The 72,089-nt window shown below is 42.6% G+C and overlaps 1 protein-coding gene and 1 long non-coding RNA gene across 2 annotated transcripts; both read right to left on the minus strand.

The window, feature by feature from the left end:
* Positions 1–33,004: 33,004 nt before the first annotated feature.
* On the minus strand, positions 33,005–42,498 carry hccsb (holocytochrome c synthase b). The gene is made up of 7 exons (XM_080751936.1): positions 42,225–42,498; positions 41,668–41,718; positions 40,484–40,623; positions 39,163–39,311; positions 36,680–36,799; positions 35,382–35,468; positions 33,005–35,018 (listed from the first exon to the last, which is right to left on the minus strand). Exons 1-7 carry the CDS (start codon positions 42,397–42,399, stop codon positions 34,817–34,819), a joined length of 924 nt encoding a protein of 307 aa, XP_080608062.1. The 5' UTR covers positions 42,400–42,498; the 3' UTR covers positions 33,005–34,816.
* Positions 42,499–57,165: 14,667 nt separating this feature from the next.
* On the minus strand, positions 57,166–58,088 carry LOC308306486. Its single transcript, XR_013963156.1, has 3 exons — positions 57,991–58,088; positions 57,486–57,546; positions 57,166–57,294 (listed from the first exon to the last, which is right to left on the minus strand). It is a non-coding gene; the product is annotated as an uncharacterized lncRNA (long non-coding RNA).
* Positions 58,089–72,089: the final 14,001 nt, after the last annotated feature.

Below are 72,089 nucleotides of genomic sequence, written 5' to 3' on the forward strand. Positions count from 1 at the left end.
CAACATGTTTAGGTGCCCCACTCTACCGTTACCCATCCCTCCTATGCAGGCCGCTTTAGGTCAAATCAAACAATAAAGGCATTTCTCATTTCCGCAGAGAGCCCCTGGGGCCCCCTCTGGGCTCCTCACGGGGGGCCCTCGGACTCAGCCATCAGCCCTGCGACATCAACGGGCCCCCTCGTCTTTGGGAAGTGAAAGGTAAGAATTCACCCGTGCTGGGAGCGCCCGAGGCCATGCAGTTGGTATGCAGACAGTGGCTCTGTTTCTTTACAGCGAAAAAAACCTTTCCAATCCTTAAGACTTAGCCCCACCGCCCCCGCCCCATCTACGTGCGTGCACTTCAGGCACATGCACACATAGACATCAAAGGGGGCTTGAGCCCCTGCCCTTTTACTCGTCTGTAAAAAGTGCCCTCTGCAGACCATGAACGCAATTTTTACTACCAGGATGTTGAAAGAAATGCAAATGCCCTCTTTCCATGCCATACCTGAAGGCTGTATTCAAGAGAATTGCCTTGTCCAAACTCTCCTGAACTTGAATGGAATATTTTATGTTGAAAGAATTGCTGTATCTGTAGAAATCCATGCCGTACACCACATCTCCAGTACTGACTTGATTATGTTTGGTCCAGTGTGGTATCAAGCACCAAAAATAGCCGACCTCCAAGCTCACCATGCCTCGCAGCGACGTGTTGTGAGCTTGGTGGTCTGCTATTTTCGGTGCTTCCACCAAAAGGCCCTTTTAGAAATGTCAGCCCTTGCCTCTCTAACATTCTCTGCATGTCCCTGGTGCACTCTGTGCGTGAATGCGAGCGTGCGTGCGAACGTGTGTGTGTGTGTGTGTGTGTGTGTGTGTGTGTGTGTGTGTGTGTGTGTGTGTGTGTGTGTGTGTGTGTGTGTGTGACCGACTGAAACTTGAAATAAAAGCACCGTCATTCAGGTGCTCGGGTGTCGCAGGAATAAATAAGGAGTCTATTTTTGCCAGTGCCTTACCCCTTTTCCCTAAACTTTTTTGCAATTTTTTACTATTTCGAAAAAATATAATATAATAATAATTATATATATATATATATATATATATATATATATATATATATATATATATATATTTATATAAATTGAGCGGTGGTCACAGCGTCTCCTAAGAGTGACTTTGTCTGTATATTACTAAGCATTTATGTACGTATAGTATGTCTGTATAGCATGCAATACCAAGTAGCACTGTTGAGTCACACACGGCCACACACACACACACACACACACACACACACACACACACACACACACACACACACACACACACACACACACACACACACACACGCACGCACCACCTCTCACTTCAAACTTGGTTTGATTTTTTTTATATAGTTCACGTAATCTGAAAATGTTATTTATGTACTTACTTTTTGAAAACATTTAGAAAGAATAATTTCTTAACATAGACCCTGCCACAGTGTTTTGGAAACACCTGCAGTAGCATACAACAGCTGTGGAAACAGTGCAAATCAATGGGGCTTTTAAGCCATGACATCATTTTGTAGGCAGAGGAGAACTCTGCCCCCAGCGCATTTTCTGTCCCTCGCTATTTCAACAGATCCGAGACAAAAATAACGACTAAAGTATAATTCTAGCACTTTCCTGTCAACAACAAAGAGAAGAAAAATTTGTAAATAGTAAAAATAGTAAAAAGATTCACGGCCGCTGGGGGCAGAGTTCTCCTCTGCCTACAAAATGATGTCAGACTTAACAGCCCCATTGCCAGAATGACTATATTGTGGAGAAAAATAGGTAAAAAATAATTGGCTTCTTAAAAAAAAGGGCAGTGGCATTCACTCAGAAACATTTCCTGTTTCTTTTTTGTTGTTGCTGTTTTTTTTTCCTTTCTTCTTTTTTTAACAGCAGCATACCAAAAAAGCAGCACCTTATCATCTAGTCATGTTTCTTTTCTTTCTTTTCCTTGAACAAAATGCCGTTAAAGACTGGCTCGGTCCAGTCTGACGCGCTGCACACATCTGACACAAAAGCTGCCTATTTGGCCCTCGTGTCGCCTTTTATCATGCATATGAGTCATTATGTGCCTCTCTCTCTCTCTCTCTCTCTCTCTCTCTCTCTCTCTCTCTCTCTCTCTTGTCTACCCCACATGATATCAGTGGCGTCAGTTCAGCAAAAGCTAGGGTATGGCAAAGATGGGAGTCCTCATGGAAAATAGGCATTACATTTTGGATAACACGGTTCTATTGCGCGAGGCGTTGTGAGCATGTATATCGGCTATTTTCACAATGTCTGAAAAAAAAGACGATTTTGTCAGTTTTTTACACAGGTTTCTATGGTTTCTTGGGCTGGATATGGCAGCCTGGAATGGTTGTTCAAGTGCAGCTAAACTTAGCATGTTAGTAAACGTGCCACAATTAACAATAATGCATTGCACCTGCAGCTGACCTGCGGAACCTGGTAATATACCATTTGGGGAGGATACAAGTGTGGAGAATATAATTATAATACCTTGTTAAAAGTGACCATTATGTTACATTTTGCATTTGTAGTTATTTTACTGTAATTTAACAACATAATAACCAGCACAGATAGACAAAGAGACATTCATGGATTTATATTTAAAAGTAACTTTTATTTTCCCCCCTGGACCCAGGGTATGGCAGCTGCATACCCCTGCCATACCCAATTGACGCCCCTGCATGATATAAAGACAACATCGCGGACAGGGGTGGGGGGAGGAGGGCTTGGGGGTGGAAGAGGATTACAGCACCTAAAAAAAAGGAAAAGACACAAAAAGCAATTTAGCCCTGACGGACGGAGTGTGTGTGTGTGTGTGTGTGTGTGTGTGTGTGTGTGTGTGTGTGTGTGTGTGTGTGTGTGTGTGTGTGTGTGTGTGTGTGTGTGTGTGTGTGTGTGTGCGTGCGTGCGTGCGTGGGTTTTTGTGTGTGTGTGTGTGTGTGTGTGTGTGTGTGTGTGTGTGTGTGTGTGTGTGTGTGTGTGTGTGTGTGTGTGTGTGTGTGTGTGTGTGTGTGTGTGTGTGTGAGAGGGGTCGGAGTGTAGACAGAGGATAGAGGTGGGAGAGGGAAAGGAAGAATGAGCCAGTGGAGTGGCAGGGCTTTATTGGCAGGAGAAAACGTTTGTCAAAATATAATAAAAACTGTTGAAAATGGGGAACGTACAGTATATATAGTAGAGGGGGTAAAGCATTGTGTAAACAGAGCTATGTCACTTGTGTCGTTGTGTATAACAGGGTATACAGCTTTTTGAAACAAATAGAAGCAAACTGGAAGTCACTTTAGGACAAATAGCAGAATCTTCTTCTAAAAGGGATTTAAATGGTATACAAAGAAAAGCCTCAGATTTAAAATGTGCTTAAAGGTAGCAGCTCTGTTTATATGCGCAGTAGATCTAGAGGTCTACTCAGTACAGACAGTGCGGGACACTCAAAGGTCTGTACTCCTTAGGGTGGTTGTATTCCATTGGCCAGCCTTCTTTTATCGCAACAGTTCACAAATCTCGCTGCTGTGTTCGCACCGTGTTGTATTTCTCCCAGTAGGTAGGTAGGTAATCACACACTTGTTTTCTCACTCTGCAATTGAAGAGTTGTTTGAGAGTAATCCCATGCAGAGCAACATAGCAGGGGTGGGATTTGTTGGAGTGTTTCAAACAAAGCATAAGAGGAGCCATGGGTTGACTTTCTGACATATATAACAAAACGTTTATGTCGCTCCCGAGTCCCGACACCTAAAACAAACACTGTGAACTTTGTGAACTGTGAACTGACTAATGCAATCCCATCTGCATTGAGTAGATCTGCTCCTTCTTGGCAAAGGGAGGAAACAAGAGAAGACCAAATTATAACCGACATTTCGCCTAGAATTTGGATACTGGGTTCAAATACACCAACGCTCGAGAAAGCCCGATGCACCACATCCGGCTTTCTCGAGCGTCTACCCCGTGTTCGGGGGTGGGAAGAGAAGCCGCCAGCCGGTCAGGAAGGAGGGTGATAATGGTCACTGGGCAGAGAGGGAAGCACGCACATCTCCAAATATTTACAGGTGCCGAACCAAAGAATATATACACACCATGGAAGAACAGGAGGTTCGCACACTGTTCCAGAGCTCCAGTAAATATTTTATTTGGATACAAAGGTTTAGACCCCTTCGGGTCTTCGTCAGGTATGGTCTCTATACAGGAAGTAGGCGTTTAAATAGGGATGAGTATCAAATCATCAACAGCTGTGTCTCAAACAGGCTCAATGATACACCCGCCCCATCTAGAGGGGAAGGGCTGTAATTTGTCGGGAGAATAGTTTAAATAGTACATTAGAATAATGACATGGTAATGGTCACTGCACATACTCCTACTACGGGCCGGCGGCGGCACATGTCAGCGGGGAGTGTTGGGCGGGAGTAGTAGGATGAAGGCTCTATGTCCTCCTGGTGGGGGCTCCTCACTGGCAGGTGAGTCATTGACAACACAGAAATGTGTGTGTGTGTGTGTGTGTGGTAATCGGGTAACGCCGCCGCATCGCGCCGTTGAATCCAATACAAACTCACATCTTTGAAGCCCTTTTTCTCTGAACTGTGTTCTCTGTGGAATCGCCGAAAATCGGGCTTCTAAATTGTGATAGCTTATAGCAATCCTGTTGCTATTTTCATCCGGGTCTTTTGTGTCTCATGCACAAACGTACACATGCGTCACTGCCACGTGGGTCCCTGTATGTTACTACGCTCGTCTATGAGACAGACGCTGGCCACTCAACAGACCTTGGGCGCCCCAAGTGGCCCGGCATGGAAGCGTTAAGAACACTTTTGAGGTATTTGCAATTGTCAGTACTTTCACTTCTACTCTATAGGCAAATATTATACTTATACTCCACTACAATTATTAGAACATTTTAGTTACTATTTACTTTGTAGATTTTGATTATTATTACAAAACATACATTAATGTAATCACTTCAGCCCAATATACATTTCGGCCATTTGAAAATAGACAATCTACAAGCTGTGTAAGCTATTTTCAATTGATTTGTATACATTTGAAAACTTGAAATGGGACATTCTGCATGATGGGTACTTTCTACTTTGTTACTTTAAGTATATTTTCATGCCAATACCTTTGTACTTACACTCAAGTACACTTAGAATTCTGGACTTTTACTTGTAACAGAGAATTTCTATATTGCAGTATTGATACTTTTACATAAGTAAAATATTTGAGTATACTTTTCCACCACTGACTAAAACGCTCGCCGCTCGGTGTCGCTCCTCCATCCACTGTATTCACCCCCCCCCCCACCCCCACCCCCTACCCCCTGTCAAGAGGATGCTGGATGCAGGCAGATATACTCCTCTCTTAATCCTGCAGACCCCGAGACGCTGTAAGCAACGGAGCAAGGAAGGATAGAGTCTCATCGGCAGCAATTTCCTTTTGCACTGCTGCTGCTAAGAGTGCTCTGGCCGCTCCGCAGGGCATTTAGTCGCTGACAGGTGGCTAACACCCCCATTAATGGAAGGCAAGAACACCCCTGGGCTTAGACACTATATCCCCAAGTCTCTCTCTCTCTCTCTCTCTCTCGCTCTCTCTTTCGCTCTCTCTCTCCTCTGTGCAGATGGGGAGAGGATAGGCCTACAGCGGGGCCTCAGCTGGTTCGTGCACAGTCAACATATCACCAGATCATGTCACCAGACATCCACTGAGTAAAGCAAGCGGTGTCAGACACAACAAGCTCTCCTTGAACCACTTAAAGGAGTAGTTCACCCCAAATGACTTTTTTTCTATTGATTAGTCACGCCATGGAGACTAGAGTTCAATAATATTTTTAGTTTTTTGTCGCATTCCTAAGACAAAAATGTGATAACAATAAATTTACCCCCATTCGTTCCGGATGCATCCGGAATCAATGGGGGTAAATTTACTCTAATCAAATTTTGGTCTTAGGAATGTGACAAAAAATATTATTGAACTCTACTCTCCATGGCATGAGTAATCAATAGAAAAAAATCACACCCAATGTGAAGTGAGCGGTGGTCGTGCTTGCATAACATCTTCAGACTAGGATTTAAGTCTAGAGTCTACAGGCTATGCTACACACACACATTTTGCTATGGCAAAACGCTGAGGAAAAAGGCTACAGACATACGACATATCACTGACTAGACAAACATGATGCTACGCACACACATTTCACTATGGCAAAACGCTGAGGAAAAAAGCTACGGACCCCCACACAGCTACGGACAAACACACATTTTGCTATGGCAAAATGCTGAGGAAAAAGGCTACAGACATACGACATATGACATCACTAGACAAACATGATGCTACGCACACACATTTTAGTATGGCAAAACGCTGAGGAAAAAGGCTACGGACACACGCACAGCTACGGACAAACAAACATTTTGCTATGGCAAAACGCTGAGGAAAAAGGCTACAGACATACAACATATGACATCACTAGACAAACATGATGCTACGCACACACATTTTACTATGGCAAAACGCTGAGGAAAAAGGCTACGGACACACGCACAGCCACTTATAGGAGCGGTTTGCACCACTCAAAAAGTCATTTTGGGGGTGAACTACTCCTTTAAACCCCATATGATAACCTAAAAAAGCACTAGTGTCGAGTTCAAACACACTGTGTATTTACCTGGGAGTGACTTTATGATATGAGCACCTGCTGTCATAATTCCACTCCCCCCTTTATCTAATTATTGGAAAGCATTACTACACACTTGATTGTGTTTCCATCTTTAAGTCCCTATAGTATATTGACTGGAGTAGGCTATCCCAGGGGTCTGTAGGCCTACTTACCCCAGGGGTCTGTAGGCCTACTTACCCCTCCCTTTTTCCCTCTAAACCAAATCTCTTTGCCAATTCATCAACTTGAAATGTTGATTAATGTGACAAATAGTGACAATAGACTCTTTACAAGCTCTAGCTTTTTCTTTTTTTCTTTTCAAATGGTATCACTGTGTACAAAACATGTATCACTTATTCTTGCTCATTATAACAACCAAACAATAGAGACAATATTATGCCTGTCTCTGGTGTTGCCAGGTGATCAGACATCTCGATTACAAATAAGCGTGGGGACTTCTAAATGCAAGTTAGGCCCTATAGAAACCGAAGGTTCCAGGTTTGAGTTTGACTCCTTCTTGAGCAAGACTCTGAATCCCTAATTGCTCCAGATGAGCTTGCATGGTTTCCTCCGCCGGTGTGTATATGTGAATGGGTGAATGCGAAATACATTGAAAAGCGCTATATAAATGCAGTCCATTTACTTACTCAACAGCTAGGACTGCCGAAAACGAAGCTCTGCCCTACTTTAAAAAAAAGGAGGGAACCAGCCTTCTCGTCGAGTTTCACACTTATCCTGCGCCGTGCTCCCGGTCCACATGGATCTGTTTTCATCTCTTTGCATTAAACACGTCATCTAAAAGGCCATGTTTTCTGAACCACAAACAGTAACAGCTGAGTCATTAGACCCATTTAAACTCTAACGCACCGTCTGCCCCTTGCTGCACTCCTCTTCTCGTCTTGCAGGTTTATTTTTTCTTTCTTTTTTTCTCCTCTCCGCTGAGGTTAACAGGCCTTCTGGCCTTCCTTTAAAACAACACCTCTGCTCTCCTCACTCCCAGCTGACATTGCCTCCCATTAAAGCCCATAGTGATGGTGGGCTCTGACTGTCTGACAAGTGTCTGTACAGCATTGGTGGAAAGTAAGTACATTTACTCAAGTACTGAACTTAAAGGAGACTAACTAACTAACTAACTAACTAACTAACTAACTAACTAACTGTAATGAATAGGGCTGTCACAATTATTACATAATTGTCTAATCGCAATTATTTGACATAATCACGATTATTTTTCATAATCGTCACAATCGTTTCATTTAGAAAAATGTTCATATATATATCAAAAATAGTGGAAATAGCATATCAACAAGCTCACAACGCGTTGCATCGCGACACACTGTGAGCTTGTAGATCGGCTATTTCCACTATAAATGTTATTTTTTAAGTATAAAGTTGTCAAATATGTCAGTAATTTCTTTGTAGGTTGTGTCATATCTACCATGTGCAACTTCAAAACAGAAATGTAGTTGTCAACGACAAAAACACAATTAAATCGCAATTATTTGAGTGACAATTAATCGTCATATAAAATGTCATAATCATGACAGCCCTAGTAATGAATGGAAGTTACTGTGATTCTGGGCTCAGATGAAGACTTCTGAAAAGCATTACTAGTGGATTTATTAGGCCTACTGATGAACACCACATTCTGTTTCCAAGCCTGTGTTTCCACTGCTTAAAGAAGATGAGCACAAATGTAGCAAAGATTTATTTTGCCCAACATGTTCTCAAATAGTTTTGCTTTTATTTGTTCTCCAGGCAACCACACTAAATGGCCATGGAGATCTCTGTGTCAGTCTTTGTCCCTTTTATGCCCTTATATGGAGATCCTTGATGTCATCAATATTAAGCCCATATCTTGGAATGCCCATATATGGGCATACTGTGTCAGACTCATGTACTGTATGACTTCGGACATCTACAGTATGTCATCTCCATATTTGGGAAAAGTCAATGGAGAAATTGTATTCACTAATAAATCAATATAAATTAAACTACATAACGTATCTCTTTGCGAAATGCAAGCGATTCCCAATTAAGCCAGTCGATTTGACATAATGGGGAGGGGTAATGCGGGAAAAAATGGTTTATCCGGAAATAAAGTCGGACAAGTAGGCTACTATAGTCTGTCTGGTTGCCACTACTGTGTCTGCATTATTTGGATATCGGTTTGATAACGATATACCTATTGCATTTTTAAGTAAATATCGGCCGATATATGACATATAATTGATTGATTGATTGAAGTATTTATTAAAAGTTTGCATAGGGAAAGGTTCACTGGTACAAGGTCAACTAAACAGAAACTCAGGTAAGACAAGGCTTATTTCCATTGAGATCCTTCTCTTTACCTCATGTAACATTGAATGACAGACAGATAGAACACAGTACTATGCAGTAGATATCATCAGAAAAGTAGACAGATGTATAAAAAATAAAAATAAAAAAAAATAAAAAATAAAAGGTACCGGTATTTACAATGAAGGGTCAGGTTAAGCTAGGTTTATTGTTACCAGTTTCGAGCAATATAGGCATGCAATATAATAGTATGCATCCCTATCATTGTTGGATACGCTACAACGGCAACACTGCAGCCCATAGACTTTGACTCGGCACGGTTGGCTCGGCCCCGGCTCGGCCCCGGCAGGGTTTATTTCAAGTCAGGGTTGTAAAGGTACAGCAGAGCAAAGCTCTGCAAGCAGCTTGACCCGGCTCCATACTCCGCTCGGATGTTGATTCAGAGCGAAAGCTCTGCAGGAATAAAAATCATCTGTGGGAGTTTGGGGGGCAAAGGCCCTCAGGCTGTGGAGTGTGTGTGTGTGTGTGTGTGTGTGTGTGTGTGTGTGTGTGTGTGTGTGTGTGTGTGTGTGTGTGTGTGTGTGTGTGTGTGTGTGTGTGTGTGTGTGCGTGTGTGCGTGTGTGACTGTCTGACAAGTGTCTGTACAGCATTGGTGGAAAGTAAGTACATTTACTCAAGTACTGAACTTAAAGGAGACTAACTAACTAACTAACTAACTGTAATGAATAGGGCTGTCACAATTATTACATAATTGTCTAATCGCAATTATTTGACATAATCACGATTATTTTTCATAATCGTCACAATCGTTTCATTTAGAAAAATGTTCATATATATTTTTTTTTAAGTCAAAAATAGTGGAAATAGCATATCAACAAGCTCACAACGCGTTGCATCGCGACACACTGTGAGCTTGTAGATCGGCTATTTCCACTATAAATGTTATTTTTTAAGTATAAAGTTGTCAAATATGTCAGTAATTTCTTTGTAGGTTGTGTCATATCTACCATGTGCAACTTCAAAACAGAAATGTAGTTGTCAACGACAAAAACACAATTAAATCGCAATTATTTGAGTGACAATTAATCGTCATATAAAATGTCATAATCATGACAGCCCTAGTAATGAATGGAAGTTACTGTGATTCTGGGCTCAGATGAAGACTTCTGAAAATCATTACTAGTGGATTTATTAGGCCTACTGATGAACACCACATTCTGTTTCCAAGCCTGTGTTTCCACTGCTTAAAGAAGATGAGCACAAATGTAGCAAAGATTTATTTTGCCCAACATGTTCTCAAATAGTTTTGCTTTTATTTGTTCTCCAGGCAACCACACTAAATGGCCATGGAGATCTCTGTGTCAGTCTTTGTCCCTTTTATGCCCTTATATGGAGATCCTTGATGTCATCAATATTAAGCCCATATCTTGGAATGCCCATATATGGGCATACTGTGTCAGACTCATGTACTGTATGACTTCGGACATCTACAGTATGTCATCTCCATATTTGGGAAAAGTCAATGGAGAAATTGTATTCACTAATAAATCAATATAAATTAAACTACATAACGTATCTCTTTGCTAAATGCAAGCGATTCCCAATTAAGCCAGTCGATTTGACATAATGGGGAGGGGTAATGCGGGAAAAAATGGTTTATCCGGAAATAAAGTCGGACAAGTAGGCTACTATAGTCTGTCTGGTTGCCACTACTGTGTCTGCATTATTTGGATATCGGTTTGATAACGATATACCTATTGCATTTTTAAGTAAATATCGGCCGATATATGACATATAATTGATTGATTGATTGAAGTATTTATTAGAAGTTTGCATAGGGAAAGGTTCACTGGTACAAGGTCAACTAAACAGAAACTCAGGTAAGACAAGGCTTATTTCCATTGAGATCCTTCTCTTTACCTCATGTAACATTGAATGACAGACAGATAGAACACAGTACTATGCAGTAGATATCATCAGAAAAGTAGACAGATGTATAAAAAAAAAAAAAAAAAAAAAAAGGTACCGGTATTTACAATGAAGGGTCAGGTTAAGCTAGGTTTATTGTTACCAGTTTCGAGCAATATAGGCATGCAATATAATAGTATGCATCCCTATCATTGTTGGATACGCTACAACGGCAACACTGCAGCCCATAGACTTTGACTCGGCACGGTTGGCTCGGCCCCGGCTCGGCCCCGGCAGGGTTTATTTCAAGTCAGGGTTGTAAAGGTACAGCAGAGCAAAGCTCTGCAAGCAGCTTGACCCGGCTCCATACTCCGCTCGGATGTTGATTCAGAGCGAAAGCTCTGCAGGAATAAAAATCATCTGTGGGAGTTTGGGGGGCAAAGGCCCTCAGGCTGTGGAGTGTGTGTGTGTGTGTGTGTGTGTGTGTGTGTGTGTGTGTGTGTGTGTGTGTGTGTGTGTGTGTGTGTGTGTGTGTGTGTGTGTGTGTGTGTGTGTGTGTGCGTGCGTGCGTGCGTGCGTGCGTGCGTGCGTGCGTGCGTGCGTGCGTGCATGCGTGCCCCTGAGGCCAAACTAGCTGGTGTGGGCACTCTCAGGCCTGGCACTGTGCCATCGACTGGAAGGCATGCAGGCATGAGAGCTACAAAATAACGTGGAGAGAGAGGGGGAGGGGGGGGGGAATCAATGAGAAAAGGGGAATAATTGAGCAGATGAGAGAACAGAGAAACAGTGTGAAGACTGAAGCACGAATTATGCTTTGTCGCACACACAGCAGTGAATAGCAGACCTAAAAGCTCACGACGTAGCGTTGCATTCGCGCCCCATTGTGAGCTTGCAGGTCTGCTATTTTTGGTGTGCGACACCAGGGACGTGCAGAGAATGTTAGAGAGGCAGGGGCTGACATTTCTAAAAGGGCCTTTTGGTGAAAATATTCAAAATAGCAGACCTCCAAGCTCACAATGCGTCTCTGCGACACGTTGTGAGCTTGGAGGTTGGCTATTTTCGATGCTTTATACCACACTAAACTAAGCATAATCAATGTTGCATACCCCTCTGGTCATTCATTTATGACAGGGTTCCCCAATTAGTTTTCCCCAAGGGCCGAATTATGTCTGGGGTACCAAGCCGAGGGCCACAACATCGCAAGGGGCGACGGTGGCGTTCCCGCTACTCCAGCGACAGTTTCCGTCGTTGTCGGGTGAGAATCTTGTATGTCCGTTCGTTTTGCATTTATCATTTTAAAAACGATTTAAACTAGTGAAAACAGCCGATCTACAAGCACACAATGCCTTGCGGTGCGAGGCGTTGTGTGCTTGTAGATCTGCTGTTTTCACTACTTTTGTGCGACAGCCTTGTATGATTTGCGAAAGAACGTACAAATTTGGAGATACGAGGTTTCCACCCGACAACGACGATATACTAGTGTTGTTGCTGCTCTTATACCACTATTATTACTGGGGTTGGTGGGGGCCAGACAGTAGCCCCCCGCGGGCCGCAAATGGCCCGCGGGCCGCCTATTGGGGAACCCTGATTTATGATATCATGGTAGGTTGGGATTTGTTTTGTTCCTGCTTCTGGAGAGACTTAATTAACACATCGACTGACAGGTATTAATTCATTACTTCATCCACTTCTGCTTTTTCAGGGTTTTTACTTTTTTTTTTTTGCAGGCAACTGCATGGTACACATGTGGCCGGGATGTAAACATCATCTGTTCTTTAGGAAAAAAGCTTGTTTTGACCAAAAAACGCATCTGGGAAAATAATATGAGATAATTGGATTTTTCTAAATCCGATAACATGGAGACGATGATGTAATTTCCGGTTGTATCCTGGGATTTGTAGTCCTGGGATTACTCGTGGGTGCAGGAGAGCGGCATCAAGCGTAATCCACTGAAGTTCAGTGGATTTGTTTTGTCATTTCGCGTCTCAGTCTGTTCAGCCTCCTATCTCCAAGGAAACCAAATCGCAGCTTCCGATTTGTCTGTGGTGCAGGGCGGGACAAATACACCCGTGTGTATTGGCTGGCTAATGACATAGCTACCCTAACCCTACTCTGATTCGTTTGAACAACATCCAATCAGCAACAACGTCGCCTACGTCACAAGTGACGGAAATATGAGTCAACTGAATCATGGCCAGACTGAGAAGCTAAGTGACAAAACAAACGTAGCGTAGGCCTATAGCAGGCCGGCACCCAGGTTATAAAAAAGCTGTCCTTGGCAGTGAACCGTCTGATTTTGAATGATTTTGGTGGTGAATGTGTTAAATAAATGTATTTATTTTTTGGGAAAATGTAGACTCGTGTTTGATAGTTAGCCTATGACAAATTAACAATTTAAATAATGTACATTAACCACATTAACCACCATGTTGGCCAGGAGGAGTAGGACGGAGGCCCTAGGTCCTCCCGGTGGGGGCTCCTCACTGGCAGGTGAGTTGGTATAGGATACAACAGCAGTGACAACATAGAAATGTGTGTGGGGAGGAATTAATTGTAATAACATAACGAAATTGTGGGCAAAAAAAAGTGATAAGAAGGAAAAAAGAAATGCAAGAAATACAGACGAGAGAGGGAATGGGAGAGTGATGGTAAAAAACGGGGGGGGGGGGGGGGGGGGGGGGGGCGGGGGGTCGGTGGCGGACATAGACATTGTAACGCTTCGATCGTCCTGTAAACACCCGTCTGCTGAAGAAATTAAATCCACGTGCCTTTTGACCATTGAGAGGACAGACGGAGGAGTGTTCAGATCCGTCCAGTCAGGCAATGGAAGGAGGGTTCTCAATGGCAAAGCAACAACACAAACCTGATATCCTGTCCCCCCTCCTCGCTTGACACCTGAACAGTTTAAGGCTTAAGCTATACACCTCGCTTACATCAAGGCCATAGTATATTGTCACTCACAGTGCTTTACATACAGTAGATTGTGCATTACATTCATACACCAATGGCAGACCATGCACGGCAACTGCACATCAAGAGCAATTAGGGGTTTGTGGTCTTGCTCAAGGACACTTCAACAGTAACTCAGGGGGAGCCCGGGATCGAACTAGGAACCTTCCGGTTGCCAAGCGGCCACTCTGCCCCTGAGCGACTACATACATACATACATACATACATACATACATACATACATACATACATACCGGTAGGCCTACATACATACATACATACATACATACATACATACATACATACATACATACATACATACATACATACACATGCATACACATGCATACACATGCATGCATACATACATCTATACATACATACATACATACATACCGGTAGGCCTACATACATACATATATATATATATATATATATACATACATACATACATACATACATACATACATACATACATACATACATGCATACATACATACCGGTATCATTGCAGCAGATAGATACTATAGACAGACCTTTAATTATCCCACGGGGGAAATGCAGTCGTCAACGGTAGTACAGCAAAGAAAAAAAACAGATACAGGGGAAGCAACAAGATACTAATAGTAATCATAAGCATGCAAGAACACACACACACACACACACACACACACACACACACACACACACACACACACACACACACACACACACACACACACACACACACACACACACACACAGAGTAGACCGACAGCGCCTTGGTTGGGAAATGTCATGTCTAGCTACCGAGGACGCAGGGTTTAATGAGAGTGAGCGCCATGAAAGGATGGTTTCTCAGAGAAACCTTCTCTGTCAGCCCCCAAAGACCATCTCATCAAGACACACACACACACACACACACACACACACACACACACACACACACACACACACACACACACACACACACACACACACACACACACACACACACACACACGCAAGCACATACGTACGTACGTACGCGTGCACGCATGCATTATGGATTACTACACTTGTGAGTTGTGAGGACCTTTGACCGTTGACCTTTACCCTATAAATCTTTTTTTCCCTCATAAAACAACAATTGTTATTGGACCAGGATGATTGGTTATCACAATCTGTCTGTTTCTCAAATTCTATTCTTGTGGGGACTTGATTTGGCCCTCACAAGTATTAGGCTAATTAATACAAGTACACACACACACGTACACACGTACAGTACACACGCTGCATGCATGAATACGACAAACATGCGGCGACACGAGGATTGCGGGCGTGTTCATGCAAGGCGAAACACGTGCCCCTACATTCAACCGAGCACAAAGAGGGACATGTGCGTGCAAATATTCACACGTATTCACGCAAAGCGCGGGGAGCGGGGTTATTTAAAGAAGTCCAATTAAATGTAATGCTCAACATAATCTCTCTCTCCACTTTCATTAACTTGTGTTTTCTATAGAAAAGGCAGCAGGAGAGATGAGGGATGATGGGCAGACCTCCCACACCTCTCTCTGTCCACAAACCCATTCAGGCACAGTGCAAGAGCAGCCTCTAGTGGCACAATACGGTATGAACCCTCAACAAACCTACTGTAGGTCTCTTCTGGAGGGTCTGATCAGGTCAGACATAGCTTTTTTCCCCCTTTCTTTTTTTCCCGGTCATTTCCCATTGAAACGCATTGGCAGAATCCGCCCTCATAGGCAGAATTAACGTTGGGTGTGACCCACACCCTTAGCAGGAAACTATCTTAACACCCCTTATAGTGGGGAAAGCTTTCACATCAAATAGACAATCTAAAAGCTGAAGTGTCACATTAAATGGAACCTGCAGAGAGACCCTCTGCCAGTTTGCGTTGATGATTGACCCCATACATTCTGGGACTTTCTCTGAGTAGAGTAGAATAGAGTAGTAGTCAGGGGATATAAAAGAATACTAATCTTGGAATAAATTCATTAAAAGCAATATTTCTTCACCAATGTGTTTGTGAAGGTGTCTAGAAACACATCTCACAAAGATTGAAATTCAGTTTCCCCTACGAGGGGAATCTGTGACAGATGCTGAAAGATGGGGTACCATTAACAAAGATCTGCTTTAAGTAGCATGTTATTTGTCAAACTAGGTATTTGTCATTATTCTGAATCCATTGCAAGCATTATTTGTTTTGCACGCAGAAGGGCTAGGTTGGATGGGCTGGATGAGAGTAGAACAAAACATTTGGTGAAAATGGCAGACCAGAAGTTTGTGTGTTGCGATGCAGTCACAATTTGACGTACACAACAAAGTACACAGTTGGTTTTAAGTGCTATTCTGCTATAGGTACAAGCATGGCATTCTGGTGCCAGCTGCTACTCCGAGTTAATTGCGGAGGCCTGCTTGTTTGTCATGAAACGGTCGCTCCCGCTCAATCACGGCGTTGTTGTTTATACCCGCTCTGCGCTTTTACTCCTGAAAGTGTGGCGTAGCATGCTAATGAGCTAATCCCCACTACCCCCATCCTGATTGTTGCTGCAGTCAGGATGGGGTGGGGGGGTAGCATCACGGCTAAACGAAAAAGGTGTCTGTGTGTGTGTGTGTGTGTGTGTGTGTGTGCGTGTGTGTAGGACTACTTGTATTACTATACTTGTGAGGTCCATCTGCAGATGTCCCCACAAAATAGCAGACCTCCAAGCTCACAATGCGTCGCAGCGACGCGTTGTGAACTTGGAGGTTGGCTATTTTCGATGCTTTATACCACACTAAACTAAACATAATCAATGTTGCATACCTCTCTGGTCATTCATTTATGACAGGGTTCCCCAATTAGTTTTCCCCAAGGGCCGAATTATGTCTTGGGTACCAAGCCGAGGGCCACAACAATACAGTGTCCCCACATCGTAGAATTAAATAAATATACATTTGTGAGGACAATAAGCTCTTTGTGCAGCAACCATATTGGGAACAAATCTGGCCCCTTCCTTACTTCCTTCACAGGTATTACCAATGATTCTAATGCAGGCTCTGTTCCATTTAGTGTAGCACAGTGGTTCTTAAAACGCCTTGAGTTCAAGGACCTCCATAACTCTGTAAGGGTCCATTTGGTTCCATTTGTACACTTTCAGAGTTACAGACCCATAAGGGGTTTTATTTTTTTGCAACCCACTCAAGGACACTTTGGGACCCACTGGTGTAGCAGAGAGTTTCCAGTGAGCCAACATGACACAACATCAACACCCTGACTTTGTTTGACCAGAATGGAACAAACAGAGCCTTAATCAGTATCATTGGTAACACCTGTGAAGGATTGGGGCCCAATTTCTTCTTTTTTTCAATATGGCTGCTGTGCATAGAGCCTATTATCCTGGACCTCACACAAACAAAAGATTATGGTAAAAATGCCAGATTCTGGTTGGGGTAAGGGTTTGGAATGGACATTTAGAGGTTAGGTTTGGGGGCAGGGGTATGGAGTCATGTCACATTTATACTTGGTTGTGTGCCAGTTTAGGGTTAAAAAGTAGAAAACGTTGCGTAAAGGGCACTCATAAAAATCGTTCTCTGTAAGTATAATAATAGAAAATGTGTGCGTGCCTGCGTGTTGTGTCAGTATCTATGAGAGAGGGTGTGTGGGTGGTGCAATGATGGGAAGTTATGAGGTGTCGCAATAAGCTTGTCAAGGCAAAAAGTGATGGAAAGGTAAATATGAGGTATTATTTATTTCTGTTCGAGAAAGTGGAGGATATATATAACATGCTAGTGTTCTTAAGACAATCAGAAACGGGACGGTGCATTGGCGGTGCACGCAGTGTTAAATGTAGGGATGTCCCGATCACCTTTTTTTGCTCCCGATCCCGATCACATATTTTTGCTCCCGATTCGATCCCGATCCTTCCCGATCCGATCTTTTGGCAAGCGTTCACCGCCCAAAATACTTTTTTCCTATTGATTACTCATGCCATGGAGAGTAGAGTAATTTGATTCGAGTAAATGTATCCCCATTGATTCTGGATGGGGTCCCCATCCGGAACGAATGGGGGTGAATTTATTGTTATCACATTTTTGTCTTAGGAATGCGACAAAAAACAAAAAATATTATTGAACTCTAGTCTCCATGGCGTGACTAATCAATAGAAAAAGTCATTTTGGGGGTGAACTACTCCTTTAAGGTTGTTTTTTCAATTTAAATAACAGTATCCATTCTATCCAAGCTTCTTTTTCATGCACTTAGTGCAGCATTGTATCAAAACAAATTAAAAATAAAGCTCATCAGCATATACATTTTAAATAAAGACAAGGTGTTTCCTGATCTTTTTCTCCCGATTCCGATCTTTTGAAATCGGCCCCGATCTACCCGATTTCCGATCTCCCGATCCGATCGGGACATCCCTAGTTAAATGTATTATTTTGAAACTCCATTTGTACTCTATCCAAGATAATTAACTCACTTAGCGCCGGTCGACTCCCAGATCGACATTGTTATTATGGACGTCTCTGCCGAGCGACTTTAATCGACTTTTATATAAAAGCATTGTTTAAGCATTTATTTGGGTATTTCGACGGAGCAAATCGGTTTCCTTACCTTCAGCTGGTTATAACACGAGACTGTGAAAAAAAAGGATACGATTATGACGTCACCGCTAAACCAGGCCTTGTCTGTTTACAATAGCATCTGCTAGCCGTTAGGCTCAATGCAAACCATCGTCCATCACGCAGCTTCACTAGGTCGGATTTTGATTCGGAAATTTTGTGTGTGGCGTCTGTATACGATCCGTTGCCCAGACCGATGGTGGTTTTAGACAATCAAGCACGAATTGAACAGGATTGAGCACAGATGGCGGGCCGCTGATCACCCATTGTGAATCAATGGAGCGACGTCACCTTCCCATCCTTCAAACATGGTTTCTTCTGAAGGTTTTAGTGTTACGATGACACACTCTAGTGGTCTTTTTGGTGGTGGTTTATCATCATGGCTTTGAAAACAATGAAATTATACCCTATCATGTTGATAAAATATAGCTATTTCCCGGCGGTTTTAGCGCACATCCATATTTTAAGTTCACAAGGAATGGGTTTAATATGGAGGATGGTAAATGTTCATCTTTGTATCTTTCATCCTTAAACTATCCCACCATTTTATCTTTCTTTCTTTCTTTCTTTCTTTCTTTCACCTCTAGTCCCCTTTGTCATATTCCAGGGCATGCCAGTCCACCCCCCCCCCCCCCTCCCATTTTCACACAATTGGATTTTAATGAATTCCACAATGAATAACCAACCAAGAAATTATTTTCCAATATCCTCCCATGATATTGGTCCCCATCCATCCCTCTTGCATTTTGTGGAATTAATTCCTGGTGAGCGCATGTCGTATATGTGTGCCATCAGGTGTTGCTGGATTTGATTAGGAGTTTAGAGGTTTTAAAAAAAATCAGGTGAGGGACAAAAACATGTTATTTTGCAGTCTTCTCTAATCTTGGAAATGGTCCATCAAGGGACAGGTATAGGCCTACATACATGTATTTACATTTACATATCCTCATACATGCTCATAATAATACAAAAACAAACATAGGAAATAGTATAAAAAAGAAAAAAGGAAAAAGAAAAGAAGATCTACAAGCTCACCTTTTGGGTCTCAGCTGAAAAGGTTTGTGAACCACAATGTTTCCTATCTGACAAGCAATGAAAGTAATGGCAGAGTTTATATCGAGGACTAGAACTGAACAGTTGCAGCTGATGAGACTCCAATCGAACACCCACAGATCTGTATACACGCACGCACACACGCACACACGTCTGACACATAAGGGACAACATCACCTGTGTTTGCTCGCATTCAGCGGCAGGCGCTGTATGCACGTCATCCTCTATCCGTGTCACGATTATAGACATTTTCAGACCCTCTCTCAAGAGACAAACTCCCGAAACACAGAAGAAGCTTGCTGACTGTATATACTTACGTGCGTGGGTGAGTCCATTCGACACCCAGTGCAGACATGCCTACAGCAGGTGTTGTCAACGATCTAGTGGCGGCAAAATGATAGACCATGATATATATGGTCATAGACACGCATCAACAGATGGAGCGACAGGATGTACCATTATATGCTAACCGAAGGAAATTAAAAATAAACACACCTGTCCTCACAAACACAGGCACACATTAAAGCAGTGTTTCCCAAACACTGGGCCTGGACCCATTCTTGGGTCACGAACTCCTCAACCTATCTGCCCAGAATAGGAATGTTAGGGTTCATATTGTTACCTCCACCAATGTAAAGAACAGAACATGCTCTTTACCATTGCTCTGTATTGTTAATGCTTTTTCTTCTTCTTTTTTTTCTTTTTTGCTGTACATAACAGTATATATTTTTAATTTTGTCATACTTTTACCTGTACCTTTGTAACGTCAACTGCTGTGCCACCTCTGAGCGGACGATTTTCCATCGTGGAATAATAAAGCTATCTACTGTATTTATCTATCTATATGGATGTATAGATTGTTCAAAGGGGTTTTCCACACACACAGACAATGATCTTGGCCCACAAAACGGGTATATATATATATATATATATATATATATATATAAATATATAACTCACTCTCACACACACACACACACACACTCACTCACTCACTCACACACACACACACACACACACACACACACACACACACACACACACACACACACACACACACACACACACACACACACACACACACACACACACACAGGTTTGCAATTGCTACTTTGTGGGGACATTACACATAGTCTACTATCTTTGTGGGGACATTCCATTCATTTTTATGCAAGTCCTGTGGCCTTACCCTAACCTCTATCCCTAAACCTAACCCTAACCCTAAACCTAACCCTAACCCTAACCCTAACCCTAACCCTTAACCTAACCCCTAAACCTAACCCTTGCCATGTGGGACACTAAAATCTGTCCCCACAAGGTATTTTTCTCCGATTGTACTATCTTTGTGGGCACCTGTGGGCCCCCACAAAGATAGTATTGCAAGCCCGCACACACACACACACACACACACACACACACACACACACGCACACGCACACGCGCACGCACACACACACACACACACACACACACACACACACACACACACACACACACACACACGGCTCACAGGTGTTGACAGCTAGCATCGCAACTCAAGTGGGATGAGGCTGGGGTCAGCTGGCCTATAGCGCCTAGCATGTGTTCTATTTCTTTAATTGCTTCTCCTACTAATCAAGAATGTAATTAGAGCTTGCCAGACGAGTGGTTTCCGGTTGAGCGTTAATAATGGCCAACAGGGAAGTGAATGGGCGTGCGCTGAATGCGCTTTCCATTAGATATGCACGAACACAGAACAAGGGGTCAGAGGGACAACAAATTGGAATATGGGGAGAATTGTAAAGCACATCGTTGATGAATAGATGTGTGAGTGGTGATATATGTGTGTATGTGCGTGCATGCGTGCACATGTACTACTATTCTTGGGAGTATGTTGTTAATTGTCTGTGTGCGTGCGTGCATGTGTGTGTACACAATTTGACCACTATTCTTTGGAGGGCCAAACGTCCACACAAGTATAGTTGAATTTCAGAAAGACTTATGAGGTCTGCTCACCCAGGTTGGGTTAGGATCTATGTTAGGGTTAGGAATTATCGTTAGATGAGTTATCCCTGACTTATACTTAATTATGCGCCAGTGTCGTGCGCCGAAAACAATAAATCGACAAACTCGTTGCACTGTGACTCTGTGTGAGTTTGTGTATAGATCTGCTATTTTCATTGCACAACATTGGTGTGCAATTAACGATTATATATATACCTTAACTCAGGCTTTCGGGTTAGGGTTAAAAATAGAAAATTAAAAGGTAAAATGGCATTGTGGCAGAGCCACTGGGTGTCACCATCTCGAGTAGCAGGCTCATCGGGCACCTCACCACAGCTGAGGAGAGGAAAGAGGAACTGACGGGCCTCAACAGTGACTCGGTCCCAGCCCAGCATAAAATACCTCTCTGCCCTTCAGACAGTGGGACAGAGAAGACCAAAGAAATCAGATTCGCCTTATGCTACATTTGCCCCTCCAGAATCGGAAGCAGCCAGTGACGGGTAGACTTGGAGCTATAGCCGTGATGCCAAGCTACCGAAGTTCCAACAGTGTACAGGGCAGGCTGCATAAATCCAAAGATCTATAATATATCAAGATACTCAATCCGACACATTGCCACTAGTATGAAAAATGGTACACAGAATGGTCTCCTAAGTGGCTAAGTGGCCTCTCCCTGCCCATAAATCGAACTAACGCACGCATTATCTGTGAAATATGCGGGGCTACAGACTAGTCGACACCAACTCAGGACTCATGGATCGACGCCCTCCTCTTCCTCCCATCCAAGATCAGGGTCCAGAGCATTGCTATGTCATACGTTCTGCTGTCATCCCGCAGTGTTACATAGGTGGCGCCCTTCCTTCCCGTCCTAGCTGTGCCTTGGGTTGGCTCGCGAGTTGTCAGTTCTCAGTTGTTTCAAACTAAATAACGTATGCTGATAACAAAGGAGCAAGACATGCTTCAGTGGGGACAGTGAATCACTTGATTTTCTACTGTTGTTTTCCAACACTACTTTTGGTTACCACTGTTCAATTCATTCAATTTGCACCAAACACAGACTCTATAAAATAACTAAATATCAAGGATTATACAGGGCCACTTTCTTGACAGAATCGCTGGAATTTTCTTTTGGAACACAGTTCTTAAACGTGATTAAAAAAAGAATTTAATGAAAGAATAATAATAAAAAAGAAAAGGAAAACACTTGTGGTACCTGATGTCAGAATCTGATCTTTGGTACTGTGTAAAAGACAGTGATAAGCAGGGCCATCAAGACTGGAAGCTGGACTGATCACCTCCCAGAGGAGGAGGAGGAGGAGGAAGAGCAGGACGAGGGGGACGAGGGGGAGGAGATGGAGAAGACCAAAGGAGAGAACGAGGATGAGGAGGATGAGAATGAGGAGAACGAGAAGGTAGAGTAGGAGGGGGAGGACGAAGAGGACTAGGAGAAGGAGACCGGGAGGGAATTAAAGCAGGAGAGGGAGGAGGGCGAGAGGGTAGGGGGTTAGGAGGAGGAGGTGGAGCGGGACGGGGAGGAAGAGAGGGGGAAGGAGGGGGAGAAGGACGAGGGGGAGGAGGACGAGGAGGACGAGAACGAGAGGGAAGGGCAGTAGGAGTTGAAGGAGTTGGAGGAGAATGAGGGAACGGAGGAAAAGTAGGAGAGGGAGTAGGAGGGGGAGGAGGGCGAGGGGGAGGAGGACGAGGAGGCAGAGAACGAGAATGAGAGGGAAGGGGAGTAGGAGTTGAAGGAGAATGAGGGGAAGGAGGACGAGGGGTCAGACTAGTTGGACGAGTGGGAATAGGAGGAGGTGAATGAGGGAGCGGAGAGTGAGGGATCAGAGTGGGAGGAGGAGGGCGAGGAGGTGCTGGTGAACGAGAAGTAAGAAAAGTAGGCGGGGACGTACAAGCGGCTGGGGGAGTATGAGAGGCCCTGAGAGTGGGAGGAGGAAAGCTGTTAGCATCTCGATAATAGGAGTCACGGAGGTCGTCCCGATCATAATCGCGCTGGAGATCGAGGGCCTCTGAGGCAGAGTCTTGAAGATTGAGTCTTGAAGGGTCTGCGATTGCCATAGCGATGAAGAGTTGAGTCATGGAGATGGGCGAAGATTCTGTGGGACCCTGTACTTCGGAACCTGACTGGCGATCATCGCTAGAGCCTTCCTGCCTTGGTTCTCTACTCCTCGTTCGCTTCCTCCTCCGCCGCCGCCTACGAACATTTCCAGAGCCCTCCTGCTCCGGTTGGAATGAGGGTTCCTGTATTTCTGAACAAAGTGGCCCCTGAAATTCTGAATCATGACAAACATCACGGCAGCCCTCCTGGTCCATTGGAAATGAGGGTCCCTGTATTTCCAAACCAAGTATTTCCGAACAAAGTTTCCTCAGTGAATGACAAATATGATTACATCTCTTCTGCTCTGGTTGAGATGTGGGTCCGAGTATTTCAGGACCAAATTGTCCCTGTACTACAGAATCATGACAAATATCACGTAAGCCCTCCTGCTCTGGTGGAAAAGTGGGTCCCTGAACTTCAGAACAGGGACCCTGTACTTTTAAATCACAGCAAACATCACCAGCATCCTCCTGCCCTGCTGGAGATGTGGGTCTCTGTACTTCGGTACCAAGATGAACATCACGAAAGCCCTCCTGCTCTGTTGGAAATGAGGATCCCTGTATTTCTGAACCAAATTGTCCCTGAACTTTGGCATCATGGTAAACATCACCAGCGCCCTCCTGCTCTGCCGTGGAAATGGGTCCCTGTATTTCTGAACCAAATTGTGTCTGTACTTTGAAATCATGACAAACATAACCAGAGCCCTCCTGCTCTGGTGGAAATGAGGGTCCCTGTACGTCCAACCCAAGTGGCCCTTGAACTTCAAAATTATGACAAACATCATGGCAGCCCTCCTGCTCTGTTGGAAATGAGGGTCCCTGTACTTCTGAACCAAGTTTCTCCGAACCAAGTTGCCTCAGTGAATGGCAAATATCACGAAAGCCCTCCTGTGCTGTTGGAAATGAGGGTTCCTGTATTTCCAAACTAGGTGGCCCCTGTACCTGGGAATCACAACAAACATCACAAGCGCCCTCCTGCTCTGCTGGAGATGTGGGTCCCTGTATTTCTGAACCAAATTGTCCCTGTACTTTGGAATCATGGCAAACATCTCCAGCGCCCTCCTGCTCTGTTGTCGAAATGGGTCCCTGTATTTCTGAACTAAATTGTGTTTTTACTTTGGAATCATGACAAACATTGACAGCACCCTCCTGCTCTGCTGGGGATGTGGGTCCCTGTATTTCTGAAACAAATTGTCCCTGTACTTTGAAATCATGACAAACGTAATAACCAGAGCCCCCCTGCTCTGTTGAAAATGAGGGTCCCTGTATTTCCGAACCAATTATTTCCGAATCAAGTTGCCTCAGTGAAGGACAAATATCACCAGAGCCCTCCTGTTCTGGTTTAGATGTGGGTCCTTGTATTTCAGGTCCAAATTGTCCCTGTACCTGGGAATCACAACAAACATCACAAGCGCCCTCCTGCTCTGCTGGGGATGTGGGTCCCTGTATTTCTGAACCAAATTGTCCCTGTACTTTGAAATCATGACAAACGTAATAACCAGAGCCCCCCTGCTCTGTTGAAAATGAGGGTCCCTGTATTTCCGAACCAATTATTTCCGAATCAAGTTGCCTCAGTGAAGGACAAATATCACCAGAGCCCTCCTGTTCTGGTTTAGATGTGGGTCCTTGTATTTCAGGTCCAAATTGTCCCTGTACCTGGGAATCACAACAAACATCACCAGCACCCTTCTGCTCTGCTGGGGATGTGGGTCCCTGTATTTCTGAACCAAATTGTCCCTGTACTTTGAAATCATGACAAACGTAATAACCAGATCCCCCCTGCTCTGTTGAAAATGAGGGTCCCTGTATTTCCGAACCAATTATTTCCGAATCAAGTTGCCTCAGTGAAGGACAAATATCACCAGAGCCCTCCTGTTCTGGTTTAGATGTGGGTCCTTGTATTTCAGGTCCAAACTGTCCCTGTACCTGGGAATCACAACAAACATCACCAGCACCCTTCTGCTCTGCTGAAGATGTGGGTCCCTGTATTTCTGAACCAAATTGTCCCTGTACTTTGAAATCATGAGAACCATCACCAGAGCCTCCCTGCTCTTGTTGGAATGAAGGTAATTCAGAAACAAGTGGTCCTTGTACTTCAGAACCTGGACAAACATCACCAGGGCCCTCCTGCTCTGCTGTAGAAATGGGTCCCTGCATTTCTGAACTAAATTGTGTCTGTACTTTAGAATCATGACGAACGTAACCAGAGCCCTCCTGCTCTGTTGGAAATGAGGGTCCCTGTATTTCCGAACCAAGTATCTCCAAACCAAGTTGCCTCAGTGAATGACAAATATCACCATAGCCCTCCTGCTCTGCTTGAGATGGGGGTCCTTGCATTTCAGGACCAAATTGTCCATGTACTTCAGAACTCTGACAAACATGGAAGCCCTCCTGCACTGCTGGAAATGAGGGTCCCTGTACTTCAGAGCCCTCCTGCTCTGTTGGAGATGAGGATCTCTCAACTTCGGAACCAAGTTTCTCTAAAGGAAGGACATCACCAAAGGCCTCCTGCTCTCTTGGAAATGAGGGTCCCTCTATTTCTGAACCAAATGTTCCCTGTACTTTGGAATCATGACAAACATCGACAGCACCCTCCTGCTCTGGTGGAGATGTGGGTCCCTGTATTTCTGAACCAAATTGTCCCTGTACTTTGAAATCGTGAGAAACATCACCAGAGCCCTCCTGCTCTGCCGTAGAAATGGGTCCCTGTATTTCTGAACTAAATTGTGTCTGTACTTTGGAATCATGAGAAACGTAACCAGCGCCCTCCTGCTCTGGTGGAAATGAGGGTCCCTGTATTTCCGAACCAAGTATCTCCGAACCAAGTTGCCTCAGTGAATGACAAATATCACCAGAGCCCTCCTGCTCTGGTTGAGATGTGGGTCCTTGCATTTCAGGACCAAATTGTCCATGTACTTCAGAACTCTGACAATCATGGAAGCCCTCCTGCTCTGTTGGAAATGAGGATGTCTGAACTTCGGAAGCAAGTCGCTCTAATGGATTGTCATCACCAAAAGCCTCCTGTTCTGGTGGGATTAAGAGTCCCTGTACATCATAACCAAGTGGTCCTTGTACTTCATAAGCATGAAGAACATCACGAAAGCCCTCCTGCTCTGGTGTAAATGAAGGTCCCTTTACTTTCGCATAGAGATCCTGTTCTTTTAAACCACAACAAACATCACCAGAGCCCTCCTGCTCTGGTGGAGATTTGTGTACCTGTATGTCAGAACAAAGTGGCCCCTGCACTTCGGAACCAAGTTTCCCCATTGGACAAAGGACATCACCAAGGTCCACTTGCTCTGTTGTAAATGAGGTTCCCTGTAATTTTAAACCACAACACACATCACCAGAGCCACCCTGCTGCGTTGGAAATGGGGATCCCTGTACCGTGTTGGAACCGTGTCGCTCTAAGGAATGACGTACATCGCCAATGGCCTCCAGTTCTTGTAGAATTAAGGCTCCCTGTACATCAAAATCAAGTGGTCGTTGTACTTCATAACCCCAAAGAACATCACCAAAGCCCTCCTGCTGTGGTGATGTGGGTCCCTGTACTTTGGAATCATGACAAGCATCATGAAAGCCCTCCTGCTCTGTTGGAAATGAGGATCTCTGAACTTCAGAACCTAGTAGCTCAAATGGATGACGTACATCACCAAAGGCCTCCCGTTCTGCTGGAATTAAGGGTCCCTGTAACTCAGATCTAAGAAGAACATCACCAAAGCCCTCCTGCTCTGGTGGAAATGAGGTTCCCTTTACTTCAGAACAGGGATCCTGTTCTTTTAAACCACAACAAACATCACCAGAGCCCTCCTGCTCTGGTGGAAATGAGGTTCCCTTTACTTCAGAACAGGGATCCTGTTCTTTTAAACCACAACAAACATCACCAGAGCCCTCCTGCTCTGCTGGAGATGTGGGTCCCTGTAGTTTGGAACCATGATGAGCGTCACGAAAGCCCTCCTGCTCTGCTGTAAATGAGGTTCCCTGTACTTTTAAACTACGACAAACATCACCAGAGCCCTCCTGCTTTGTTGGAATTGGAAAGAACTGGCCCTGTACAGAATCCAATTTTCCCTGTACTTCGGAACCATTGCGAACATGATGCAAACCCTTCAGAAATAAGGGTCCCTGTACCTCGGAACTATGATGAACATCATGCAAGCCCTCCTGCTTTATTGAAACTGAGGGTCCCTGCACTTCAGAACCAAGTCGCCCCAAAGGACGACAAATGTCACCGGAGACCTTCTTCTTTCGTGTATCATCGTCCTTGATGATTGGTTGGCGACATTTTATTTCACTAGATTTCTTCCGTTCTGGTGTAAATGAGGGCCCCTGTACTTTGGAATCACGACGGACATCACCAGAGCGGGGCGGTTCTGGTGATGTCCATTGTGGTGGTCCCCAACGAGAGGGAGGGAGGGAACTAGAAGAACGACGGGAGGGAGGGGGAGTATGATGAGATGGAATTTGGGGATGCCGACGGGGAGTAGTAGGAGCATTAGGACGAGTAGGAGGTGTGGGGGGACGAGGAGGGGGACGATGCTGGGGGAGAAAAATGGGGAGAAGGAAGAGCAGAAGAAAGAGGAAGACAAGGGGGAGAAAGCTGAGAGGAGACAGTGTAGGAGAAAAAGAGGACAAAAAAAGAAGCAAGACCTTTGCACACCTAAGTTCAGAGGTGCGTATAAGACCAAGGCTCGTTCGATGCAGAAGAAAACCCCCCGCACAATGTCTTAATGCTTAATGCTTATAGCTTAATGGGAAAACACGAAGCCTCAGTCGTTAGACCTTCAACGAGATACTTTAGAAAGTGAGAAACACGATCTTTAAATAGGCTGTCCAATCTGTGGTGGACCTATCAGGTCACACCCCACAATGACATCACTCATCTATCTATAAAGGTACCGTATAGGAGGGGTGGAAGTGCCTGCCTTCCTTCTTACAACAACTGCCTTCCTTCCTACCTGCCTTGTGTCGATATGTCTAGACTATAACCAGACTATAGTACTTGTCCGACTTTATTCCATCTTCCATCTAAACTTATTTTTGCCGCGCTACTCCTCCCACAGTTTCGGTGGCAGGCACATGGTCAAATCGGCCAGCTTCATCGGGACTCGTCTGCTTGCATTTTTCTAAGGGATACGTTATACAGTATATAGTTTTATTTATATTTATTTGTGAATTAATTTTCTCTATTGACTCAATTGACTAAAATTAAACTTTCCTCAAACATGTAGATGACTGACATCATGGGGTGGGTATATAGATAGATATCTATACAGATAGAAGTTAAGATAATAGATAAGGACAAATTTTAGTTACAAATGTTCGCTTAAAAAATACATATATTCAAAGATTTGCACACATTTTCAAGACTTTCCAAAAATAGCAGATCTACAAGCTCGCAGCGCGGCTTTGAAGGGACACCTGCTATAAAATTGCAATCCATTATGTAGGCTACCTTAAGTATCTATCTATCTGTCTATATCTATATGTGGCCAAACGTTGCTGAATGGCATTTTATGTATTTGACAATTAATTTTACAGATATTGTAGTGATCATGACATTATGAGGTCTTAGCAAATGTGACAAATATTTAATTCATAAATAGCGCCACTCACCCATTGTGTGTGATTTTAATTTTTTGAAGCGGTGAAAGCCACTTCCAATGAGTGGCTTTGTGTGTCCCACGCCCATATATGGTCATTTCAGTCCAGAATGAACAGGTTTTTTCAGAAACAAAATGTGTGTTTCATGTCCATATATGGTCATCCCAGTCCAGAATGAACAGGTGAACGTCCGTCCGTACTAGGGTTGTAACGATATAGTAACTGTATCGAAATATCGTTTTTAACTTAAAAAATCGAAGTATATCGAAATGAAAACAGCTAAAATCGAATCGTATCGTTTTATTTTGTATCGTATCGAATCGGCAGTGCAAAGAATCGATTGTATCGATACTGCATTGGGTTTAGCCTAATAAAGAAACTTGAATCATCATTTAGTATTTTTAAGAAGAAAAAATTAAAAGGAGGGCTTTATTTACTTTTCCTTTCCATATAGCTACACTGGTCTATCGATAAATGTGTGTTATCTCTGGGTTCATGTCAAGGTGCAGGTTCGTCAATATACAATGTCCATGTATTTGCCAGATAATCACTGTTTACTTATTTATATCCATAATAATACATGTTTCCCTTAAAAACCTGCACTATCCACACCTTTCACACAGATTTAATTTCTTTGCTAAATAGTTACTAAATCGATTTTAAATAATTAAATCGAATCGTATCGTATCGCCATGAATGAACCAATATCATCCATGTATCGTATCGTCAACCATGTATCGTGATATGTATCGAATCGCTATTAAAATGTATCGTTACACCCCTAGTCCGTACGTATGTGTGTAGTGTCCGTCCCGGTCTGATGATTGGATACTTTGAGGATTGGTCAAGCTTCACATGACAATTCGGCCCTCCAGATAAAATCATTAATTCATTCAGAATATAAATAATGTATCGATCACAGAGTTCATAACTCTAGAACACATAGAATAAAAGTTCACCGCTTCACTTCGAACCGAGGTTTGACTTTTTTTTATTTAGGCCTAACAATAACAAAGAACCACTTTAACTCCCCTTTTTCACCTGCTTAACTTGTTGAATTTGGTATCAGCGCTTCTTATCTGGTGACTTTTTGTGCATTATTTATATGTGCAAAGAGTGATAAAAAAAATGAAAAAGTCCAGAGCATACGTGGGCAACTGGCGGCCCGGGGGCCACATGCGGCCCTCACCTTCACTTAATGCGGCCCACAGGTTAATACCGGAATACTGATATATTATTGATTTCAGCAGTTACAATTCCAAACATGACCTGCTTTAATTTTGTCAGTCTATATTAGTAGCTTAATAATTAGTATAGTAGTCGCGCTGCAATGCGTTTTGAGCTTGTAGAGCGGCTATTTTTGCTTCTTTTGTATGAGACATAGCAATATGCAATGTGGCCCTCTGGAGTGAAGGTGGAAATATAATGGCCCTCGCCATCATCAAAGTTGCCCACCACTGGTCCAGAGGCATAATGGTAGGAAGGCAGATAGCTATAAATCATAAATGATGATGTTGTAGGTGGGTAAACAGACACTGACTGACATATTGCCATTGTTAACAACACATGGCTTGGCTATGCTTTGTGTCTGCTGGCAAGTTGTTTTGCGGCACTTCACAAGTTAAGTGGCTGCAGCTGTTCTCTTGATGAATATCAATGCGTTATGTTGGTGTTTGTTTTGATAAGTCTACTTAAACTTATAGGTGGCGACAACTTTTTTTTTCTTCTTTTTTTTTACAACAAGGGTTCATATTTTAGATTGTGATTAGAGAAAAGATGAGATGAGTGTTAAAATGTTTTCATGCTTTCCGACCATTACCCCCTGGTACGCATGCCCCATCCACTGAAATCAATATAATAAAAATCTCTAAAACAATAGAAAGCAGTAAATGAAAACATTGTAACACTCATCTTTTCTTTTCCCTTATTACAATCTAAAATATGAACCCTTGTTGTAAAAAAAAAGTTGTCCTTTAAGTCAAGTAAGACATTAGAGCAGGGTTTCAAGTGGGTGCCGTGGCACCCTAGGGTGCTGTGACACAAGTCCAGGGATGCTGCAGAATACTTTGATCATATTTGAAATTCATCAATATCACCTCAGTTTAACCACGGACCAGCAAACCTCCTTAGCAGAAATAGCAGATCTACAAGCTCACAAATCAGAAGAAATCATAACTAGACACCACAAGGGTCTTCAAAAAACATGTTTTGAAAACATGTAGTTTGGGTGCTCTGGGATCCTCTGATCTACCCTACTATTACAGAGGATGATGATGAGTGGCATTGAGAATGCTACAGTAGGCCTATTATTGTTACTGTGTAGCCTACCATACAGTATTGTGTAACATATTTTGCCAAAAAAAAGAAAAAGAAAAGAAAAACAGGAATGTAAGCCAAATAATGGTCCAGTGCTGCTAAAAGTACAATATGTATCTTTGAAATTTAGTGGCGTATCCAAAATGACAAGTAAAGTGCAGATACCTAAAAAAAATGTACTTGAGTACAGCACACAAGTAAATGTACTTAAAGGGGAAGACCACCCATTTTCAATATTGAACTGTGTCATTAATATACCTTAGTACCTTAGTGTATTGTAAAGTACAACTTAGTGACATCACACAATAGTTACTAGTAGTAACTAGTACTTTACAATACAAACCCCAACATCAATCCTCCAGTTCTAGGCAACACAGAAGAGTTGGAACTCCTCAAAGGTATATTAATGACATATTTCAATATTGAAAATGGGTGGTCTTCCCCTTTAATTATTCCACGGTCAACAGCTGTTCATATCTAAGAGATGTACTGTATGTGTAGTGATGCGCAAAAGCGGGTATTGAACCCGGGGCTCCCACTCACCAGACCAACGCAAATTGGCAGGGCTGTTGTGGGCTGGTTCATGGCTATACTAACTATGGGGGCTAGATAATATGCACCAAGCAGAGGTAAAGCTTCCAAAAATACAATTCTAGTGCTACTACTCCTTCTGCTGACCATTTCCTGTACTACTGTGCAACATATAGATAGGCACAAAATTCCAAGGCTGGTGTAATGATGATCACCCAGTGCCAGAAACTGCTAATCCTTCTATTAAATCAGTGGTTCTCAACCTTTTCAGGCTGCAACCCCCATATTTTAACCCCCCAAGATGAAGCAAGATTGGAATTCAGCATGATATCCAATAAATGTATTTGGGGGTCAGACCAAATACATTACAGGTGTGAGGACCTATAAATACATCAGTCGGACGTCACACAAAAACAGCACGCTTTGAACTTTGATACTGTTGAGCAGGACAAAAAGGTCCTGTCCAGAGAAGGTGATGTTTTTGATCTAGTGCAGGGCGCCTATTAGAAGTACTTCTGCATTGGGACCACCAGGTGGTGCTAGAGAGATTTCCCTCAGAACCTCTGACTGTATGATCAGTTTTTTTGCCCTCTGCAGTAATTTACTGCAGAAGTAGATTTGCTTGAGTACCTTTCTTTTCTTTTTTTGTATCGGTGCTTGACCCGAATATTTGTAAGTATCCACTACATTCCAGAGATAAATATTGTTGTAACTAACATTTGCCAGAGACAAAGAGAACAGAAAGACCTATTTCAGAGTCAAAAAGTCCATCTTTATTGGGTTCATTAACAGGTCCAGTAAAATATTTCTTCAAAGTTCTAGTGAAATCAAGAACTACATTGTGAGGACAGAAGCATGGAGGTATAATATATGGGGTACACCCATATCTGCACATCAGTCGCTCACACAAACAATAAATAACAACCACTTCTCTTCTCTCCAGGATAGAAAAATGCATTTTGATCCTCAAGCTAATAATGGGTAACAATACATTTATTCACCTTTTTTTTTAGAGCACCCGTTCCCTTGGAAGCAAGCAATAAGCAAGCGAGTAGGGCTGAGCCATATATACACACAATCAAATATTGTAATATTCTCGACCAAAAAGATACCACAAAGAACATCAAAAACAGCGTAAATCAGATCTACAAGCTCAAAGCGTTGCATTGCGATGCGTAGTGGCCTTGTAGATCTATTTTCACCATTTCTGAAATTATGGACAATTTTGGAAAGTATGAAATAAGGCTCAAGTTAAAAAACAGGATAAGATAACACTTATCCCATATGCTATCTAGTCATGGATTTATTGGCCAGCCCTACGATGCAGTATGCGAAGATGACAACTGTACAGTACGGGGACAGGATAGTGGTCGGAGCTGTCAATTAATCCTCCAATCCAAACCATTCACTTCAGATTCAGAAGCCCAATTTATACTACGTTGTATGACGGTGTCGCGCTATGAAAACACTCCAACATCTACCAGTTCACAAAATGTCACACATGTCTTAGACTACAGCCTGAAAGCAGAGTTTTCGGTACGTGATACCATCATACAGTGAAGAATAAATTAAGCATAAACCCTAATCATCAGATACGAAATCACCCCTCAGCATTCAACACCACACACACCAAAGCAGGAGGGAGAAGGGAGGGATTTTGATTGCTTACAATCTCAGGAGCTGAGAACTTTTTTCCCCCTCCTTTTGTTAAAAAAATAAAAACTATATATACCCTAAATATAGTAGCCCGGCTAGCCTAATGCACCCCACATCCCACCCATGGTCAACACGGCCCTTTGGTCAAACCCACTTCAACTCTATAAACAATATGAAACTAGCATGCTGGATGCCAAAGGAAGCATTCACATGAGATTGAGGCACATTTCCACAAACCCCAACCGACGATTAGATTTCCACTCAACTCAGACCACGGTATGGCCTACATACAGTATATACAGTATAAAGGTGGGTTTGACCAGAATCTGTATTGTATTGTTCAGTACAAACACTGCATGGATGCTGTACACCGACTTTTCTCAAAAGCGGGGCCTGGAGACCCCCAGGGATCCTAGAGGGGGTCCCCAGCTATATGACTGATAGTCAAGAACCAAATGGACTTGTCAGAGGTATGTAATGCATACCAAACAGAAGGTCCTTGATTTGAAGAAGTTTAGAACCACCGCTGTACACAGTCTGAAAGGATACGAACGACAAAGCCATTCAGACAGAAAGCGCGCAGCAGAGGTTGTGACGGTGGCCCTGGAAACGGCTAGAAACCGTCGGGACCCTGAGACCGGCTTGAGGTCCCAGGTCACCCCACCCAGCCTGGAGGACAAATGCACCCAGGGAAGGGCGCTATCGTTTTCCAATATCTACGAAACAAAACATTCTAACAATGAAAACTATGGATTCCACTTGGTCTATCAGAGGGACAGATTCTGCTAATGCAGTGGGGAGAACATACGATTCCATGTAGCTGCGTTTAAAAGACATCCTTATTGCATGACAAGCCTAAAGAAAATAATTTGGTACAGCCCGTTTCTTTCTGTAGAAGGTCCTTGACTTGCTTCACCGGTTCCAAATGTGAAAGGAGGATTCCGTCCAAACATGTATTTTATTTTAAAGTGTCTATGTATGTGCGAGATACTTCGAGTCCTTTAAGCTTAAGTAGTATGACAGTGTCAGTGCCAGAAAGAACTGATAAACAAGCGAGCACCGTGACACATTCCACATTGGTGTTCCCATTTTGGGCATGTTCTTGAAAACGGCAGACCTGCAAGCTCACAACACGTCACGTCCCAACGAATGAGAAGAGAACGAGTGACAAAGTCACTCGGAGGTCCAACGCCACCAGGCCACCTTCACGCGGTCCCAGACGGCGTCCAGGGAGTCGAAGGCGGGACGGACGTCCAGGATGGAGAACTCGTAGGTGTCCTTGTTGATCTCTCCGTCGTAGTAGTCGATGACGTAGCGCACCTCCTTCCCACAGCGGTCCACGATCCAGTCGTGGCGGTCGAACGGCAGCTCGTACCTGAGGGAGGCAATATTTCAGTAATTTATACAATTGCTGTTCTAAATTTATACTATTTATGAGTTATTTTTAATCCGTTCTAAACAGAGTTATTGGTTTCGAGTACATGGTTAACCACCTTGTATCCACCCCATCACTAATAGAGTGATATCTCGATATTTCGACGTCCCGGATAAGGGTTAGGGTTAGGCATAGTTTTACTGGGGTTAGGTTTAGGCATAGTAGCATTCACCAGGTTAACATTCACGAAGTTAGCATTCACCAGCGTCGAACTAATGGGACATCGAACAAATGTGACATTGTGTTATCACTACGCTCCCCACTAATAGTGCATTTATAGCAATAAAGTGTCAAATAGCTCACCCCATCCAGTGGCGAATGCGTGCCCTGGGAGAAAACTCTTTGGCTTTACCTCCAAACCGTTTGAGAGAGGGACCACATGGACATTCCCTGTAGGAGACACACAAACAACCAACTTAACAAGAGACTATCGCTGTTTAACACTTTACATTATGCATCAGTCCTAACAGGTCAAGTCTGTGTGAAGCGTTTACATGTACGGTGTATGGTACAAAACACGATCACACCCAGATTAAGGCAATACGCCACCAGTGATGGAAAATGTCACGTAATCGTCTCACCAGATGATTATCTAACTTGGGTTACGGTCTTCTTGATCACAGTGCACGTGCATTCTTGCTTAACTCATTTACTGCCTCCATCCGATAATCCTGAGAAAATGCCTATGTCCCTCTCCGCCAGGCCCGATAATCCAGAGATTTGGCCGTTTAATAATAAAAAATAAATAAAAAATAAAAATTCAAAGATTTTTTTTGGACCCCAAAAAATGTAGTAGGCAATCGCGAAATTGCATGTTTAACCCCCATACCAACCCCATCTTTCAAACATGGCAGCCATATTTGTTTACATAACAAGAAAACATAATGGCTGCTATCTCATGAATGCCTGAACGGATTTCCAAGCTGATTTTTTTTGTTTGAAAGCTGTGAACAGTATGCACACACGTGGTGCATGATCTAGGCATGGGCGTGCATGATCCGTGCACTATGAATTACATGGAAGTCTATGGAGACTGGGGGCGGCGTGGTACTTGGCAGCCATTTTGAAAAAGGCTCCGACTGAGTTAATCTTTCAGTTTATTTAGGAGTGAAAAAATCATCACTGGAGAGAAAACAGGAACGATCATGTAATTCGGGGGAAAAACCTCTGTGTACAGGCTAGAAACCACAACAGACCATGTCATCTGGAATAGACACATTAGCGACTCACGATCAAATGTTGTAAGTTGCTTATTCAAATATCGGTTAGTGTGTTGTTCTATGACCGTCTCTGACTCAGTGATGTAAACAAGTGATTATGTATTTGGCCGCAGATCCCAATTTTTTGCCAAAGACCCCCGGAAGACAAGATTTGTGTTGAAACATTTTTCAAAAACTATAAAAAACAGCAGAATAGCCAATAAAACATGGTTCAAGTGGTTCAAATGATTGTGATGCCATAATAACACATTTCGCTGGGGACCACCTGGAACCCTCCCAAGGACCCCTGGGGGTTCCCAGACCCCACTTTGAGAACGGCTGATATAAACACAGTAGAACAAGTGTTGGTATGTACAGTGGTAGTTGTACTGCATGACTCACTCTGCGTGGAGAGCCTCCCACTTGAGGATCTCCTGCCAGGCCTGCTCGTTGTTCTGGTTGTGGATCTTGATGATGTTGCTCATGTCCTGTTGACCCAGGTCATCCTCACGCCAGCGCCACCTGCAGGAGGGGGAAGAGAATGAGTCACTTTTATTTGTTGTCAATGTTAACTGGTAAGGACTGTGTTGGACTGGTAAGGAAGGCTTAGTCCAGAATGCTGCCGCTCGTGTATTGACAGGAGCCAGAAGAAGTGATCATATCACTCCTTCCCTGGCATCTCTACACTGGCTCCCGGTTAAATACAGAATTGAATTTAAAATTCTCCTCCTCACATACAAAGCATATCACGGTCTGGCACCGCAGTACCTCGAAGAGCTCATTGAGCCTCGCAGTACTGCTAGACCGGTGCGTCCACAATATGCAAACATGCTTGTCGTTCCCAAAAAAATACCTAAGGCCAGAACAGGAGCCAGAGCTTTTAAGTATCAGGCACCTCAGTTGTGGAACCTCCTCCCAGTCTCTGTCCGTGTGGCAGACACACTTTGTGTTTTTAAGACTAGATTAAAAACGTTTCTCTATGATAAAGCCTATAATTAGGTTCGTTTGTTCGTTCGTTTGTGCACTCGTTCGTTGCTTCGTTCGTTCGCTGCTTCGTTCGTTGACTCATGTCCGGGTGCATGTTGACACCATGGCCGGGCTGACAAAAGGCCGTGGCTCTGTGAGACAGCGTACAATCACTCCTAATCCCAACCTACAAAGTTACTGGGTTGGGCTGAATAATGGGTCAGAGGGGAGGGGGAACCCTCCTCCCTCTCTTCCCTTTTGGTTGTGTGGGTTTGTGTCACATTGGTGCAATTGTAACTAGCACTGTGCCTGCCATTATAAGGCCTGCCACTAATTCGAACTCCGGGGATCATCCCCGGAGTTTCTTTTCTGTCTCCCACTCCACAGTTCCAATTCCTGGAAACTCGACAACCTAAAAACCTAAAACTCGACAACTCAGCTGCTGGGATTGCTACTAAAACTCGACTACTCAGCTGCAGACCAAGAGTGTGACTCCGGACCGGGCCTCCATGAAGCACGCCTGTGGACCTGCCTGGATCTCTCTGTGTCTATCTCTTGCTCTCTCTTTGTTCCTTACTGTCCCCCCGACTCGGTCGAGGCAGCACGGCTGTTCACCCCAGAGTCAGGATCTGCCTGATGTTTCCTCCTCCTTAAGAGGGGGTTTTTCGTTACCATTGTCGCAAATTGCTTGCTCAGGGTGGGGGCCTCGGGCCTGTGAGGTATCCGCTCGAGTTCTCTCGAGGGGGTACCTCACAGGTACAGGTTCTGCTCGGGTTCTCTCTCTCCTCCCCCCACCCCCCCTACCCTTACCTCCCCTTCCCTTCCCCTCCCCCTACACACGCATGCGCATGCAGCGCCTGTGTGTGTGTGTGTGCGTTCGTTCGTTCGTTCTTGTACATACGCATGCAGGACCTGTGTATGTGTGTGCGTGTGCCCCTTGTTGTCTTTCCCTTGTCTCTCCCTTGTTTCCCCCTCTCTCTCTTTGTAAAGTGTCTTGAGATAACTTATGATTTGACACTTTAATAAAATTGAATTGAATTGAATTGACAATATACTATAGCGTGTGATGTGGTTGTACATTTTCAAGCACGGCTTTGAGGAAAAGATGTCAGCTTGTGTGTCAACATCTCATCGATTGGAGAGAACGTGATTGCCTTGCCCTAGTTAGTAGCCTGGCAAACACTGACACAATTATTCGTTCATAGATCAAGATTTTTAACATCACTCTTTGCATATTGCTGTGAATATCATGAGTAAAGGTCACTTTATTTCCACTTGATATTCCTGTTCCGTGTGAATGTATTCATGACAGCAGTTTAAATGAATGCTAATTAATCGCACACAATAGATAGGCGTGTGAGGACCTTTTTAAAATGGTAAACTTTTAACTATATTTACTTGACGAACCCCATCGCCCCACCCTTTTATATACTGTACGAGGAACATGGCTGTGCACAGAATAGTGTGGATTTTGACAACACAGAATAGTGTTGATTTTGACAGCAAATTTAGTTTTAGTCAGTCTTTTGAATGTACAGTTGATTTTGTCAACGCAAACGTATTTTGGCAGGCCTTCGTGGTGTCACAATGGCTGATTTTACACTTGGTTAAATCCTGGAAATGGCCGATGTACAAGCTCACATGTAGATCTGCCATTTTCAGAGCACAAAAACTGAGCGCAACAAAACATAAACTGACTGTTCTTTTAGTTCTACTGGATTTTTCTCCAGTAGTATGTCCCTAATGTTTTAATCTAGTTTTCATTTGTTGACGAAATTGTCAGTCTATTTAGTCTCAGTTTTGTCATCATAGCTTACTTTTTCATTCGTTTTTATTTCCTTTGTCAGTGATTAAAAAAAGAAAAAAATAAGAAACTCTGTTTTAATCGACAAATTCAACACTGGCACAGAGACACTGACCCCTTCCGGAGCATGGCGTTCCAGAACATCTGTTCGGATGGGTAGACCCAGTTCCTCTCTGAGCCATGCCGAGGGATCTGGGACTCCTGTCGGTTGACGGGCAGCGGGAAGGGCTGGTCTGGAGCAGGTATCTGGTTAGGAGGAGGCATCTGGATACATGCACACATGGAAGGTCAAGAAACTATACCAGTAAGACTCCCTAATCGGGAGATAAGCGACCGTCAGGTCGCAGCGTGATTTTAGAGCGTCATTTTTCATGTGTAGGAGCAGTGTCCAAAAATGTGTTTGAAAACATCGGCCTGATGGTGGCGCTATATGGGACAGATCCATGTTGATGAGATGAGTGTAGACATACTGTATACCGATTTGCATGATTTTAGGGCAAAATCTGCAGGAGCAGTGTCGAAAAATGTGTTTGAAAGAATCTGCCTGATGGTGGCGCTATATGGGACAGATCCATGTTGATGACATGAGTGTAGACATACTGTGTAGCGATTTGCGTGATTTTAGTGCAAAATCTGTAGGAGTAGTGTCCAAAAATGTGTTTTAAAAAATCGGCCTGAAGGTGGCACAAAATGGGACAGAGCCATGTTGATGACATGAGTGTAGAGCAAGTGTGTACCGATTTGCGTGATTTTAGGGCAAGATTTGTAGGAGCAGTGTCCAAAAATGTGTTTTGCAAGAATCGGCCTCATGGTGGCGCTAGAAGAGGGCCATGTGAGAATTGATGGGTTTGATGAGGTTGTGGTTTGGCAGGCAAGGAGTGTGTGTGCAAAATTTGGCATGGATCGGGGAAACGGTTGCGGAGATATGAGCAGGGCAAATGTGTGACGTGTGACTGACTGACAGACTGATTGACAGCCAGTGGAGGTTTAGCACAGACCTTAGCATAATCCCATATGTACAGTGGTGACTACGAATAAATTGTTCTGTTGGTTAATGATTCTCAACATTAGGCAGCAATCCCCAATCTATAATGAAAGATACCCAGTGTTCATTTAAATCTGAGAGTGACTCTCGTGCTGAGTATACAAATGGAACTAAATGGACCTGTACGGTTCCATTTGTACAATCTGAGTTACAGGCCTATAAACCCACGGACGGATCCCACATGACCTAGAGTTTATAGAGCCTGTCATAGTTATATAATTATGGATAAAACTTAAAATGTGTCTGCATATTATCGTTACAATTTCTCAGACATTTACTAATGTCACAATTTAATAGTACACGTCCATGGACATTTTACACTGCACTATTGAATGTTACAAAGAAAATAAGACAGAGAATTATCTAAATGTGCGTGTGCTGTGATGGGTACCATGTTTGTCGGGTCAATGTCATTCTTCATGCCCGCCGATGCTCCCTTCATTGGACATCCCACAAACTCATAGGCCCTGTCCTGATGTGCTGGACCAGCCGGTGCCGCTGCTTGCATGGGACACTCTGATGGCGGAGACACTGTAAAGCACATTGTGTAGATATAGATTGTGTAGATTTGCTACAAAATCGATTTTAAATCCCAAATGTCCAAAAACAAACGAATAATATTGGTCTGCATCACATAATTTACAAGACGTCTACACAATTAGAAGAATTGTTATTTTGATCAACGTTGTAATACATTCTTATCCAACAAAAAGATATTCTACGTTTTGGGTATGAGAGGCTAAATCTTATCAAATGGTGGTCTGTGCCTCAAATGCCCAATAAATAATGGACCTTGATGTGAAAAATGTTGAAAACTACTTGGATGCATTAATAAAGAACATCACTTAGGGGAGCTACAGGGTGCACTGCACCTTCAAAAAAAAAAATCTTTTTTTTTGTACATGCTCAACTTCTTTGATCTTGTTACATCACCTATATGGTCTATTAACTTGTTTACCGCTTTGGACGTTCCCGTTCGCCCCAATTTTCAACCAAGCTCGTTGCCAATACGGCTCGTTCTTTTTACCTTGTCTGATGACTGTAAGCTGATGGGGGGGTCGCACCGCCGTGTACAGTAAAAACATATCCCGTAACACTGCTCTCAAAAATCCACCGCACGTTAGCAATAATGGAGTCCCAAATCACTTCCTGGTTGTTTTCTGTGGATCTGTTCTAGAAAATGCATTTCTATGCTCTGAATGGATGGCAAGCGAAGCGGCCCAATTCACAGTCTGTTGGACAGATGAAATGGACCAGGAATTGGTGGAGAGATTTGTCAAGAAGACATGGGGAGAAACCGCTTTTACTGTGTGTGTGTGTGTGTGTGTGTGTGTGTGTGTGTGTGTGTGTGTGTGTGTGTGTGTGTGTGTGCGTGCGTGCGTGCGTGCGTGCGTGCGTGCGTGCGTGCGTGCGTGCGTGCGTGCGTGCGTGCGTGCGTGCGTGCGTGCGTGTGTGAGAGAGATAGAGAGTCCGAACAGCAAAGGGTCTTTCTCTCGCTGTGCTGTTCCATACCAGTAGCGCTCCAGATAAATATCAAACTTTTTTTTTTTTAAGTCGGGCGGCCCCGACGTCTACCTGTTACTGGCTGGGCCGCTTGGTGCATGGGACACTCTGACGGAGGAGACACTACAAGGAGAGAGAAAGAGAGAGAGACACATTGAGATGAAGCAACACAAACTCAAAACACTAGAATCCACAAATAAAAAGTCATTTTCCGACCATCTCTCATTGGCACAAAGATTACACCAGGCATTGTTTTACACACAGGATTACAAACGAGTACAGTAGGGTAAAAACACTGTTCGTTTTATTTTTTTTTCTAATTTTTATCCCACGATTTTGTAACCTTTTTTCACCCAGTGCCAATTGCCTATGTAATCCTGGGCTCTTCTCTCCCTCTGCCGCACCTGGGGAGACAAGGGACTGACCTCATGCTTCCTTCTGCATGAGGAGTCCAAGTTGCTTCTTTTCACCTGACAGTGGGGATTTCCCCTGTTTGGACGTAGCGCGTGGTAGGAACACGTAATTCCAACCAGTTCCTTTCCCCTCAATCAGGCGCCCTGGCTGGCCAGGGGGAGGCATTATAGTATATACTGCTCGTTTTCAAAGAGGGCAATAAACACACAAGCTACCTTTGACGGGCTGTGGATCGTGGTGCATGGGACAGCCCTGTGGGGGGGCGAACACCATGGCCTCAGCATTGACGGTCGGGACAGGTGGAGGAGCAGGGGTTGAAAATGAGGCTCCCATCCTGCCCACAGTCCTGTGTAGAGCAACAGAAACACACTGATTGATTGAAAACTTCATTAGAAGTTTGCATAGGAGGAGCACAGTATAGGACAGTACAGTTCGGATACAAGGTTGACTAATAAGATTTAAACACCGTAGACATACAAGTTCAACAAAAAAAATAACCTGCACAGAATTTATTGACAGAAAGTAGTTCATAGCTCATCTACAGTGGAGTTTTATTAAACAAACACTTTGCAGATAGAGAGGATAATAAACCCTTTTGTAAATCCCGCCCCATTCTGCCCTGTTACTATGATGGGACATTAACCCTGGGCAGATTGTTTTTATAGTGGAAGTGGATGGGATTTTTTTTCCCTTCATAGCCTCATTACAGCTATATAAAGTACCAAAGGAAAAACACCTAGGTGATATTAATAAAAAGGGAAGACAAAGGTACAGTAGTTACATTGCAAAACAGGGGGTTTACCCGAAAATATATGTTTTAATGTGTTTAATCCCAGTGGGACAGAATCCTCTTTGCAGATTCTTTTATAGTGGAAGTGGATGGGATTTTTTTCCCCTTCATAGCCTCATTACAGCTATATAAAGTACCACAAAAAACACATCTACGTGATATTAATAAAAAGGGAAGAAAAAGGTACAGTAATTACATAGCAAAACAGTAGTTTTCCCCCGAAAAATAAATGTTTTAATTAGTTTAATCCTCTGGATCAGAGATAGAAAGAGAAGCGCATTGCATCTTGGGTACTAGGAAGAGGACAGAGAGAATGTTTCTCCTCACATAATAGGCTGGCTTTTCGTAATTCTGCCCATTTAAATTATATGTACCCAATCGTGACTCTTAGACCATTGATAAGGTACATGTGAACTAGTTTGTTGAAGCTTATTCGTTATGATGAGCGAGATCGCTTGACGCTTGCCGTCGCTATCACCGTACCGGCCGATCTCCGTGTCGCGCACTGCGGACAGTTTTTGAAAGCCTGAAGCAACATTCTCCACTGCACAAACTCCACCCCCGATAGCAAAAAGTGAATGTTTTTTTCTGGTTGGCCAGTCAGGGAGTCTCAGGGACCAATCAGAAGGCTGACAAACGGTCTATTCAAGCTTTCCGTACAGCTTCAATGTTGGTGAGTTTAACGTTGTTTAATACAATCACATAGCACTTTTCTGTTAAGATGAATGGGCTGCCAAGATGAATGGGCTGCCAATGTGGCAACTCTAGATTCAACATAATAGCTGCAATTTGTGAGTAATGTGTAATGTGTGCTGTGCACTGGGAGCCGACTCTTAGTTCTGTCCTGTCCTATTCATATTCACTGAACGAGTCAAGACAAGGAGTATAAGTATATACAACAGTAAATTGGAATATAATTCGCTCTGGTCCATAGCGTTCGAGATTAGAAGATTAGAGAACTCTTTCTAATGTTACGGACCAGAGCTAAAATTCAATGAAAAACTAGCAAGTATGACAGATAGCTAAGTGTTGTGGCTAATGAACAGCTTACAGTTTATCATCAATAAAACAGTGAAAACAACTATACTATCCTGCCATGGTTCTGTACGATGGTCTAGCTATGACAATAATACAATATGTACAAGAAGCTAAACACAGTTGTTAGCTTATAGATCTGTCCTTTTAGCCTGGGCGACACCTTGAGTTTTAGCCATACAAGGACAAGGTCTTCACCAGCGACACAGAGCGACAAGGGCGTCGTTCTTTGGTCACATAAACGTGTAGTTGTGACAACGAGGACACGCAGAACACACGGACTGACCTGTTTTATGGAGTGAAAAGAATCCTGCTGTTGTGTTTTGTTTACCAGGCTTTCTTGCTGCTCGCTGCCCAATGTCAACGTGCTGAGCTCAACAACTGGTCGGATTTAGTAACACATCTGTGGCTCACGTTGTGCGTCGGCGCGCCAAGCTGCACGTAAAACACGTCACTGCCGGTGAGAAGGATCTGGAATCAATCTTGTGCCAACTTTGCCAACCAACGTTTTGATTGATTGATTGAAGGCTTTATTAGAAGTTTGCATAGGAAAATGTACAGATTCATGACGGTACAGTTCACTGGTACAAGGTCTACTAAAAGGAGATCCATGAAAAGACTAAGCTTATTTCAACAGGAAACCATTAAAGTATCTCATATAACATTGAATGACAGACAAATAGAACACAGTACTATGCAGTAGATATGTAAAGAAAAAAAGAAAACAGTAGGTATATACAATCAGTAAGTACAGTATATACAATATATACAAGGAAGGGGCAGGTAGATCAGTGTACGTTGTGTCAAACCAGAAACCTAACGGACTTCAACATTCAAAAGGCTCTCCGATCCCTGACACACACAGTACAGCGCCTTTCACAATGTGAAATGTGGTATGTGAATTTCACATTCCACATTTCGCATACCAGATCTCAGGAAAGCCTGGTGAGGCGAGGTTACCAGATACCCAGAGCCGAAGCCCCGCCCCCTTCGTTTCTCTTCCGCCTTACGTCACCATGAAACCATGGAAACGGCCCCACAAGACTATAGAGAGAGAACGTCTTCAAAATAACAGTACTCTACAAGAGCACGAACCCCAGTCTGCAGACTCTGCACACAGCAGCGGGGAGGTAAGCTGTCCATAAATCGTTTCTAATAGCACTTATAACCTTTGCGTGTTTAATGTGCACGTTTCTGCCAAGTTATATTAGTTCACCTGATGGAAGAAATAAGCCCATAGAGTATTATATATAAGGGGTGTAGCCTAACTTTATGGGTGTAGCCTCCGTTAGCATGTTAGCTTCCGTCTATGCTAATAAGCTTGTACTTGAGACATTGTACTTTATTAATCAACATTTACATCACCACGATGCCATGTTTAAACTCATGGATGTTGTAGTTGATCAGGGGTTTCAACAGGTGGTCCGTGGACCACTGGTGGTCCCTGGAAGGGTGCCAGGTGGTCCCCAGCTAAATGGAGAGATGGTAAACAAATGGACCCTTAGATCTTTAGTTAACTTATTGTTGAACATCTGCATTCATCCTGGTATTTCTCCTATGCTACCAATATCGTCTCATAACCCAACACAACAACAGTGGTCCCCAGGTTGATTCTTATGTGGTGGTGGTCCCTGGCTCATAATCAGTTGTAGATTAATGACCAGCAGTGTGATGAGACTTTTTCTGCCCATTTGGATTGAGAAAAAGGTGTGGTTGGATCGGATGTGAATTTGACCCTTTTCTAGGGACTATTTGCATAATCTGTTGAGCCATGTAACTTCACAATGCAACGTTTTGATAGTCCCATATATCATGTTCTATTAGTCACTACACTTGATTCATGTAACAATCTTGTGAGATGTGTGTAATGGTGTAAACCAGTTAAATAAACTAGTTTAAAGACACTGTGTTGAGATTACAACTGTGATACAACCCCATTTAATTATCATGCCAGATTAATTATATCCATAATGATCTCACCCAGATAGCACTGTAATTACACCACAAAATAAGATAAGCAAATTGCAACATGACATTTGGGGATTGAAGAATGGATCAGAGAATGAGCAAAGAGAACAAGAGGTTCAGTTTCAAGAAAATGTACTGTAGAAACATTAACAGGCCCATCCAGTCGAATGGCAGGTGCTAAACAACTGCAGGTATTTATTTCTGGTTTCGACTTTGCATTCTTCTTCAGAAGGTACTGTGTCTTGACAATGTGAGCCTGTTTTCACTAAAGTGTGTGTGTCTGTCTGTCTGTCTGTCTGTCTGTCTGTCTGTCTGTCTGTCTGTCTGTCTGTCTATAACCTCAAGTTCAACAGTGTTCACATGAAGGTTCCACCGTTTCCACCTGGTCGACCTGTCACCCCTCCTGGATGGCGTTCCCCAATGTGGAATGGACCTACACAGCCACCAGACCAGTCCACTTGCTCCACATGCTGAACAATGATGACGGGCCAGGGCTTCTTCTCTTCTGCTGGATCCACGGAGGAGGAAAGTTAACCTGGTCACCGCAGACCAGAACAACTTTCTTGGCTTCAGGAGGAAAGCCTACAGGAAACTGGACTCACAGGACAAGGGCTTCAGGTTCTGGTCTGATTGGCCAGACCTCACTGACCTTTCCAACTGGTCCAGAGTCCAGCTGAAATGGACAACATCTAACACACAGACTGAAGTCCTGTCACAGACCCCTGTGTGTAGCTGGGGAGGCCACCTTCACCACACTACAGGGAGAAACCAGCAGACTGCAAGGAGGGTCCTGCTTATGTAAGGCAGGCTGAGGTCAGACAGGACTGGTGTGGACTTAGAATGCAGGGGAAACTAGCTTGCATAACATTTGCAGACCATTCAGTCTTACACTTGGTCCTTAAGAACACTGTTATTGGTGAGGATGTATTGAAATTTACCATCAGAGCAAGACTGCAGGTATTACCCAGTACCCACCAAATGCAACCTGTCTACCCACACTCACAACCCATTTTGTTTAAAACATCAAGATTCACAGCACCATCTAAAATCTACTACACATGGGTGTCATGCATTCTGTACATAGCTTGCCATGACCGTATACTACAGTATACAGTGTATTGTCTGACGCAGTCCATAATATCGTGCCAGCTAGTTCAGTGATGTATAAGCACAGAAGAGTGTTACCTGCCATTGATGTTTTTACTCTCATCCCCAAAACAGCTGACACCAGCCACAAGGAGGTGCTCATACTCTATACTCTCTCTCTATATATACATTCTAATCCCATTTCTAATGCAATCATAAGACATAGTTTTGGCAGTTCTTCTGAATTATGATCTTGTCTGATTGAACCAGTACGGGGCACATACTGCATATTTGATACCTATGACATGACAACACCTATCAGAGATTGACTTCTGTGCTCAATAATACAAGATGCATGTTGTTCCTGGCCACCTGTTGTCTTATCTCATGGTCACGTTCTGTGACCACTGTGCAATATTGTATTATATATTCTCTATGTGTGTAATAAACCTTGGAATGTGATGTGATCCTGGCTGGTGTATCATCTTCAGAAGAAGAAAATTATTTGGGGAAGATGTTCAACTAGGGTTTAAGTGGTTAAATGTCAAGTATATTACTTATATTCAATATGTCCTAATAATGCAATTCTCAGTTTTTCCTTGTGAGTCACGACCAATGTTCCCTCTAATTTTTCATTGGTCTGAGCAAACACTCCAACCTTCTGAGTGCAATTTGAGCACTGCTGAGCAACAAGTGCATAAGTGTACACCGCGTCACAGTGCGTCAAGTCATGTCAAGTTATGGCTTATTCAAATCTAATTACAGAATAAGTAATAGAGGTTCGACTACTTTTAATAGGCTGTAGGCTACTATATGACAAAAAAAGGAGGGGGGGGAGGGTTTTATATCCCTTATTATTCAGTATTAGGCCTATAGACTGATTTTCCCCCTTGGAATAATAAAGGTAGCCTATCTATACACAGGTTGATGTTGTGTAAATACAATGGGCCTAAAAAAAATATGAGCCAACAAAATAACAATACATTGATATTGACACATCTACAGAAGGTTGGCCATTTCTATTAAGTGGCATTATTATGAATAAAATACAGTCCAAGAGCATACAGTATGTGTAGCCTACTGTCTGTGCCAAGGTGCCAATTTAAGCATGCATGCATATGAACATTTGGTATAGGCCTACATTTTCACACTCAATTAAATTAACACTGGCTTTTGACCATGTAGATTGGTGTCCCAAAGATTAAAATCATATCAAATAATGCCCTATAGGCATTAGGCAGCTAGGCTAATTTCTATCAAATTGGGGGTCCAGCAGATAATCACTGGGTTAAACTGTAGATTGTGCAGAAAATAATTCACAGCAAATGCAAACTGTGTAGAATTATTAATTCACAGAAAATGCAATAACATAATGAAAACTGGACCTGGTTTGAATAGCCAGTATTTTGTGCTAAAATGTATATTGAATAACATTAATGTAAACATATCTATGGCCTTACAGATTGGTGGAATATAGCGAAAAGATTCTCTCTCTCTCCTTCTCTCCTGGTTCTCAAACGTTTTCATGTCAAGGACCTACAACTTGACAAGCCCACAGACCCTCATTTGAAAAGCTATCCCAGGGACCCCCATAAGATAATATTTGTATGGCTTTAGCAGTGATTCCCTTCCATTGTAATGTGAAGGACCCCCTGTTTGACATGCATTAGGCTATGGATTAGGCTATTTCTTTCTCTGAGACCCCAATTTATATTTTTATAAAATCAATGTTGTTTCCATGTGTACACATTGAGTTACATAAGGGTCCATTTGGTTGCCCAGCTCCAGAGAAACATCGCAGTTTGTAGTTCATACCTGGAAGCTGGAGAAGTGTGCATGTAGGCCTAATCTCCGCTGTGCACAGGGGAACGTCTTTATGAAACTGCACATTATATTAGGGTGACCAATCACGACATAAAATAAGTAGAGTTCATATTTGTCACTTTCAGTCAACAACAAATAATCTTCTTATAGGACTAAGTATAGTTAATTATAACTATAAGAACTTATAAATAATAGTTATACTTAATAACAATAATCATGCCATGTTTAATAATCACTAATTTGCTATATGAAGTGCACTTAAATGCTAAAATAAAAAGCGGAAAAATTATGCTAGAACAAAATGTTCTGCTTAAACCGTATAATGGATTGATTTATAGCTGTATGGTTATAATACTATGATCAATGAGAATGCAAATGTGTTGGGTATTTCTATAAACCATTGTGAACTAGTCCTTACCCGTTCAAAGATGAGCTCCGAAATTATGTGCAGTGTGTGGGTTATGGGGTGTGCACTGTGCACACAGTAGGCCTATATGATGGATGGAAAGTAACTTTAACTGGTGCTTGCATGATAATATGTAGGAGCATCAATGTAAGAAATACCCGTTTCGTTTAATGGCTACAGAGATACTGTGTACCGATCTGCAGGATTTTTGGACAACATCTGTAACCCCCCCCCCCCCCCCCCCCCCCCCCCCCCGCCTACACACACACACACACACACACACACACACACACACACACACACACACACACACAGCTGGTTAAACATGTTGCCCCATGCTAGATGCAGAATAGATATGCCTCATGCTAGATGCAGAATATATAGTTCTGTATGAAACCTCCACCGGCCGTCCGTCCGTCCGTCCGTCCCTGAGTCCGTCCCTGAGTCACACGTGTGACGTGACACGTGTGACGTCACACTTTTGCCCTGCTCATATCTCCGCATCAGTATGACATCACACTGCTGACATCACTCTGACATCACAGAGTCCACAGCTGATATCACTCTGACATCACAGCGTCCACAGCTGATGATGTGGCGTGATGTCATACAATGTCATACAATACAAAAACAAGCCCTATATAAAGGGGCAATTCTCACCAGGGAAGAGAGCATTCCTCGACTCAGACCTTATCGCCAGGATCAACTAAGCTTATAGCTTATCATCACATCCAAGATGTGATAAGATACTCAGCTAGTGGGGAATGCTCTCTTCCCTGCTGAGAATTGCCCCTTTATATAGGGCGTGTTTGTGTATTGTATGACATCATGCCACATCATCAGCTGTGGACTCTGTGATGTCATCGTATCTCCATATATGGCCATCTCCGTATATGGAGATATAAGTCGTCCATGCCCAAGTATGGGCTGGTGAGGTCAGACTTTGTGTGATGTGTAGCTTATCTCCATATATGGATATTCAACATTCCAGGTGTAACTATGGCTGCCCGTATGACGTGAGAGGTGGAGGCTGTGATATAAGACCGGCATTATCTACCGACAGATTAGTAACAAGATGTCAAAATCGTTGAAGGTTGAATCTCCAGATATGGAGATAACCAACACATCCCTCCATATATGGAGATAACCGATGCAGTGGTGTCCGGTAAGAACTTAACCGAGATGCCTTGAATCGTCACACTCCATATATAGTGTTATCCACATTTCGTGTAGCCGCCCTGTACAGGAAGTGATGTCACAACAACTGGCTGACATCACCGTCAGGTCCTGACGGTCACGCTGTGACCTGACGGTCGCTTATCTCCCGATAAGCGAGTCTTACTGGTAGCTACACCATAAAAATGCTAATATAGAGCATATGATTTGTGAAAGTGACAAACGGGCTTCACAGTTATGTCAGGTGTGTTCATTTGCTAATGGTGATGCGATTTCAGATCAATTGCTCCAGCCACTGAGGAGAAACGCTGTGACAGACACTCAGACAGACAGACAGACACTCACTCACTCAGACAGACATTCGGATAATTATAGTATAGATATTATGTTATTTGTTGTTTCAACATTTCCATCACCGCAATGCCTTATATTATTTTTTGTTATTTTATGTAACAAGTGTTGTGCTGCAACTAGGAATACTGTACATGTGTGTCTTGGTCTCATAAAATCAGAAAACCACTGGTCTAGTCAATAGGGTGATAACCTCTATAACACCTCTATAACACCACCCAAATCTATAACACCTACTTTTCCCATAGATTAGGAGATTAGAGACCCCTGATATATTGGAAATGACAAAATACATACTGTAATAGCCCATGACTTTATAATACTACGTAATGACATACTTTATAGCTCAAATTATATTTGTTTTAGTTGACACATCTACTACCTCACTGAGCTACAGTAGCCTACACAATCCAGTGACGCTGAAAACAAGCCATTGCGCTTTCTTGGTTTTAAATCCTTTTAGTTGAACTTGTATTTTAACTGAACTGTACTGTTTTGTGATTGTGTGCAATTGTGTGATTGATTATCCAAAACTTTGGCCCAAACTCCACAGCATTATGGAGGAGCAGACAAGAAGGACAAGGAATCCCAGTAGTCAAACCACACTGGTCAATTGAATTCCTGGACACACTGTCTAGGATTGAGACATCAGGACAGCAACTAGGGCCATATTTAAATAGCCTGCTTCTAGACCAGAGACCCCGCCCACTCTCAGAGTGGAGATCAGGCTAATATTTAAACACAGCCGTGTGTGACAGTTACAGTAGCTGTCACACAGCGCTCCACTTCCAAATATGACCTATGGCCTTGAGATCTCGATCCTCAAGCACTCCTCATAATGTGACACACATATTCATTTGGTGTGTAACAGTACTAGGATGTGTATTAGGCTTGTTTTCATCAACATACCGGTATCTCTCCATCTCTTTTCTGTCTAGGAGTCCACAACAAAGTAATATAGCATATATAACATTTCTAATCACGTTGGAAACGACATCTTGTTTGGCCATACATTAACATTGCCTATGGCAGTGATTCTCAAAGTGGATTGTGTTATATTATAGGTGTCTACATTGACCCATACAAGTTTGTAAATCTATACAAATGGACCCTAACAGATCCATCTGGTTCTATTTGTACACTGTTTTATGGCTAACACCCATATATACCTTTATGTTCCCCACATAAAGGTTAGTTAGGGTTAGGTGTACATAAATAAGCCCCCCACTACTGCCACAGGGAGCTTCACTCCCAAAATAGAATGGGACCTGTAAAAGAGCTATAAAAAGTAACAGCTTTTTATTTTACAGCTTTACTTTGAATTAACCTGATGACCCTTGGTGCTACACTATGTTGATGCTGTTGGAGAATACAAATTTGTGGTGATGATGATGCTCCATGATAGTGTCACTAAAACATATTAAGGGCTAGAGGGTGTGATATAGCATAATGCTTTCTTTCAAGCTGAGAAAATAAATGCACCCAAAACAGTAACACATAGGAACTAGGTGGAAGAAGTACTCAGTTTTATAAGTAAAAGCAGCATTAAGAAAGTTTAGTTTTTCTTAAAAAAGTGAGTATTGTGCAGAATGGCCCAATTATCAGTCATGTTATTGGATTGTAGGCCTATTGGATTAGTAATTCATGTATTATATCACTGTAATATGCCTGGACAGACTTAGAACACATGCATGGAATGTGTTATAGGGTTGTGTGCATCTGAGATGGGAGATGCCTCCAGTGGAATCAGTACCGCTGGGGCTGATACATGGACTCTCATTGTACAGGAAAAGACACATGCAGCAGCGGAGGGGGACATGCTGTGGCAACCAATCATTGTAATTACTCCATGAATACGTAGGATAGGCATTCATAATCTTTCAGCTTCAGCCTATTCCTTTTGATCACCTGTAACAATGATAAATGTATGTGAGTGATCAAATAAACTAAACTAAACCTAAACTCTGTTACACTATACACACATTTACACCATTACATCTAATTACACTATACTGTACACCTATATTACATGGTAATTCTACAAATGGCACTGGGAGGACCACATCAGAAATGTTAGATCACACAATGACACATGGGAGCTAATCCAAAGCACTGCTATAGGGGAATAGGATGCATCACCTACGTTGACACACTGACTTAACAACGGAGCAAGTGGCAATGCAGATCTGCAAACCCTATTGCTGAATAGGAGGGAGTAGATGACGCTCCAGTTGGTGTTGTTGGCTCCACTCTCATGTCATCACCTCAGTTATGTCATGTCAGTTAAAGTATGTCTGTTTCAATAACCCAAATCTTCAAAGTAACTAAAGCTGTCAAGTAATTGTAGTGTAGTACTAAACAATTTTTCTCATGCAGTGGAAAAGAAATACAGTATTTTCCTAAAAGATGTAGAACAGAAATAGAATTATAAAGTATCTAAATATGGAAACCTCAACCTATTTTGGTAAACCTTCTTTCCACACTGCCCAATTGTAAAGGACACTGTCACATACATATTTGTCAACGTTTTATTGATGAAATCAGTGCCAACAGTGTAGTCTATATGACATTGACATGAAAAATGTACAGCACTGCATCTTTAAAAAAGAACCTCTAAGCACCATTTCATCAGCTGTAAAATATTGCATTGACATTTATAATGCTTGAAGCTTCTTTACGTTTTCATTTAACAACAGACATTGTTTAGCAATGAATAAAAGTGGAAATAAGGATTAAGGAGAAGAGTTAACAGGTCTTTGGTTTATTGCAATAACCCAAAATGAGTATTGACACACAAACAGTATTAAATATTATTATTTTGCATACATCAAATAGGCCTACACTGCACACATTCTGTTGGTTCACATTGGTTTAAAATATGTTCAGTAATTCGCCAGACTTCAGTGCTTTTGAGTAGTTAATGTTCCTCAGGCAGTCTAAGCAACATGTGAGTATACATACGTTTTATTACGCAGCTAGCCTACTTTTATTACCGAGCTGCTAAACACCACAAGTTCAATGTGTTGACGTCACGTGAAATATATAATCCAGCCGTGTGTATCGAAGTCCTTTTTAATCATAAGACAAGACAATATTCTGTTCGATTGACGAGGACTTCTACATTTCCAACTGTCCTTCATGATATGAAACTTTATGATATGAAACTTTATTGTCATTGTTACGTAAACAAGTTTAAAAACAAGTTTAAAAACAGTTTAAAACAACGAAATTAGTGCAAACCCCTAAAGTGCGTTTATACAAGACAATTTAAAAACAAAAACAAAACAAACAACAACATAAAATAACAAACCAAGACTAGTAACAAGGGGACCCGTATTCTAATAAAGTGTCCAGTGGCTCAGTAAAGTGTCCAGTGACTCAGTAAAGTGTCCAGTGACTCTACCCTACTCTAGTGCTAGTACACAACTGCACATTAAGCGCTGTTACAGCTCTGGGATAAAAAGTGTCCTTCAGCCTTTTTTGTTCTTGCCTTTATGGCTCTAAAACGTCTGCCCGAGGGCATCAGGTCAAAGTGACAGTGTCCGGGGTGGGATGGGTCCTTAAGGATGCTGTTGGCCTTCCTGAGACAGCGGGAGCTGTACAGGTCAGCCAGGGAGGGGAGGGGGCAGCCAATGATCCTCTCGGCGGACTTTACCACCCGCTGGAGCGCCTTCCTCTCTGCGGCTGTGCAGCTGCCAAACCACACACAGATGCAGTAGGTGAGGATGCTCTCTATGGCACACCGGTAGAAGGACACTAGCAGTTCCTGTGCCAGGTTGTTATTTCTGAGTGTTCTCAGGAAGTACAGTCTCTGCTGTGCCTTCTTCATGATGTTATTGGTGTTAGTGCTCCAGGTCAGGTGGTCGTCTAGGTGGACGCCAAGGAAACGGATGTCGGAGGCTCTCTCCACACACTCCCCGCTAATGACCAGGGGCAGAATGTCTGTCTTATTCCTCCTGTAGTCAATTATTAGTTCCTTGGTTTTAGAGGTGTTCAGAGCCAGATTGTTCAGTAAATAGGCTTGATGTTTCAAGTCTTATAGCCGCCATCAAGCCAGTGTCATGTCATGGACGTGATGTGTCAGTCTAAATTGTACGGTAATCTACATTTCACTTTTATCACATTATATATATATAATATATATAAAGGAATGTTAAACCCGCAGAGACCAAAAAGCCATTTACACATGAATCCAAAATACACTGACGATTGTGCTGTCAGTCAAACAATGAAACTATATGGAATCTATTAACAGGTTGTAGGGGGCCTGCTTCATCTCTCTCTCGACTAAGAGGTCCTTGGCCTGAAACCATTGAAGAGCCCTCAGGAGAATGACCACCAGGCCGTTGGCTGCTGCTGCTGGTGCAGATGAGCTGCTGTGGAAACCAAAGTTGTCCTGCTGTGAAGCTCTGCACTGTTTGCAGCCGTCTCCGCATAACGAGCAGCTGGACATGTTCTGTCGCCACAGAGACGCATACAACCTCACCGTCCTCCGCCCATCTTTGAGAGACAGAGAGAGAGAGGCAAAAGAAAGACGAAGAGTTTATATTTCATAGCTGAATTAGAAGATTACAACAACAACAAAAGCACACTTTTATATGGGCGTGTTAAAACCTTAGAGCAAGGGTCTTCAACAAAGGGTCTGGCCTCAGAGTTACTGCAGAGGTGCCAACAAATCCTTGTGTGATAGGATAATTACTTTCAATTAAAAATGTTGAACGCTCACATCCCTATTCTGACGAGAACTTTAGGCAAAAATAGCAGATCTACAAGCTCTCAATGTCTCGTGCTGCAAGGCGTTGAGAGCTTGTAGATATTCAGCAAAGAGGTTTGGTGTAGAGGTCAAAAAGAGCAGACCAGGTACAGAGTGAAAGTTTACTACGTATCGACTTAAGTGGCTAAATGTCTGAAAAAACATTAACACAAATCCACATATCCAACCTAGACTGATGACAGTGCTGTCAAACAAATCAATGGAAATCTGCATACCAAATTTATACAATATGTAGTGGGGGTCCCTGCTTCATCTCTCTCTCGGTTAAGGGGTCCTTGGCCTGAAAAGGTTGAAGACCCCTGCTTTAAAGAGTCCAATGTGTTGTCCAGTAGCTCTTGCGTGCATACAATTCTTTTTTGAACATCCGTTAAGGTGGAATTTGATGCAGAGTACATTTTGGCAACAAATGAAGCTGGAGTACCTCTTTCCGATGATCTGAGTGTAGGGTTTGAACAGGTATTCAGAGATGTTTCTGCCCGTCAAGTTCTGCAGCGTGTCTGTTGCCTGATATTCATCCACACACACACACACACACACACACACACACACACACACACACACACACACACACACACACACACACACACACACACACACACACACACACACACACACACACACACACACACACACACACACACACACAGGACTGGAGTAAGCATTAAAATACATGATGTATGTTTTGTGTGCATAGCTGCAGTGCCTATCTAACTAATAGCATGTACAGTACATTTGTATGTAGGTCAGGTGCATGTGTATGCGTGCGTGCGTGCGTGTGTGTCAAACGCCTGAGATTCAAATCCGGGTCTCTCCCATGTGGGAAACCAAACATCTGGGAATCGAACCCAGGATCTGTATGGCGTCAAGGGCAGTGGGCAAGTGTGTTAAGTCGTCTCACCTTCTCTCTCGGCAGCTTCTTGCTGTAGGAGACGGTGCTGGCGGAGTTGCGGCAGGAGTGCAGTGGCAGGCCGAAGTCCCTCTTCACCAGGGTCAGGTAGTAGCCCGTCTTCAGGAAGAGCAAGGAGCCCACGCGGCACAGCTTGCCGTGGGAGATGATGGCGATGCAGTCGCCCCGGATGTCTGCCTCGTCCATGTGGTGCGTGGACAGGATGATGGTACGACCTGAGGACAGTGAACCAAGGACATTTTACTACTGTACTACTACGACTACTGTACTTAAAGTTACATGTTTTAAAAGGAAATACTCCTAACACAATTACACATTTGAATGAGCAACTTTCACTCCTGGTTGAGTATCATTTAACCGGGAGTATCTACAGTATACTTGGGGTCAATCTGAGTTCCCAGAAGTTCCTTTTCTCGCCACTAGGGGGGGCGAGGGGTTGATGTACTTTGTCCACCGTTGGACCCGACATTCACACATGAGAGGTGAGGGACAAGATGTTAGGAGGCTGAGAAATGGCAGGGTGGAGATTCCCCGGTGGAGATTACAGAGATTCCCAAACAGGCTTTGATAGGAAAGACTCTCGCCTGGCTATTCCAAAAGAATATCAGATGATAAAAGCTCACAGTGCGTCACTTCGTGCATGCGCTGCAAGCTTGTACATGTTATATTTTTTACTGTTTTTGACAAATCCTGTGTGAATAAAAAGTGTGAGAACTACAGGTTTAGAAGGTATTTGTCAAATCGGCCTCAGGTCTTGAGGTTGGGTTATTTGGGCGCCCACTTCCTCACGGTCCACAGGTTGGGTATTGTTGCTCTCTCCCAGCCAGACAGCAGTGTTTACCTGCCCTGTACTTGACCAGCAGATCCCAGATGCCCCTGCGCGAGTACGGGTCGACCCCGGCCGTGGGTTCGTCCAGGATCACCACCTTCAACCCGCCAACGAAGGCCAACGCCACTGACAGCTTCCTCTGCATGCGTCCGGAAAAAACAAAAAAACGGATCAGTCAGATCATGTCACCCCTTTGCAAACGCTTGACCTGTGTACACATGGAGCTTATCACAACACATGGATATGTGATAACATCCGGAGATGTTGAGGAATAAAAGCATTGATTTACTGTTGTACGCTTGCTGTTAAAGGCAGGAGGATTTAAGAGACCTTCTCCTCTGACAGAACCTTCAGACGGGCGTAGAACCAGATGTGTTCCTCCACGGTCAGCCTAAGAGAGGAGAACACAGACAGAGACAGCGTACAATCAGTGCATGCATACACTGTTTAAATAGTCATGGGTAATGTGTGATCTGGTAGAGAAGGGGTTTAAGGGGGGTCCTTGAAATTACAAGGGTTGTGAATCAACCTTTTTCATTTCGAGGACCACCATCAGGCCCCTGTTTGATATGATTTTTTTCAACCCCTAAGGGACAACAATCTACAGTGTAAAATCCTGAAGTTTTAATATACAGTAACTCCAAAAGTACAAATGAAACCAAATGCTGCTGTCACATTATGACACGAGTTATAGACCCGTAAGCATTCATTTATTTCCTAACTATTAATAATCAAGCTGAGGACCCTTTAGAACCTGCTAAAGACTCCATGAGCCCCAACTAACACACTAAGAAACTCTACCTTTCACTTTAAAAATGATTAAAAAATATCTTACACGGTGGTCTTGCCAGCTCCGTTGTGTCCCAGGAAGGAGGTGATCTGGCCCTTGTAGAAGCCCAGGCTCAGTCCGTCCACGGCCAGCTTGTTCCCGCGGCTGTACACCTTCACCAGGTTCTTGATGTACACATCTGGCTCGATGTGGGATGGCTTCTCTTCGATGCACACCGCTACGCACAAAACAAACATAGGCCGACATCTTAGGAACATAGCTAATGACCATGCTTTGCTATATGAAATGTATTTCCTTCCCAGTGTTGCCAATTGAACCCTGGATCAATGTTTAAAACAATCAGTAGAGCACCTCTCCCTGCATTCCTTCCTGCCACACATTCTGCCTCGATTGATGCTAGCGACTGATCAACTTTTTATATTTTTTTATTAACATATAACATATATATAACATAAGGTTACTACGCAAACAAATCTTGGTTATGTTAACAATGCAATTTAGGCGTGAGGAACAAAATGGAAAATACACACCATTACTGATGCCACCTCCGAAAAGGTTATCCCGCAAATTACCACAACAGATAAGGCTGTGCCGGGGGAATTAAGATCAATGAAATATATATTCTTTGCTAAAAGTTTCAAGAAAATAATATTAAAAAAAAATCATACAGTTAGTGTGTTACTGTGTGTCACTGATATCAGCCCAATATGTGATATTACTGTATCTATGCTTCTCTCTCAGACCCATACCTCGCATCATGAATCGATGGTTGATCCTTAAAGGGGAAAACCACCCATTTTCAATATTAAACTGTGTCATTAATATACCTTAGAGGAGTTGTGTGGAAATAGAAAAAAAGTTCCCCCCTTCTGTGTTGCCTAGAACTAGAGGACTGATTTTGGGGTTTGTATTGTAAAGTACAACTTGATGACCTCAGTCACACATTGTACTTTACATTACAATACAAACCCAAAAATCTATCCTCCAGTTCTAGGCGGCACAGAAGGGGGGGAACTTTTTTTCTATTTCAACACAACTCCTCTAAGGTATATTATGACATATTTCAATATTGAAAATGGGTGATCTTCGCCTTTAAAAAGAAAACAGAGCCATGTAAATCACAACGATGTGTTTACTGTACAAAAGGTAGCTAATCACACTCAAATCAAACATGCTTACATGTTCGTATCGAGTGAAATTGTTTTGCAGGTAGGCTATTAGCAAAAAGTCTGGTACAGTACTGTATCTATGCTGCATCCATGCAAATACATACCCCACTAGGACCAGGTGCATCTCTACTCGGCCTCAGAGTTGATGGTCTAGCCAATGGTCTAAAAAAGTAATGTCACAGATTAAACATGTTTTGCTCCTCCTGACGTAAACGTCATCAAATGCTTTTGCTTTGTTCCCTCAGGAAGCACCATTGCCAGGTGTAGGCATTGTTTTATAAAAGTATATTAAATTAAATATGGTATTATAGACCTGCCAACCCTGGGAAATTTTTTTGAGTACTCATGCGCGGGCCGAATTTTTGTTGTTTTCCCGCACAAAACAGCGTATATTTTGGGGGGTTCCATGCACCTTTTTGGGTGGGACCTTTACAGTTATGTTAACAAAATTTCACACCAGAAATGTAGCACATTGCATGTCTTGACTTACACTAATAGGAGGAGGCAAGATGTTAGAACAACCTTTTAAATAAAAATGCCATTTGGTCTGGAGAAAAAGTAGGCTAGTATTACCAGGCAATACAGTAATGTTGCTTTGGCAATATTGTTGACAAATCTTTAATAAAATATACTAACTGCACTTGCTCAGAGTTAGTTAACAATTAGCCCAATAGACTAGCAAAACAGTCTCACCAGTGACTTAATGAATGAACATACATCAACATAATCATGTTATTCAAATAGCAAAATAGCTTTACATTGTCAGGTAGGCTATTTACCTTTAAATATTTACCTGTGTCTTTGTTAAACATTGTTAATTGAGCAGCCTAAATAAAACCACCTTTCTGTGCATGATTTGCATGAAGTTGAAAGTATTCAACTCATGTAGGTTTCTAGTGCATTCATTAATTGATATATAGGCCTACATTGTGTATAGATCAAATACCGTCTAGTCTGTATATTCATTCATAGAGGATACAGGCTACTCATTGTTAACAAACCATTAATGTCTTCATATATTCACAGGTGATAAATAACTTGTTCACCTTTAATGTTTTTGACAATACACATAGTCCCCCTATTAAATTCCTCCATTCATACTCATTTAGAGATAGTGGAACAGGGAGCCCAGTATTTTATTTTCATTCGTTTGGATCTTTACTCTAAAGCCTAATCATGGTCAATGTATGCTACAGTTCATTGTACCTGGTCACAAGTTTTGACATTTCCCGACTTCGCTCACGTGCAACACCGTCGTATGACGAAGTATAACACAGGCTTCATACACAACAAGCTGTCGCGGGGGCGACCGCAGTTTAATAGTATAATATTATTGATTCACTTGATTAAAACCCTAACCGCGTCGCGGAGAGGAGCGACAACACCATAACAACCATTTCATTCTCACCATCGTGGCTGCTGACATGTGAATTCACCTTAGCTGAGTGTTATCTTAATATATTACCTGTTAGGCGCTCTACAGACGGACAGCGGTTGCCGCCGGGGCTCCCGCTTGGATCTGCGAGGAACACGCCGCGGTGATACACAAACACACTCGCTCTTTGAGTAAACGCTGCGCGGTATTTCACAAAGATGAACACAATCCATCTCTCACCGCCCGCGTACGCATGCACAAACGAGCACGCTCGCGGGGATTTTCACGGGACTGCGCCCGCTCGCCTCGCCGCCTCTAAACTTCGCTGCGCGGACGAAATAGCCGCCCGCCTCTCATTGAAAATGAATTACTAGCAGGCGGTGACCGCGTACCGTGTGCAATCCCCTTACGTCAGACTACTCGTTGCACGGCAGCATTGTAGGGGCGACACCGATGAATCGCACAACACGGCCATTCTCCGTTTATCTTCTTTATAAATTAATCGTATTAATATCGCCGTTGTACAAACCGGGCGGCGATAGCTATGAGATGAGATGAGTAGCTTCTTATTATCACTCTATGATGAGTACTGTAGCGTAAGTGTACATGCTGCACCCATAGAGCTATAATAATAAGGCTGCACCGCGCTGAAAACCAAAACAAACGCATGGCATCCGGTTCAATTCTTCTTCTGCCGAAAAAAACGAGCATATCTTCTGTTCTAGTGCTCCCCAGCGCCATGCGCCCCTTTCACACACCTTTCAAGTGGTGCCTGGGAGGAACTACACGGCAGGTTGCAAAAATCTTTGCCTCGTTTGCTGCTGCAGAATGTGTTGTTATACCACGCCGCGGGCCGCGCCCATTCCCCGAAATTGCGTAGCAATGAGGGGAAATATCGTACCTGCGTACAGAGCCTTAAAATGCGTGCTTAGTACGCAAAATGCGTACGGGTTGGCAGGTCTATAATTGATTGTTATTTTGCGATCGTGTACATTTATTCAAATGAACATCCCTAGTCGAAATCCAGCACTCAATGCATCAGGCTGAGAGCCGTTCCCCTGTAGCTTTTGGGGTAAAAATATGATACAAAATGTTTTGTATTTGTGCTGTAGCTTTGCTGATTTAAGCTAGCGGTGCTAGCTAGCAACCACAGCAACGCTAGCCACAAAGCAGAGCTGTAATTCTTAAATAACAGTAAACCTCAAACTTTGCAAAACAGCGGTTGGTCATTTAACATACTGATTGTTTTCTAATAAAACGTGTTCATTCATATCTTACCGTGTCTGAATCAACGTCGCTTCTCCATCACAACTTATTCACAATAGAACTGTAGGTTTTTAACCAACACCTTCCTTTTGAGAGTGCACACTCTAGTGGACAGGGCCTGCACTGCACCCACATACCGGATTAGAAAGCCTCTGCATATCCAATACTTGATTAACATTCAGGATGAACATTACCAAATCATTTTAGAGTGAGCTCAAATTCTTACAGTACAGAAGGCCTAAGCAAAGGAATGGAATTACAACTGATACTACTGCAATATCATTTTGAGTGATTCACAAAATTAAAAAATGCCCTAGATTTAAAAATAAGTCAAGTCATGCCAAATTAAAACAATTTTCCATTTTATTGTTTCAGGACGTCCCCCATGATAGAGATGCATTCGGCCATCCCCTCCAGCTCCCAATTGTTGTCACCCTGGTCATCCCGGCATTTAGGGCACCTGTCGTCGTTCTGCCTGGCCTGCTGCACACAGCTACGGCACCCCAGCAACCCCCGGCAACAGCGGGCTACTACCGGCTCACTCATGACATCTGCCAAGGAAATAAAAAGGTTCATTAGAAGATACATTTGAGCAAGTCTACATGATTGTTTGGAACGTAGGTCCTGTTAAAGAACAGATATATGCCAAAAGGTTTTTTATTTTACATTTAAAAACAAAACTGCAATTTCAATTTCTGTGTTCTCAAACTCTGGCAAAACAGTTACTCTTGAGTCTAGTGATTACTAAAGATGTAGGTGAATGGAATCACAACAATAGTCAATCATGTTAGCTTGCTATAACTTTCATTCAGCCAACTTTGGGTGTTCCTACCTTTAGATAATCGTAATGCCTCAATGGTCATACAAAACATCATGAACTTATTGTCCAATTGGATATACATTTATGATGAAATGTAGTATACACACCCATGCATATAGCGCACTTGAAGGTGTCTCGCAGGGTGGTGCTCTGGACCCTGTTCAAGGGCACCAGCAGGACCCGGTTCTCCTCCATGAAGTCAGTCATCTCCTTCAGGTATGTGGACACCGTGGACAGTTGATTGACAGACTGGAGCAGCTCCTCCGTGTTCTCGCCTTGATCCTTCTGACCCGCTCTGTGGAAATACAAATAATTCCATTTAGACCATCTCAAATGCAAACAGTTGATGTTAACATGAAGTGTTTGAAACATTTACCTCTCACGCTTCCTCTTGCGCGTCAGGAACGCACTGTAGGAGCTCTGGGACACTGCCGTTATCTTGCGGCTGTTGTGAGTCCAAAATTCAAGGTCTAGAAAAACGACAAATTGGCAAAAATCGATTTAAATTCATTTGGTTTTCAAGAATCATGAGCATGAAGATCTTTACCACTAAAGCAACCTTTTTACTACATCTCAGTCTATCAGATTAAAGACCCACTTCACCTCTGGGAAACCAGATCTTAATTTATTGTTTGTGTCACGATCAACACAATCCCGAGTTATTTTTTGTGTTCAATCCGTTTTGAAATATTTTATTATTTCAGCATGACTAGTGATGCATCATCAGTTATGCGTTTTGCATCATATGATCGCATCCCAAACAATAAAGATCTGGTGGTCCCAGAGGTGAAATGGTCCTTTAACAATGTTAACTCCTTTCCTGTAAATGACATGAGGCTTAGCACTCATTAGTGCATAACATTTCCATTTTTGATTATATTAAAGACCTTATGGATTTAAATGGCTTTGAGGCCAGAGTAAAAGCTAATGACGGATAATACTGCAGTTACCATTGCCGTCAGCACTGTCGACCATCCTTTGTTTCCTTGAGTTGAGGAGCACGACAGCCTCATCTGCCTCCAGTAGAGGCTGTACCTTTGGATGCGCCCTGACCAAGGCACTGATTCCCTCCACATTGGCCTGGGAGTCCTCAAACTGGATGTTGATAGTGTCTTCTGGGTACAGGACACCAGTTTCCACAGTTCCGAGGGTGATGGATCTGACAGAAAAAGACCATGTGGTTAGAAACTGAGATTCTTAATTCTCTTTTCCAAAAAGGTCTAGCCTCATACAGTAAACTCTCAAACATTAAGAATAAACTATATTCTATGTTCATATTATATTATTATGTTCTCTATTATATTTGTGTACACACAGCCTGTTCTTCGGAGGTTTCTTCGGGGCATGTGCAGATGGACCTCCAGTGCCTCCACCCATGAAACGCCCTGCTGCTGAAGTACTTGCAGTTGGGGGTGGCGGCGGCAGGGAAGTGGGCCCCTGAGCTTCTTCTCCACATACCTTTTGGATTGAATACATAATTAGCCAAAACTGCTAACTATAATGAAAATACATGGATAACACAAAAAGTCCTATTGGGTTTCCATTGTACTAGAGGTCTTCACGGGTCCAATTTGAACTACCCGAACCCAAAAGGACCCGGGGGAAACGGACCCGGACCCATATGGCCCCGTCTATCATTTGGAATTTGAGAACCGTTACCCGATCAGCCCCGAGACGTGATGGATCCGATCCGAACGGCCCCGCCTGTTATTAGAAAAATTGGATCCGATACCCGAGCAGAACGAGAGATCCGAGACCCGAACCTGTCGCCCCGAAATGAAAGAATGCCAACGTTATTATATTAAGAGTTGTATCAGACATATTTCTTACCTAACGTCGCCACGGTGCTGCTGTTGCTGTCAGCGGCGCTGTGCCTCTCGCCAAAAGATGATCTTTTCCCAGACCAGTAAGTCAATGCGGACAGTTTGTAAATACAAATAAATCCATGTTTTTATTCCTTCTTCTTTGGCTATAGCCAATGCTAATGCTATCGTTTTCTGTCGCATGTGTTGTTCATTATATCTTTCTGCTTTGAGTGTCCATTTTGCTCTGCAGAGCATGACAACACGCAATGACAACTCCATTGTAAACCGTTAACCAAAACGTTACGTTAATATCTTTGATAATAATAACAATCCAACTGATACAGTCAGTGTTGTTGTGACTGAGTGAGTTCTACTTCTCAGTTCTCACAACCAATGCAACATATTACATGCTGCATCTTTAGTGCCATCGTGTGGCGTTATCTATTTGGTGCAGTTGTTGCGTTCACTTTCACTTCAATCTCGGCCTGTCTCGGCTCCACTCGGGTAACAGGAGATACCCGGGGAACCGGGGCAGACGGCCCCGGCCCCGGCCCGCCCCGCGGTAAAAGCTAGAAAACGGCCCCGTTACCCGGCTCGGTTCGGTTCGGATCGCGGGTAATTTCGGATCTCGGGCAGGTCCGAAGACCTCTACATTGTACCCATTCATCAATAAGGCATACCATTCAAGAATATAAACAAAATATGTACCTCATATTCGATGGAAGTATCCACAGTAAAGTAGCCCCCGTGTCCGGGCATGGCTACATCGCCACCATCAGAGATCAGGTAGACGGTATTGATGTCCAGCTAAAAAAAGAGGATGACCATTAATTTGCAAGCATGTCTGTGGATTTTTCTGTAACAAACACTTTGCAGATAGAAAGAGTAAATTCCAAGCTTTCCACAGAGCCGCAATATTGGCAAGTTTGACGTTGTTTAATACAATCAGATAGCAAAATAACGTTTTGACGCTGCACGCATTGGCTGCCTATGGGAGGTTTTGCAAACCTAGATTCATCTGATTATAAAAAAAATCTAGTGTTGCAATTTGCAGCTAAACAATAGTAGGAATTTGGATGGCCGGGGAACTAACTCAATGTCCATCATGTCACAATAGAAAATCTATTGTGACCTAGGGCAGTGTTTCTCAATCTTTTTTGGCTTGAGTACCCCCTTTCCCTGATTTTTGAATCCAAGTACCCCCTTTACCCGGCAACAACATTTTCCATACAAAACTGCAATTAAAACCATAACTAGTGCTATATGATGCTATGATAACCCCCAAAAATGGGGAGTGACAGTTTCAAACAGTGCCTCCTGAAGATATTTATTTTCAACACTGTTGCCATGACATTTCAGTCCAGCTTTTATGTACTTACATTCACACAACATTCAAACACATCCAGGTTGCCTGATATCATATATTAGGGGTTAAAGGGATATTACACTTTCAAAACTTTTTTTTCGTCTAATCAGGCTTGTATGAACACCCTGAACAGTTTTTAATTTGCTTCATTCAGTATTTAGATATTTGATGTAAATGTTACCACCTCCAACACGCCCAGGCCCTCTCCACATACACACCCATTGTAACTTCAAACTCCATTTTAACCATGATAGATTCATTAAAAACACCCATTATTTTTTCTGGTGACTCATAATACCCTCCTAATACGTGAGCAGACCGTGTTTTTTCAATAACCTTTTTCTTTTATTTTTAATAATTCTTTGGGAAAATGTAAAACATTAAATACAATAATATTTTATTGAAAATAAATGAAAACAGTTATTGAAAAAACACGGTCTGCTCACGTATTAGGAGGGTATGATTCACCAGAAAGAATAATGGGTGTTTTTAATGAATCTATCATGGTTAAAATGGAGTTTGAAGTTACAATGGGTGTGTATGTGGAGAGGGCCTGGGCGTGTTGGAGGTGGTAACATTTACATCAAATATCTAAATACTGAATGAAGCAAATTAAAAACTGTTCAGGGTGTTCATACAAGCCTGATTAGACGAAAAAAAATATTTGAAAGTGTAATATCCCTTTACTGTCTGGCTCACAATAAGTTTCTCCAAGGCCAGGGTCATCATTAAACATAAAAGTAAATGTTTTTTAATTCAATAATTCAATTGTTGTTAATTATTTAACAATCTAAAATATTATCATGATTTATACTTATATTTTTCTTTTTTGGGGACATTTTCTGAGTACCCCCTGCAGTAACTCTGCGTACCCCCATTTGAGAAACACTGACCTAGGGTATGTTGTTAATAAACATGATAGTTATTACATACAGATCCTTCTCCAAAAATTAGAATATTGTATAAAAGTTCATTTTCTTTCATAATAGATTTTTTTAAACTTTGATATATTTTAGATTCATTGTGCATGCAGTGAAATAACCTCAGGCTGACCACCTTCATGCCACGCCCCACCAGTATTCCATACTAAGTACTGATAACCTTTCAGAACTTTCACATTTCTAGATTATAAATGCTTCTTTTGAGTGGCTGTGTGGAATATTCTAATATTTTGAGATATGGATTTTTGTTTTTCATGAGCTGTATGCCATAAAAATCTAAATTAAAACAAAAAAAAAGCTTTTGAATATTTCACTGCATGCACAATGAATATAAACTATATGAAAGTTTTAAAAAATCTATTATGTTACAGAAGAAAATGAACTTAGAACACAATAGTCTATTTTTTTTTTTAGAAGGATCTGCATATAGGCCTACATGGCCATTTAAAAAAAACTTTGGCTGTCCAATTGAATCTATCATTGAATCTATTGAATCTTGGTAATTGAAATCTATTCAAGCTTTGATACCAGGGAGTCTGAGTCGACCGACCGGAGCTGCTAAACGAGAGAGTGTTTTCTACTGGTGATTCAGTCCGAGTGTATCAAAGGGTGCGCTCGTTTTATTGTCCACGACATTGCAAGCGGCGCGAAGGCCAGCGGACCTTGGTCCTGCTCTTCGCCCGCGAGCGCCGCAGGCGCGAGTGGCCGCGAAGAGCGGGCCAGGGCCGCGCGGCCGGCGGCCGGCGGAGCGCCGCGCGAGTTACGAAGCCGTGGTGAATGCAATAGTTATATTTATGCCCAGGCCGTAAGGCCTGGGCAAGCCCACGATAAACGCCCGCGCAGTCCACCCGGTGCGCATTTCCGAACGCACCCTTTGATACACTCGGACTGAAACACCAGAGGAAAACACCATCCCGCTGCTAAACACCACGTTGAATATGTTGACGTAAAATGTATAATCCAGCCGTGTGTCTCGAAATCATTTTTAATCATAAGACAAGTCAATATTCCGTTCGATTTACGAGGCCTTCTACATTTCAAACTGTCCATCAGTAAATAGGTTTGATGTTTCAAGCATTATATAGCCGCCATCAAGCCTGTTTCATAATAGCAAGCGGCCACATGTCATGGCCGCGACGTGTTAGGCTATAAATTGTTTGCCAATCTACATTTCACTTTTATCACATTATAATATATAGGCCTATAAAGGAATGTTAAATCCGCGGAGATCAAAACAATGGTGTTGCAATGCGTAGAACGCCCTATGGGAAACGTTTTTTCTTCACCATTAACCTAGCTAACTAAGCTAAGGGTAGGAAGGCGGGATAACTTTTCCCCCCTATATGGCTCGTTGGTAATGCATAATAATGTGTACATAATATGTAGCCTTTATTTAATTTTTAAATAAAGGCTACATACATTAGTAACATTACATAAAAAAGGCTTCAAAATTATACAAAGTCAAGGAAGAAGCTGCCGATGCATAGTGAACAAGATTGCCTTCCCACCGCATGGTCAAGGCAAGGAATATCTACCTTGGGTCAAGGTAGGCCTCGATTTTAGTGGGTCCCGGGTGTGTAGAGTTAATAGCCAATACATTTTTAACAAACCTTAAATATCAGTGCCAGGGTTCTGCTGTTGAGGTCGGCATCTCTGGGATGCTTTCGAACCCCCCCCCTCTTCACCCACACTCTATCCATTGATTACTAGGCAAATTTATCTGTCGCTAAAATTGGGCAGGTGCAGCGTGCGTCTGATCCGTCTGATCACTCTCTGAACTAGAGATGAAAGAGGGCGGAAAGGGAGGAGCTAAACTTTATATGGAAAACAACAGGCTAAATCATTTCCGGTGGTTAAAGGTCATATTTTATTTAAAGTGTGAGCTGGCATTCTGCTTTTCTGAATAATTGGGAATGTTTATTTTGCAGGTAAATGTATGTGTTGTTTGTTTAAATTATTGGCTATTCATTAAATTACTTTTTTTTAAAAATTAATACACATCTTTATTATGTAATGCTAAATTGTCATTTGTATTCATGAAGATTTGCAACACATTTCACATTGCTCAAGACTTTGATCGAGGTGAGGTGGTTGTTAACAATGTTTTTTTTTTTTTTGAAAATTAACATGTAAAACAAATATGAAATAAAAGTGTTGGAGGCATAATATACATTTTGCTTTTTGATCAAAATTAACACCCACACTTTAGTTTCATGTTAAACGAAATTAATTAATTGACTGTAGCTGCTGTGTGTCCCTATTCTAATTATCCCCAGTTACCTTTTTATGTATCTAATCTTGTATTTATTGCTTTTTTATCTTGTATTTATTTTGCTTTTTTTAATAGCTTTTTTAACTCCCTCACTTACTATACTTTAGTCTCTCCATAATTCATGAGGCACTCATAATTTGATGTCTGTTATAAAACTTTTGCAGGAAATAATTTCCTCCTTATTTCATGTATTTTTTGCAGATGGCAAATGCATTTATTTGGCATATAGGGTCTATTGATTTTTCTGTTATCATAGCAAAATGTAACCACAATTTTGCTTTTTTCCCCCCTCATTTTTAACCAATTATCTCTCGATATAAAAGAAAATCGAATTATTATTTACATCAAATAATCTAAAGTCTAACACTTGCCTGTCTATAGGAGATAACCCAATCGTTCAGGTTGGATCAACAACTTTCCTTGTAGTATAATTATCCTAACCCTTTATTATAGTTCAATTTATTCTTATTTTTACATTACAATACAATTTGGGGAGCTACATATCCTACTCATTTACATAAAATTCATATGAAGATGATTCTGCAGGATTGCTACATGATTGTTCTGCTCCTTCTGCCCCTCTTTTTAAACGGCTCAATATTTTATGCATGTTATCCCTTAAGCCTTAAGGGGTAGTATAATCAGATTACTTTGGGGGGTTTGGAAATTGAAGTTTACTCTTTAATGGCATGTTGGTTGGAGTACCAAGAGGTGCAGGGCAGGCATAGGGACTGAAGGAGGGCCACGGCCGGGGGTTCTGAGGGCACTTTCGTTGATAAAAGCGGACATTCTACCCAAGAATCTCGTTCTTTGGTTCACTTTTTTATCACCATGTTAGCCATGCTATCCCAAGACAGGTATTTGTCTAGAATACAGCCTAAATAGGTAATCTCTTCCTTATTACTGTATCATCAACTTTGATCTCAAAGTTGTCTACATTTATCTTTCTTAGAGTGTCAGCTCCCACAAATAATGGATTCTGTATTACCAAGGTGTAGTGACAGGAGAGATTGCCTGCCTTGTTTGATGTTTCACGAGAGAGTAAACAGGATTTTTACATAAATGTTTACATAAATTAGACAAAACCTGACTGTGACAGACATCTTGTCATTGTATTTAACCACTTGTACCGTAGCATCCCTATCCTAGGGGAACATTAGCTGAAAATACCAGATCTAGAATCTCACATCTTTTATTTTACTCTCTTCCCCTAATATCTGTCTTCCAGGTAGTGCAGAGCAGAGTTCAGGATGATCACCACATCTTGAGCCAAAATGTATGGCATACATACAGGAATGGTACACACACACACACACACACACACACACACACACACACACACACACACACACACACACACACACACACACACATTACAGTTACAGTTTACAGTTACAGTTTACAGTTTAGGCATTTAGCAGACGCTTTTAATCCAAAGCGATTTACAATAAGCAGTGATAGGATAGATTGTGAGCAGAGATTACAGCACCAAGGGATTTAGTATACAGGGAGAAAAGCAGAGGGCCAAGTACGGATCCGTGGGGGACTCACACAGATCCGTGTGTGTGTGTGTGTGTGTGTGTGTGTGTGTGTGTGTGTGTGTGTGTGTGTGTGTGTGTGTGTGTGTGTGTGTGTGTGTGTGTGTGTGTTTTAAGTGCAAATAAACCAAAAGAAAATAAGTTAGTTATAAAAGGCCTATAAAGAAATTAATAGAATTAGTAATTTCTTGAATTGTGAAATAATTTTCTTAGAAAGGCCAATAATTTAGCACTATTTACAGCAATAACGTTATAAAACATCAGCAAATTTCAACAAAGTACATGAAAAAAATCCAACTACATTACGTTGTGTCAAATAAATACATAAATTATATTCTATTCAAATATCTACCGGTATCTATCAATCAATATCTATCTATCTATCTATCTATCTATCTATCTATCTATCTATCTACAAGCACACGCGCGTGCACATGCGCGTGCACGCAAGCGCGCACACGCAAGCGCGCGCGCGTGCTTGCGCGCACACACACACACACACACACACACACACACACACACACACACACACACACACACACACACACACACAGATCACGCGATACTTACCTGAAGTTTTCTTTGCGCGGCATTTTCCTTAATAGAAAGACAAACCCCTTCCGCTTGGCGCCTCCTTTCCAGCTCCAACTGCGAAGGGACCCAGTCGCATACTTGCAGCTGCCTTAAAATTTGAATTTTTGATTAATAAAAAGAAAGAAATGGATAGGACAAGGGTGACTTTGTGTAGCGAGAGACTGCCGGACCGGGACGTCAAAATCCTAGAGGTTGAGATTAATCTGAGGACACTGGCCAAAATCTTCAAGGTTTGTAAAAAATAACATTTGTTCTATTAACTAAGAACTCACCACACACTGCCTTTGGTATAACATGCGTTTGATAAAATAAAATAAAAACACGTTTCGCTACGCATTGCAAGCCTCTACTGTGCGTTTGTCTAATGTATGGAGGCTTTTTTAAAGAAATAAAACTAAAATGTACACATTATTATGCTTGCTATGACCTGACGCTTGATGGCGGATAATAGACTTGAAACATCCTAGCCTTCTTACTGATGGACAGTGTGAAATGGAAGCCCTCGTCAATAATCGAACGTAATGTATTGTCTTGTGATGCAAATGGCTTCCAAAAAACACGGCGGAGTTATATTGAACTAGCCGCAAATTGCAACACTGATTTTATTTTAATCGGGTGAATCAAGGGTTACAATTCCTCCCATAGGCAGCCAATGCATCAAAACGTTTTTTTTTTATATCTGATTGTATTAAACAACTTCAAACTTCACCAATATCGTGGCTCTATGGAAAGCTTGGAATTTACTCTTGCTATCTGCAAAGTGTTTGTTTCTGAAAAATCCACCGTAGAAATGTTAGGAGCTACTTTATATCAAGAAATTGGCTTCGGGTGATGAAGTGCTGGTGAAGTGCTGGAGATTTGAATGTGGGAAGTCATTCAGCGTAGAGGTATATATTATATTATAATAAATATTATAATAAATAGTTGTTATTTAGGCTAAATAGTGAGTGACAATGCCGCCGCAAATATCTGCCCACCGGTTAGGGTCGATCCATACC

Source organism: Nannobrachium achirus, assembly GCF_963921795.1.
Source record: "Nannobrachium achirus genome assembly, chromosome: 21".
Lineage (NCBI taxonomy): Eukaryota > Metazoa > Chordata > Actinopteri > Myctophiformes > Myctophidae > Nannobrachium > Nannobrachium achirus.

Bases quoted from the DNA above. Each gene is read 5' to 3' on its own strand.
- hccsb (XM_080751936.1), bottom strand. From the start codon at position 42,399: ATGAAGTTTTCAATCAATCAGTGTGTTTCTGTTGCTCTACACAGGACT. The intron at 41,719-42,224 runs GTAGCTTGTGTG...CTCTCCTTGTAG, and splicing joins CGATCCACAGCCCGTCAAAG to TGTCTCCTCCGTCAGAGTGT. The intron at 39,312-40,483 runs GTACCCATCACA...GCATGTATCCAG, and splicing joins ACATTGACCCGACAAACATG to ATGCCTCCTCCTAACCAGAT.